Source organism: Triturus cristatus, chromosome 7, assembly GCF_964204655.1.
Source record: "Triturus cristatus chromosome 7, aTriCri1.1, whole genome shotgun sequence".
NCBI lineage: Eukaryota > Metazoa > Chordata > Amphibia > Caudata > Salamandridae > Triturus > Triturus cristatus.
Window position 1 is genome coordinate 607,322,266 of NC_140590.1, and position 72,089 is coordinate 607,394,354.

The following is a 72,089-nucleotide window of genomic DNA, read 5'->3' on the forward strand; positions in this document are numbered from 1 at the left end:
AAAACTGAATATCATCAGTAACCTTCTCTACATCTGATACAGATCCACGCAACAGAGCACTATTCAACTCATTTAACTTTAGTGCTGGACTGTTAGCAAAATACAATCTTCTCACAAACTTTCTCATTTCAGTATGATGTACTGCCAGCATGGTGAAAAACACTTTGACAAACTTTCCTAGAAAGACAAGCCAGAGAATGTCCTTGCAAACCAGTATTCTTTCTCACTCTGCATGGATCTAGTCTTTGAAGCACCTTAATCTTCTGTTTAACACTTTTTTTTACTATATTCTCTTAGAAATTCACGTAATTTATCAATAGATTTTGGTCGTACAGTACAAATACTACTACAATTCCAAGTGTACACTGGGGCTTTAGGACGTTTCCCCATAACCTCATCAGCTAACACTTCTTCCTCATTTCTTGGAACCATTTTCTCCTTTTCCATTACACAACCATCTTTAACTTCATAACTTCGACCACTGGTGTCAACTGCATGCAGCAAACTATTACTTTGAAGATAACTCTCTTCATTAAAAAATGGTTCAGTACTTGAACTATGCTTCCATTCTCCTAAGAACACATTACAAAAGTTATTTTTTCACTACTCTTTTCCTTTTGCTTTTTGACTTCATTACATTGACTATTTTATCTAATGTACGGATCCTGTTCAAAATTAAAATGAATAGTTTTCTTTTTAATTCCAAAGCCTTTGCAACAATTGATTCAATATGTTTCTTTTTCTTATAAAATATTGCTTTCTTCCTATATTTTTGCACATCCTTTAGCAAATTGAACACCACTCTTCTCTGAAACATTTGTTTACGAATGTTTAGAAATTCTGTTTTTCTTTTTAAGTCATTCTTTCTTGCTTCTGAATGTACATTAGCATTTAGTAATTTCTTTCTATTGTCTTGGTGTTTTCTTCTTGAAACACTATTTGCAGTGGATATAGTTTGTACATTTTTTCTATGATTGAGGATATTTTAAAAAAAAATCCTTAGTCTGCTTACCAGAAGACTTTTTCTTTTTTCCAACATGAGGTTCTTCAACTAATTTCTGTTGTCCAGTTGTCTTGAAATATAGATGTTTTTGCTGTTCTTTTCTCTTTCTTGATTTTATAGGCATGTTTAATTAATTTCAGTGTTGTCCAGCAATACCTAAAGGAAACTAAAAAAAGAAAATCCCTTTATGTAATTTAAATGTATTACTATATTTTGTTTGAGCTTTTCAAATCCTATCATATGAGCTGCCCCTTTCCTACGAGTGCAAGTCTTACAGAACAAGAGCAACACAAATTAAATCTCTGACAACAATTCCTGTGTGCAGACAGACGCATGGTGTGATCTAGGCAGAAAACGATATTTGATTGGCAATTTCAAAGCGCATTTACTACTGTGGTAGAGCAAGTGATAATTACTGTAACAGCCTGACACATTTTCCTTATAGTTTAGAGAGGCAGAAAAGAGCACATGTCCTATCAGCTACTTGAGACCATGAGCATGTGGAACCTGGGTGAGTGATTAGACTAGAGCAAAGGAAATGAGCCTTGGTGATGTTGAATGTGTTAGCGTTACACACTGCTATCTGAAATACCACACAGTGCTGAATAGTAAGCATGGGAATACAGGAAAAGCAGCTGCCTGTGTGCTAAGAGTGTGTTTCTGGAGACTGTGTATTGTCAGGTGCAAGAGAGATCTGCATGGACGCTTACACAACTGCATGAAGACTGCAGAGATATATGTAAGATCACCTGTGGTAAGGGTTAATTGGAGTTTTGAACATGTAGGAACTACCTTACCCATTGCAGGAGTGGAAGGAAAATCTACCCTGTTGTTTTAAAATGTGTTACCATTTGCATCTCATCTGTGAGATAGTGATTTGTGCTGAATGCTAACCATCACAGTTTAAGAAAACAAGCTGCCCCTTTCCTACGAGTGCAAGTCTTACAGAACAAGGGCAACACGAATTAAATCTCTGACCACAATTCCTGTGTGCACACAGACTCATGGTGTGATTCTAGGCAGAAAACGATATTTGATTGGCAATTTCAAAGCACATTTACTACTGTGGTAGAGCAAGTGATAATTACTGTAACAGCCTGACACATTTTCCTTATAGTTTAGAGAGGCAGAAAAGAGCACATGTCCTAACAGCTACTTGAGACCATGAGCATGTGGAACCTGGGTGAGTGATTAGACTAGAGCAAAGGAAATGAGCCTTGGTGATGTTTAATGTTTTAGCGTTACACACTGCTATCTGAAATACCACACAGTGTTGAATAGTAAGCATGGGAGTGCAGGAGAAGCAGCTGCCTGTGTGCTAAGAGTGTGTTTCTGGAGACTGTGTATTGGCAGGTGCAAGAGAGATCTGCATGGACGCTTGCACAACTGCATGAAGACTGCAGAGATGTATGTAAGATCACCTGTGGTAAGGGTTAATTGGAGTTTTGAACATGTAGGGACTACCTCACCCATTGCAGAAGTGGAAGGAAAATCTACCCTGTTGTTTTCAAATGTGTTAGCATTTGCCTGTCATCTGTGAGATAGTGATTTGTGCTGAATGCTAACCATCACAGTTCAAGAAAACAAGCTGCCCCTTTCCTACGAGTGCAAGTCTTACAGAACAAGAGCAACAAAAATTAAATCTCTGACAACAATTCCTGTGTGCACACAGACTCATGGTGTGATTCTAGGCAGAAAACGATATTTGATTGGCAATTTCAAAGCACATTTACTACTGTGGTAGAGCAAGTGATAATTACTGTAACAGCCTGACAAATTTTCCTTATAGTTTAGAGAGGCAGAAAAGAGCACATCTCCTAACAGCTACTTGAGACCATGAGCATGTGGAACCTGGGTGAGTGATTAGACTAGAGCACAGGAAATGAGCCTTGGTGATATTGAATGTGTTAGCGTTACACACTGCTATCTGAAATACCACACAGTGCTGAATAGTAAGCATGGGGGTGCAGGAGAAGCAGCTGGCTGTGTGCTAAGAGTGTGTTTCTGGAGACTGTGTATTGTCAGGTGCAAGAGAGATCTGCATGGACGCTTGCACAACAGCATGAAGACTGCAGAGATGTATGTAAGATCACCTGTGGTAAGGGTCAATTGGAGTTTTGAACATGTAGGAACTACCTCACCCATTGCAGGAGTGGAAGGAAAATCTACCCTGTTGTTTTGAAATGTGTTAGCATTTGCCTCTCATCTGTGAGATAGTGATTTGTGCTGAATGCTAACCATCACAGTTGAAGAAAACAAGCTGCCCCTTTCCTACGAGTGCAAGTCTTACAGAACAAGAGCAACACAAATTAAATCTCTGACAACAATTCCTGTGTGCATACAGACTCATGATGTGATTCTAGGCACAAAACAGTATTCCTGGGTGATACCAGTACACCTTAACTTATGTTGAAGACATACTCCATAATATCTTACAAGTTCAAGGCAGTTAAATATCTTCCAAAACATAAAATGTAAATCACAACTTTAAAAGAAGAAACACATTTCTATTATTTATATCAAAATACACCACATACATCCCCTCTCAAATTCATATCTCACCTTTAAAAGTAGTTAGTTGAGAAAAAAATGTGCCACTCACACAGCAGATTATCAGGGCCAGAATCTCTGAGCTGTACTCCTCTCACCAGAACCACTAAATGGCAAAAATTCCCTCTCTTTTTTCACACATATACATGTTAACTTCAAATCACATTGCTTCCCACATTTTTTTAAATGGAAACACACATGTCTATTGGTTGCAAATTTCAACCCTTTCCAAATGATTCCTACCCCCAACATGACTTCTGCCTGCTACCATAGCAACAGATCATGGAACACTGGTGTGAGCAGAGAGGTCAGAAGTTCTGCACACCATGTTTCTAAACCAAAGAGCAAGAGTGCTTGACTTTTCAAACCTAACAGCATATCCAAAGTAATCTTCTGTGGGAACACATTTTTCTGAACCAATACAAAACATGCTTTTACAATTTTTAACATACAGCCTAGTTTTTAGTGTTGAATGGTCTGAAACAGCCAATGAGTTATTTTGATTAAAAAAAAGTATGTAAGCCTCCATTTTACAACTATCTTTCTTTTAATATTGCCATTCTACTGAAAGACACCTTCTGAGTGCATCCAGATCTCCTTGAAAGATGTTCACAGTGTGGATTGTAGGTCATAGCTATGTTTCCTGAAGTGAAAAGTATGCAGAAAAAAGAGGTATTGTAAATGACCTTGCTTTGCCAAATGTAGACATTAAATGGATTGGTCAGAGAGGGTTAAAGTGGCACCAATTAATGCCTTTGGTGAAATCCTTTCTACATCTCCCACAGCCTGACCTTATAATTGTGCACTGTGGTGGAAATGACCTAGGCACTTTAACTGGGGTAGGTCTGGAAATGCTTGTTAAGGACACCTTTGTGCAATTGATGTCACTTTTTCCACAAACTACCTTTGTATATTCTAATATATGCCAAAGGCAAAAGTGGAACTGGTCCAACCAACATTGTCCGCAGTTTGAGAAAGCAAAAAAGCACGTCAATAAGTCTGTTTCTGCTTTCCTCAGAGACTACGGTATGGGTTCTATATACCACAACAACTTGCGTTACAACATGCAAGGCATTTATAGAGGAGACGGTGTTCATTTCACAGATGAAGGGAACAGAGTCTTCCTCTTGAACTTTAGACTCTGCATCGGTACTTACTTGTAGGTACAAAAAAACACTCGATGAACACAACGCCTCTTTTTAGAGCCAACCAACATCTAAACACTTAAACTTGATTTTTGATTCTATTTTTTTTATGAACTGTTTGCCGCCGTGCGCGCACCGTGTGCGCACGGCGCAATATTTATACATTTTTTCTTTTTTTTTGGGACCTTAGGGGTCTTTCATGGTCCCCCTGAGAAGGCCTAGGGGGTCAGGGACTCTCTACCCTGCCCCCTTTTCATGTTCTCCACTTGTGTTTTTAGCTCTCTTCTGCCTCTAAAACTCAAAATGGCGGCTGGGGGGTGTGCGCACCGTGGGCACACCCCGCGATTTAAAAAAAAAAAAAAAAAATTTTTCACCCTCGGTTTCCTTCAGGGACCCCCTGACAAAGGCTAGGGGTTCAGGAACTCTCTACCCTGCCCCCTTTTCACGTTCTCCACCTTTCTTTTTCACTGACACACACAAAATGGCGTCCGACACTTCCTGAGTTCGTCCGATTCGAATGTTGACTGACATCTAACCACCAATCAGAATTACGCTCGCGCACGGCACAGTGCGCGCACGGTGCTCGCACCGTGTGCGCACGGTGCACGCATATAGATATTTATGTACTTTTAACTGCAATTTTCTCAGGAACTACTGAACAGATTGACACCATATATGCAAAAGGCACATCCCTGACCTGAGGACTACCTCTTTGCCAAATTTCAAGTAATTCTGTTCAGCCGTTTGGGCTGTACCTTCGACTACAGGTCCTATGGGAAAATGCATGGGGAAAACGCGTTTTGGGACCACCCTTTTTTCTCAGCCCCCGCTTGACGAATCTCCCCGAGACTTTCAGAGTAGGAGCTGAGCGGAGCGCCCCATTACTTTTGAAAATTTCACGAAGATAAGTCAACCGGCGCCAAAGTTATTCAAAATAGAATTTTCAGATTTCCTATGGGAACTCGGTCCTAACTATAACTATCTACTGGCGACCGCCAGTAGGTTATATATATGTATATGTATATGTATATATATATATATATATATAAAACGAACACTCCTGCAAACCAGCAATCACGAAGAGAGCAGGAATAGACCACTGACCCAAGATGCAAGTTAGTAATAGAGATTTTATTTATCTCACAGCAATGCTTGCATGACGCGTTTCAGCCTTTGGGAGGCCTTGATCACATGACGCCGAGGCTAAGCAGGTTTGAATTTAAAGTGCTAGTGCAAATGAAAAGTGTGAAACGATTGGCTAATGCATAAATAGCACGATAGACATGGAAAAAATATATACATTTTGAGTCTACAGACGGTGAAATTCGTCAATCAATAAAGAATCAACATCAGAAATGCAAGCACATATTTACAATTAGTGAAAAAATCCTTAAGAACAGAGAAAACACACATGTTAAGTGCAATCTAATTCTAAGGTAAAACCAAAAAGGAAACAGGTTAAAAATCATTCATATTGTAAAAATGAACACCTGTATGTGTAACATTGGACAAAGTTGTGCAAAATTAGCAATTTGTGCAAATAATACCCAAGTGGGTAAAGTCCACATGATGTTGATAGTCAGTAGATATACAACAAAAAAGTAGTCCATCCTTAATGGATACTAACATGCCTGTATTAATATGCCAATCATAGTACAATGTGGTGTGCAAAGTGCAAAATAGTGATACAATAAAAATTGTATATCAAAAAGATATGAAGTAAAATTTCTGAATAATAAATAGTTGCGGAGGCTGACCAGTTCTTAAAACAGTAAAAAATCTCTGGAAAACTAATGAATAACATGGTTTAGAGACAGGTGAAGAAATCTTCGCTAGAATTAAGGACTAGCGGTGTCTTAGTATCCAATTCTAGGATCTAGCGGGTTTCTAGTGCCCGAAGTAAGGCCTCACGGTTCCCTCCCCATCTCAAAGGGAGCACTGAATCAATGATATGAAATCTAAGAAGTTCACTTTTATTGTCATGTCGCTCCTTGAAATGGCGTGCAACAGGGTAGGAGGGATCACTACCATTTATAGCACGGATGTGATGGAGTATCCGCTTGTGGACCTGCAACTTGGTACTACCAACATATTGCAGGCCACACGGACACTCCAGCACATACACTGCAAATTCAGTCTTACAAGTAAGAAGTTTAGCGATGGGGCGAGGAATATCACAAAATGGAGTGCGAAATTCCGTTTTACTGGACCCATGCCTGCAAGCTTTGCAGCTAGAACAACGTTTAACCCCTTGAGTGCCCATGACGAGATGGTCTCGTCATGGGCCGCGGTTGCGCTGTGCCCATGACGAGACTATCTCGTCATGAACCCCGCCCGCTAATTCAACGCCCGGCACAGGGCGGGGAAAGGGCGGGGCACACAAGGGGTTAAAACCCTTGCTCGCCTGTAACCATGTTTTAGTGGAGCCAATTTCAGGACTGGACTTAACCAAAGCATCATTCATGGAGCGAGCTTTCCTGAATGTAATTACCGGACTAACTGACATTAGATCCCCAATGACAGGGTCATTACAGACAAGGCTCCAATTCTTCTTTAAAATTTTACGTAAGGCCTGATGCTGGCGATTGTAGGTCACAATCAATCTGACCAGTTGCTTGTTTTGCGTCACTGTAACAATAGCTGCTGTCTTCTTTAAAACCTCACTTCTAGGAATGCGATTGGCTTTCAGGATTGCACTGTCAATCATGGCGGCAGTGTAACCTCTGGCCAAAAAACGTACTTTGCTGGCTTGTTGAGCTTTGATACACTCCAACTCTGTGCTACAAATGCGTCTGATACGCAGCATCTCCCCGTAGGGTATGCTGCGTATGAGGTGCGCCGGATGATGGCTGGTGGCATGCAACACAGTGTTGCCCGCAGTAGGTTTCCTAAAAAGTCGTGTCACTAGATGGCCATTACTGACAACAATCTCTACATCTAGGAAAAACACAGATTCCTGACTTATGTTGGAAGTGAAGTTGAGGTTCAGTGTGTTGATGTTAAGTGAATCGATGAAATCAAGAGCTTGCTGTTTGGTACCTTGCCATATCAAGAAAATATCATCGATATAGCGAAGCCATACAATAACATGTTTGGAAAAGGTGTCATTGTGTTGGCCAAAGAGGACCTGTTCCTCCCAGCAGCCCATATGCAAACAGGCATAGCTGGGAGAAAAACAGGCCCCCATGGCAACACCTCTGACCTGATGAAAGTACCGGTTACCAAACATAAAGAAGTTGTTGTGCAGGCAAAACGAAATCATAGCTAATAACATCTTGTTGTGATTGGCTAACACAATAGGTCTAGTGCCCAAATAACGAGTAATTGCTTTTAAACCATCAGAATGATAAATGCTGGTGTAAAGAGCTGTTATATCAAGTGTTATCAGCCAAGATGTAGTCTCCCAAGTTGTGCCTGCAATTTTTCTTAGGAAGTCGCCTGTATCTTGAACAAAGGAGGGTAAGGCTCTGACATGTTCCTGCAAGAAACCATCAATGCATACAGACGTATTCTCCAATAAACCCCCACGAGCTGAGATGATAGGCCTGCCTGGAGGCTTAACAGAGTTCTTATGCACTTTCGGGATGAAATAGATCACCGGAGTGACTGGGTGATCGTTCTTAAGAAATTTAAGTTCATCCTGACTCAATAGACCTGTGCTTCTTCAGGCGACTAAACGAGAGTAGAAATCGTTTTGTGCTTTTTTCATTGCAGCTGCTTCACACCGTTTGTAGCACAGAGAATCATTAAGCTGGTTGTGGGCGTCCTCTAAATAGAGTTCCCGAGGCCAAAGCACCACATTTCCACCTTTATCTGATTGGCGGAGTATGATGTTATCATTTGCCTGCAGTTTTTTAACCAGCTGGATGTAACAGCTGTTCTGCGCGGTGTGTTGAACTTTTTAACGTAACGTAGATGTATACAATTTCTTGATACCAGCTATAGACAGTTCGTGAAAAATATCTAAATTGTCATGCAGCATCAAGGGAGTGAAGGTTGATTTCAGCTTAAATTTGGTAAAGCTAGGCATGTTTAGAACCAATCCTTCATTCATATGGCCAGAACTAGGGTCCTCATCATCAAGATGTTGTAAATCTTGTAGTAGTTCAAGGTCATTAACACACAGTCCATGTAGTTTTGCAACATTAGGCGAGGAATGAAGTCGCGGAGCTGAAGGGTTAAGCAAGAAGTACTTTTGTAATTTCAATTTACGGATGAATTTGTAAAGGTCAATCCGTGTTCTAGAATAGCTGAAATTGCTGGCTGGACTGTAAGAAAGGCCCAAATGGAGAATTTTGGTCTCAGCTTGACTCAGTTGAATATCTGAAAGATTGAGAATGCTGCAGATCGGAGCTTATAAATTCTCCCTACTTCCACGGACAGAGTAATTCCACAGTCATACGCACATACACTCATCATACGCTAGGGCCCATCACACTAATATTCATTCTATTACTCTATCCTTACTGAATATACAAGAGAACTAGGTTGCATTGACCTAAACTGAGGTCAATGCAACCTAATTGATATGTCTCGAGTCATGATTTAAACAATAAGAACACATCCGAGGTCCCAATAAATTGACAAAGAAATAACCACCCGACACTGTGATTCAAACAAAAGGTTATTTTATCTAAATTAGTTCAAATGAAAGTCAATCAATAGCAAAATCATTTTTTCTCATAGTTACCTATTCTAGCTAAATGTCGTATTTTGGTCAGGACAGGTCTCTCAGTAAAGTCTCCCGGGTCGCCGTCCTCTCAATCAGCGTCTCCTCTCGAGCATAGGTTCGGGAAGAAGTGGCCTTAATCCCTCTCTAGTCTAACAATATTTATAGCAAAACTTACACATTAAAAGTTACAAACAAGCTCTAAACGTCCGTTGAGCCGTTGAGCGGAGCGAGCAGGAAAGGATGTTGACTCGCAACATTTAGAAAAAACCTCCGCTCTCGAAAATCTCAAAAATAAAAACACGGAAGAAGGAAACACAAACTAAAAAATGCAACATCCATGAATGCTCTTCCTCGGAATCATAGTGAAGCCACCGCAAGTTTATCAAAGTTCATTGTGGCTTTTATTCTCTCCCAAGGATAACTGGCGACAACTGGCGTCAAGTCCAGAGCTGCTGTCCTCACAGAAACTTTTAATACAGACAGAGGCCGAGGTCAGGATTTCAACCATATTCAGCGAGGCCTCTCTTCGTATTTCATCTACTCAAATGCAGGCTGTAATTGTCGGCCATCTTTCACTAGGCCAGAATGGACAATCTTAATTAAAAGAAACACAAAACAACGTTACTACATCGTAATGATTATACAGTGTTAATTCCCACTAAAACTTTTATGTGTATGCATTTATCTAGCCATCTGCGACATAAAGAAGCATTAAAGCGTATTATTCTAAAGCGCAAACACTTAACAAATAGCACTTATAGCAACACTTATTTAATTAATCTACTCACCAACTTTGTTCACGTATTAATAAAGCAACACAAATGCATTCCCACGTATAATTCTTTCATTAGTAAGGTTGATTAGTCAGAAACTTGACAAAATTAATATCTAGTAATTAATTATCAGTAATTTTAATTATGACATATGAAAAATAAGCTGATGTTCCTGTCGGAGGTAGCAGTTCGCCTTCTCTAGTTATTATGTCCTTATCCTTGTCGAACCATTTCTTAATTTTACCGAACAAGGATTTCTTTTTCTTTTCCTCCGTTTGGTAATACATTTTAGCGTTTACTACAACCCTCTAGTCCTTTCCGCAACTGTACGATCTTTTGTCCAATTGAGGAAATATGAACTTTTATGGTCAATTGTGTCCCCTATCTAGACCCCAACGGCTCCATGTACATACTACAAGTACATGTATGTTCCCTCCACTTCAAGCTATGAAGACGCAAATACAATTGTGTCCAACGTTAATATGTACTCTTTCATATCTGCCATGAATGGGTCAGATATTCCGTTCCTAAGTATGCCTGGCCACCGTCTTTATATGGTATACTTTTCACGTTTTCCAGCTCTGGCAAGGTAGGCCCTGAATTCTGCCATCGAGCTTTTTCCTGCTTCTGCCTCTGAATGCTCCAGCCTGGACCTGCATCTGTATCCATGAACTTTGTCTTACTTCCTGCGCGGCTAACGGTGCCTAGCCCGGCCTGTTGCCTGCCAAAACTGTATTCAGCCTTCAAGTTATCTGCTCCGCTCTTCAAGAAATGCATTCCTGTCTAGTAGCTTAGGTAAACATCCCTCCAGCTGCAGAGCAAAGGGCCCGGCCTTACTGTCTCCGTGCAAGTAATTCATGACTTTCGTTACCATGGTAGGCCCATGCCCCCTCGCATCTCATGTAGACACTTAGACGCTTGTACACGCACTAGCAGTCAGTATAGAATAGGATCTGTCCGAAAAGACCTTTCCTTCCAGATAATATAGTTCCTTAAACACAAGGTACTAGATATGATTTAGGACTAGGTTGTCCTGACACCCCAGACTTCTGTCTCCTCATGTAGGGCTAAATGTCAAGTTCCCTTCACCCTCTAGTTACACGTCAATCACACGTCATGCGGCTGCGCGCGCATCTTTGCCATGTATTTCTGCTGACTTTGCAGGATTCTCTTATGGATCCACCCACTTGTGTCATCATCATAATGACGTTTTTAGTATACGCCTCTATGCACGCCTATTGTAACGCCTTCTGCATATGTCTTTACTGTAATGCACTTTAATATAAATATGACAACTTGTCAATAATATATTGCTGATCCCTTCCTGAACCTTCGTGGTGACGGAACTCGATTGCCTGGTTCGAACCATCATTCCTTTGTAAGGAATAAATTCCCTTTTATAACCTCAAATACCACGGACTCTGCCTCTTATTTTTACTGAGTTATTCGTATTGTATTTTACCGGATAAATTAAGTCTAGGTAATTTAAATTTACCACATAATTGGCGCCAGAACAGGGACACCTCTCACACCCCACGCGCCGGAGGTGCATTGCAGACCCGGTCTCCTGCCACAGCCGGACGGACAATTACGCGTACCCGCAGGATTTCCTGTATCTCCCTCAGGCCAACGGGGGCGACTGAGGCTGCGATCAACACCCAGACGAGGCGGTGAGGAGTGCGGAGAATCCCGACCAGAGCCTAGCTGAGAGAGCAAGATCCGAGGTATACAGAGGCCCACCAGATTCCGAAGTTCCGAAGTATCTAAGTCACGAGTCGAGTCCAGTCCAGTTTGGTCTAGTCCAGTCCAGACTTCCGAGGCCTTCCGTTCCGTGCTTCCCGGTGAGTACCGTTGCTGGGGACGCATCTAGACGTGCACATTAGTTTGTGCCGGTCAAGACGGGTCTGGGTACACAGACCTGGTCTGCACTGTGTTAGCAGTGTATCTGTGCTGTTTAGCAGTACATACAGTATATTTAGCATTATGCAGTTAACTAGTTTCATTCTAATTATTATTGTTCGTTCTAAAATGTTTTGATATGTTTTAAATGTCGTGGTATGAGTGATTGTTCGATCTTCATTATTGTGTTTATTGTAATTATTGTGTTCAAAAACCGAGTAAGAATTAAGTAACAAGGTTCAAGATGCCGTTATTTTCAAAATTAAGACAGATAAAAACTAGAAAAGGGATACTCGAGGAAGCTGTTCCCATCCCACCTAGGGACACTCCAGGGTACTTTATGTACCATAAACATGGCCTAGATGCCGTATTATATCTTGATCTATGGCTGGACTACACCAAGGATTTAGCAGAGAGTCAGAGATGGCCTGCTGCTGGAACATGGGATGCAGATTGCATCATGAGAATAGAAGAAGTATTATGGAAAAAGAAAGCCAGACAGTCACAGAAAGATGCCATTGAACTATGGCGTAAAGAATCGCATAGACGCACAGAGAAAGCGCTCAGAAAGGAAGAGAAAAGTAGGGAAGATTCAGAAAGAGCCCGAGAAAACATATTAATTGGCGAAGGTATCCGAGTAAAAACAGAACAAGTAGACAGACAACGAAACACTCTTATGAATGGTATGTATCCTCTTCTGGCCGAGGGTTTGCCTAAGGCCACCTTGGAGGTACCAAAAGATCTGCCACCTCCGTTACTCCCGATTAAAGTACATCCCAAGACCGCAAAGGACATTTTCCTTTCTTCCTATTTAGATGATGCAGCCCCCGAATATGCTAATGGTGCGCAGCCACGCACACCACCTGTTAACGACGCTCAACCCCAAGACCAGCTGCACCCACCTCCGCAGCAACAAACTCCTACTCGCGTTCTAAACATTCCATCTGTTTCTACAGTCCTTCCTGCACCCACACTCTCTACCTTACACCCAACAAATCCTTTTGGACTTGGCACCTCAGGAGGTGCGACAGGAGGTTTTTCCACGCCACCGTCGACAACTAGATTGACTTATAGGGATTTAGCATACCAACGTACACCCCAAAGAGCTAATGACAACATATTAAATGAGCCTCTTTCAGATTGTAGATATGATCCAGTGCCAGGAAAACACGACAGAATGTTGCTATCTTCAGTACGTTTGCGACGAGCTGCAAACTATTTAATGACGTTACCAGGAATGGTTGAACATCTAGACAAAATATATCGCTTTGTCCAAACAGGGCAAGGTCCTGAAAGTATTGCCGAAGCCATGGAATACCAGAAAGTAGACATGCAAAAATTATTGTTACGCTTTTTTATAAACTGCTTGATCAGAAACAGAGATAGGCCTGAGGTAGATTCGGAGGAAATGCAAGTACTTACCAAATGGGGTCAGAATATAACAGACGGGAGACATGATAAACAGAAGTGTATAGAAGTCATGTGCCGAAGGATCAGAAAAGAAGTAGAACGAATACATGAAAGAAGAGTAGAAGCAGATAAAAATGAATCAGAGGAAGAGGAGGAGGAACAGTCAGAAATGAACACAGGACAATTTGAATTACCAGCTAAACAAATGATAGCTTATGTAGGAAAAGGAAGATCCTTTAATAAAACAATACGTCCGACACATCCAGAATGTAACAGAATTTTTCAAACAGTTATTACAAATCCAAGGACCCCTGAACACTTATTCCAGGCTACTGATAAATTACTTCGAGAACGAAGGGGGTACCATGTGCTCGATTCTATGGATGAACAAGAATTAGCCAGGTCAGCAGTACAATGGGCTGACAGCTCTGAAAAATACAGTGATGATGCGCTCGCACACACGTTTCTGAATCTCGCCCCAGACGAACAATGTTTAGCTAGTATATACATGATACAACATCTCCTTATATTATATAAAGGCCAACACTCCGATCCTGGTCCCCTACCTGATATATTGATAGAACTACTCATGAATAAATGGAGAGGTCTAGGTACCGATCTAATTAAAGTAATTCTAGAATACCGACATAGATATAGTGCCTTTTTGTGTCCAGAACATGATTCAGCTCCTTCCATGGAGAGAAAAACGTATTACATAGACAGACAGAATCCCTTACGCGAAGTGCACCCAGTCAGAAATGATGACAATACGTTTAGACGCGTGTTTGTGTACACGCCCATAACCAAAATAGAACTATTGGAAATGAAAAAATTAGTGCCCAGCCATGACAAAGATCCAGCAGGTTTTCACCGTGAACTAAAGGACATGTTACTCATGGGTGATTATACCTATCCTGACATTATGAAAATATTGAAAGTATTATTGCCTGCCGGCATTTATGAGAAACTCAAAGAAAAAGAATGGGAAGTGGGAGACCAAAAGATTGATTGGACCGCATTAGAAACCGAAGAAAATAACCGAACTGCAGGCGTAGGGCTTGGGGACAAAACAAAAGCATTGCCAGGATTATTAGTACAAGTATTGCCACGTTTATTAACTACGAAAAAGGAAGATTGGGGAGCAATCTCAGCTTGTAAACAGAAACCTGATGAAGACACTAGTGATTTTTATTCCCGATTTGAGAAATGTTTTGGTATTAATAGCGGCCTGAAAGCAAGTAGTGATTCATATCCACATCTTTTTGTAACAAAACTAGTCGAGAATTCCCTGCCACAGGTTAAAAACAGAGTATTGAAAGTTGAGAGCACTTGGCAAGCTAACACTCCTTCACAAATGTTACAAATGTTACAGTATCACCAGAATAGAATTAGAGAAGAACACGAACGAAGACGTATGAAAGACACGAAAATGAAAATGCTCGTCGCTCAGTCAGTTCCAGCTGACGGTCATAAAAAGGGTGCGACACAGTCCAGTAATTCAGCGGTTCCCGTTAAAGGGACATGCAACTATTGTAAACAGCCAGGCCATTATATAAACGATTGTGCAGTCCTGAAACATAATATCTCCACGGGTAAAACCAAGGAGAGACCACGTCCGCCTAGACAGGATCAGATCCAACAACAAGCACCTCAGAATGTACAGCCTATGCAAGCTGCACAACAGACCATAGCGGTACCACAGCCACAGCCTATTGCCGCAACACAAAACACGACACAACAGATGTACCAGTATGCACAAAATGACTATCCAGAGTATCAGCGATACACATGAAATAGCCTAGAGAGGGAAGTTGGCTTACCCCTTATTGAGGTTCCTGTAGATCAAGAGGGTCCTTATGTACAGAGGCAAGTATTAGGGAAGCACAGAAAGTTTCTACTTGATACAGGGGCAAGCAGAACAACTATAAGTCACGACGAAGTCCCAGGGGCACCCCTCTCAGGCTCACAAAATATTTCCCTTGGTTTTTCAGGAAAGCCTACTATTAACGAAGTATCGCAACCACTTGCATTTACAGTCGGTCCATTGACATGGACTACAGATCTATTGCTTACGAAATCATGCCCAGAAAACTTGTTAGGTATAAAAACATTGAAAGCTCTAGGAGCTATAATATGTTGTTCTCCGGACGGAGTACGACTATTTTTGCGTGACTTTAAAGGTCACTACGTGTCTAGAGACATGGATCACAGGTTACAGAATCTACCTGCACATTTATGGGCACAAGGCCCCACTGATGTAGGTTGTATGCACATTACACCATATCGAGTTACACTCAAAACAGGAGTGGTACTACCACGAATGCGACAATACAAGTTACCGCCAGATGCTGTAGTGGCTTTACTGCAAATCATTGACGAGCTCATTGCACAAGGAGTGGTTGTAGAAACCGACTCCAATGTATGTAATTCTCCGATCATTCCGATTCTTAAACAAACAGATCCAAAAGCACCCCCAGTATATCGATTAGTTATTGATCTGCGCGAATTGAATAAATGCATTGTACCACAATATCCCGTGGTCCCAGATATCTCTTCATTACTGACAGCTATTGATTCAGAGGCAACGTTCTTTACTGTAATTGACCTCAAGAACGCCTTCTTCAGCGTCCCAATCGATCCGGAAAGCCAATATTTGTTCGGATTCAGTTTAAATGGACGAAGTTTTAAATTCACACGCGCACCTCAAGGATTTACAGAAAGTCCTAGCATCTACAGCCAAGCACTGAAAAGACAACTTGACAGTATCCACATGCCAGTTAACACTGCACTGCTTCAGTATGTCGATGATCTGCTGATCACCGCCCGAAGCGAACCCGAATGTGAAAAAGCATCACTGACGGTTTTACATTTCCTAGCTGACAAGGGGCACAAGGTGTCCCCTTCAAAGCTGCAATTTTGTGCCCAGCAAGTTGTATACCTAGGGCACTTGCTGTCCAAATGGGGGAGACAGCTCACACCTGACCGCATCCAGTTAATTGTAAACATGTCACAGCCCAAGACACAAAAGGAGGTACGGGCCTTTATAGGCCTCACTTCGTACCGCAGGCAGTGGATTCCCCAATATGCATTTTTAGCAAAACCACTCATTCAGTTGACAACACAGGAGGCAGCGACATCGACTGTCCTCCCTTGGACTCCAGAACATACACAAGCATTTGAAGACTTAAAGAGAGCTTTATGCCAAGCACCTGTTTTAGCGACACCATGTTACAGTAAGCCTTTTACACTCTTTGTTACAGAACGTGAAGGTACTGCCTTGTCAGTACTCACGCAGGAACAAGCAGGATCACACAAGCCATGTGCTTACTTTTCTAGCACATTAGATCCCGTAGCTCAAGCTCTTCCTGCGTGTCTGAAATCAGTTGCAGCAACAGCTCTAGCAATTAGACAAAGCGATTCCATAGTACTAGGACATCAATTGACAGTACAAGTACCACACGCAGTAAAGGTTCTCTTGAACCGGACACAAACACAACACTTGACTATAGCACGACTGACAGGTTACGAACTCACATTATTTCAGCCACACATAGAAATCAGACGTTGTAGTACATTAAATCCTGCCACACTTTTGCCATTAAGTGGAACAGACCCACTGGCACATGATTGTATTGAAGTCATTACTATTACGACGAAACCCAGACAAGACTTGACAGACGTCCCATTACCAGACCCAGACCTGACACTTTATGTGGATGGTTCATGTATGAGAACAAGTACAGGAGAGTTAGTGGCCGTTTATGCAGTCACGACAGACACCGAAGTCATTGAAACAAATTGTATTGACACATTATCAGCTCAAGCAGCAGAACTTATTGCTCTGACACAAGCCTGTATTCAAGCCAAGAATAGAAAAGTTAACATATACACAGATTCACGTTATGCATTCGGAGTTGTACACGACTTCGGAGTCCTTTGGCGAGAGAGAGGTTATTTGACTTCTCACGGTGCCAACATTCAACACGGTCCCCTCATTCAAGCTCTATTAGATGCAATACATCTGCCTATTTCAATATCTATCATGAAATGTAAAGCTCATACAAAAGTCACCGATATTATTTCCCAGGGTAACGACCTAGCAGACCGAACAGCTAAGCAAACAGCACAGAATCGGACTCATGCAACTGACTTGACAAAGACAATAGTTCCGACGCCGACACACTGCATGACAGTTAAGGATCCCGCCCTTGATGTAATTGACATACAGACACATGCTACACCAGAGGAAATAAAGAAATGGACTGAATTAGGAGGGATCCAAACAGATCAGGGATGGATGACAAAGGGAAAATCTATATGGTTTCTCCCCGACTCAATGGTTCAAGTTATCATTAACACAATACATAGTCCAGCACATCTAGGAGAAAAAGCTATGTTAGACAGTATTCAACACATTTGGTTCAACAAACACTTACGAGCTGCAGCTAAACAGAAAGTCCGAACTTGTATGATTTGTTGTCAGTTCAATCCAGGTAAAGGCGTACCTGTAGAGCAGGGTGGATTTCAACCTCCCGATCATCCTTTTGAAGTCCTCCAGATGGATTATATCCAGATGGAACGATGTCGAGGATTCAAATATGTCCTCGTAGTTGTATGCGCTCTTTCCCGTTGGACAGAGGCGTATCCCGTCTCAGATTACACTGCCCCGACTACTGCCAAACAATTAGTTCGTGAATTCTTCCCACGGTATGGTTTGCCCCGTATCGTGTACTCAGATAATGGCCAGCCGTTCTCATCCGAGCTAATGAAACACATTTCACTCTTGTTAGGCTATCAATGGAAATTTCACTGTGTCCGACATCCCGAGGCAGCAGGTCTCGTGGAACGTCATAATCAGACCCTGAAAATACGACTTTCTAAAATCTGTAGAGAGAAAGGTGTCGACTGGATAGTAGCCTTACCGGTTGCACTATTTTACATGAGAATGGTAGCACATTCTCGCACAGGGCTATCCCCGTACGAGGTGGTCTTCGGTAGGCCACCAAATATGTGGGGGACGCCTATACCTCATAAAATAACTGATGTTGATTGTAATATGCTGACAGATTACCTTGCTTCCTTGATGTCTGCACTACAATCTTGCCGTTCACAGGTAGCTGCAGCCTTTCCCGATAACACCGAGGTAAAGCCCCATGAAGTGGTTCCTGGAGATCTGGTTTTCATCAGAAACTTCGACAGGAGGAGCCCGTTGGAGCCTCGCTGGCAACAACCAAAGCTGGTTCTTCTAACGACGAGGACAGCAGTGAAGGTCGAGGGTCGCAAGGGTTGGTTACACTCGAGTCATATCAAGAAATTTCATGGACTACCATCCGATCTGAACTCTCAGCCCTGCCCCCTTCCAGAGACTGATTCAAAACTCCCCCTGGTTGAAAAGACCGAATCTCAAAACTATAAACTGAAACTAAGGTCTAGCAAGTCAGACAATTCGATTGTTTAAGTCCTCTCCAAGGTGAATCGGTTGAATTAAGTCTTTGACATGTATCCTCTAGACCGAATGAGAGAGAGAAATAGACAGAAACAGCTCAAGAAACATGCATACTGTAAATCACTTCATAGTCACTGTATAGTGACATTGTTGATTATGTTTTTTCTAAGTCTTTTTATTATTGTTGCAAGTATACTGTTACACATGTACTATCCTATTTTCAAGCGTGCTTACAATGTTACTGTCGAACATTCTTTTAGTGAACTACCTCCACATGAGTTGTCCTATAGATTTGCGCTGCGCAACAACACATTCATTAGTATGTTACACCATTCCCATCAGACCAGCAACGCTACAAATTGTTGGATATGTGGCCGACTCCCTCCCTATCAGAAATACAAAGGAGTTCTGCCTCTCTTTCCGTACCCATTTACACACAATGGTTCCTGTGGAGCATGGCTTAGTTTGATTAACTCTTTAGATTCAAACACTGTAGTTTACCAGAGCAACTGGGTATGGGGAAACCTGAACTTAGTTTTGCTTAAAGCTTGTTATCCTAACAAGGAGGGACTTCCCAAAAGAACAGGAACTGATTTAGAAAATGAAGTATATGGATTAGGTAATTTTACACTTAACCTCATGATTCTGAATGTTGAATCTGAAGCTGCACTAGTCTTACCTGCTATGTCCGTATTACCAGTCAAAGGTGAATTATGTGTAAGAAAGAATGGTTCAGTACATCTGGGTCATAGTAAATGTACTACTGTGATCGAATTCAGTGATAAAGGCAAGTCTACATTTAGAGCTTCCCGTCATTCCTACTTCATCTGTGGTCACACCGCATATATACGCCTACCCCTAGATTGGGATGGTACCTGTTACATTGCATTCCTTCTGCCACCTGTTTTCCTAGCCCCTCCTGATTACCATAGAAATACCAATCTAGTACACCATAGACCCCAGAGAGATATCCCGATTGTTGACTACACCGAAACAGCATGGGAACAATATACAGACTTCAATAAAGGTCTCTTTCCTTACATAGGTGTTGTCTCAAACAGTAAACTGATACGTAGATTAACCAGAACCCTTGAAGCAGTAGTGAATGAAACTACCTCTGCCCTAGGCAACTTAACCGAGGAGCAGTCTGCGATGCGGATTGTTGTTCTTCAAAATCGTCTTGTCCTTGACGTCATCCTAGCAGATAGGGGCGGAGCTTGTAGGGTCATCGGATCACGTTGCTGTGTTTTCATCCCAGAAAACGCGTCATCCGTATATAAGGCCATAACTCGTCTTCACAAGATTGCAAGCCAGATACATCAGAATCCAGGCACCTGGACATTGTCCGGTTGGTTCTGGAGCGTGTTGTCAGCCTGGGGATGGAAAGTCCTATCCTTCCTAGGTATTGGCCTTCTCATAGTATTCAGTTGCTGCCTATGTCTACAATGTGGACCAGCGATTTGCGGCCTGTGTGCCACATCGTGTATTCCACGTTCAAGTTTTCATTCAAGATCCCGGAAGAAGAAAGAAGAGCAAATGATGTTACATGAACAGATTGATGGATTCCTGAAGATCGATATTTCATGAGGGTCCGTAGGGGACAAGGAGGGAATGAGGAAATATGAATTTTTATGGTCAATTGTGTCCCCTATCTAGACCCCAACGGCTCCATGTACATACTACAAGTACATGTATGTTCCCTCCACTTCAAGCTATGAAGACGCAAATACAATTGTGTCCAACGTTAATATGTACTCTTTCATATCTGCCATGAATGGGTCAGATATTCCGTTCCTAAGTATGCCTGGCCACCGTCTTCATATGGTATACTTTTCACGTTTTCCAGCTCTGGCAAGGTAGGCCCTGAATTCTGCCATCGAGCTTTTTCCTGCTTCTGCCTCTGAATGCTCCAGCCTGGACCTGCATCTGTTTCCATGAACTTTGTCTTACTTCCTGCGCGGCTAACGGTGCCTAGCCCGGCCTGTTGCCTGCCAAAACTGTATTCAGCCTTCAAGTTATCTGCTCCGCTCTTCAAGAAATGCATTCCTGTCTAGTAGCTTAGGTAAACATCCCTCCAGCTGCAGAGCAAAGGGCCCGGCCTTACTGTCTCCGTGCAAGTAATTCATGACTTTCGTTACCATGGTAGGCCCATGCCCCCTCGCATCTCATGTAGACACTTAGACGCTTGTACACGCACTAGCAGTCAGTATAGAATAGGATCTGTCCGAAAAGACCTTTCCTTCCAGATAATATAGTTCCTTAAACACAAGGTACTAGATATGATTTAGGACTAGGTTGTCCTGACACCCCAGACTTCTGTCTCCTCATGTAGGGCTAAATGTCAAGTTCCCTTCACCCTCTAGTTACACGTCAATCACACGTCATGCGGCTGCGCGCGCATCTTTGCCATGTATTCCTGCTGACTTTGCAGGATTCTCTTATGGATCCACCCACTTGTGTCATCATCATAATGACGTTTTTAGTATACGCCTCTATGCACGCCTATTGTAACGCCTTCTGCATATGTCTTTACTGTAATGCACTTTAATATAAATATGACAACTTGTCAATAATGTATTGCTGATCCCTTCCTGAACCTTCGTGGTGACGGAACTCGATTGCCTGGTTCGAACCATCATTCCTTTGTAAGGAATAAATTCCCTTTTATAACCTCAAATACCACGGACTCTGCCTCTTATTTTTACTGAGTTATTCGTATTGTATTTTACCGCATAAATTAAGTCTAGGTAATTTAAATTTACCACACAATAACAGCGCGACTCACACCAACGCACCAATCCTGGAGCCTCTACGTCACCCTGTACTCCTTCCAATCCCTGCGCGGCTCACACCAACGCACCAATCACCGCACGAGCACTGTTCTAATCCACCGCCCAATCACAGCGCGGTCTGTCTGACGTCAGTAGTCGCTGCAGTCGCTTCTACTCTGTCTCCTGTCACTCGTCTACCCCTCCTTTACAAAGCCTTTTCAGTAGACTTCGTTTCAGATTCTACAAAATCTATTAGTTACAACATAAAACATCTCCATTGTCTGCTTCGCTAACCACAGAATAGTAAAGAAAGGTCTTTCACACAAGTATCCCGCTCCACTCTAGAACAGCGCTTACCTCTGCTCCACTACGGAATTATTACTCTCCTTGACACAGTAGCACATCCCTCTACTCTGCCCTTCTAACATGCATCCAATAACTGTTTCCTCTAGGAATGCTCCAAAGAGTCTCACAATTAACTAAATGCTCATACATTCACGCACTTTCATACTAGAAAATGTAGCACATTTACACAGAATCCTGCCTTTCCCGAGAACAGCGACCAGTCTTTCCTACTACAGAATTATAACACACGTTAAGCAAGCAGCGCTTACCTCTGCTCAGTCCTTCAAACAAGCTCAGAGAATACCAATTACTTCTCCAGCGATAAGCTTTAACGGCAAACCTTACGGATCCCTGGGACTTAAGACCAGAGTTTCACAGATAACCTTTGCTACCATACACACTCCTCTTATACAGAAAATATGTCTCTAGTAGTAACACACGGCGATGTCACTGATTCCGAACCCAGACAATGCGATGCGCAACTTCAATTGTCACACGCTTTTCCCTGCATACGTACAGGGCCAACAATCCCGTCTTTCCCGAGAGCAGCACTCACTTCCCTCTGCCCTACTACGGAACCGTCTCCAGCTCCCCACGTTCCAGAAGCCGTACACACTACATAGAACTCAATACGACGACTTCAACATATAATGTTAGTACATGTATCAACATCAATCAATAAATCAATAAATCCAAAGCCTATGTACAAGCAATCTATCAGATCAAGACAATAATCAAAACCATCATACTGCTACCAGGAAACTGCTGCAGATCGGAGCTTATAAATTCTCCCTACTTCCACGGACAGAGTAATTCCACAGTCATACGCACATACACTCATCATACGCTAGGGCCCATCACACTAATATTCATTCTATTACTCTATCCTTACTGAATATACGAGAGAACTCCTAAATCAATCTGCATCTAAACTGAGGTCAATGCAACCTAATTGATATGTCTCGAGTCATGATTTAAACAATAAGAACACATCCGAGGTCCCAATAAATTGACAAAGAAATAACCACCCGACACTGTGATTCAAACAAAAGGTTATTTTATCTAAATTAGTTCAAATGAAAGTCAATCAATAGCAAAATCATTTTTTCTCATAGTTACCTATTCTAGCTAAATGTCGTATTTTGGTCAGGACAGGTCTCTCAGTAAAGTCTCCCGAGTCGCCGTCCTCTCAATCAGCGTCTCCTCTCGAGCATAGGTTCGGGAAGAAGTGGCCTTAGACCCTCTCTAGTCTAACAATATTTATAGCAGCACTTACACATTAAAAGTTACAAACAAGCTCTAAACGTCCGTTGAGACGTTGAGCGGAGCGAGCAGGAAAGGATGTTGACTCGCAACATTTAGAAAAAACCTCCGCTCTCGAAAATCTCAAAAATAAAAACACGGAAGAAGGAAACACAAACTAAAAAATGCAACATCCATGAATGCTCTTCCTCGGAATCATAGTGAAGCCACCGCAAGTTTATCCAAGTTCATTGTGGCTTTTATTCTCTCCCAAGGATAACTGGCGACAACTGGCGTCAAGCCCAGAGCTGCTGTCCTCACGGAAACTTTTAATACAGACAGAGGCCGAGGTCAGGATTTCAACCATATTCAGCGAGGCCTCTCTTCGTATTTTATCTACTCAAATGCAGGCTGTAATTGTCGGCCATCTTTCACTAGGCCACAATGGACAATCTTAATTAAAAGAAACACAAAACAACGTTACTACATCGTAATGATTATACAGTGTTAATTCCCACTAAAACCTTTATGTGTATGCATTTATCTAGCCATCTGCGACATAAAGAAGCATTAAAGCGTATTATTCTAAAGCGCAAACACTTAACAAATAGCACTTTTAGCAACACTTATTTAATTAATCTACTCACCAACTTAGTTCACGTATTAATAAAGCAACACAAATGCATTCCCAGGTATAATTCTTTCATTAGTAAGATTAATTAGTCAGAAACTTGACAAAATTAATATCTAGTAATTAATTATTAGTAATTTTAATTATGACATATGAAAAATAAGCTGATGTTTGGGTTTTAACAGAAAACCCTGCTCCAGCAAGAACAGATACAGAGCCACTCTGAACATCTTTCACAAGTTGCTCATCTATTGTTTTTTCCATCTTCTGTTGTTCTTTCTTTTTGGCTTGACGCTTGGAGACTGCTTGTCGGCGTGCTCTGCGCTTTTGGTTAATTCTTTTGCGCTGCTGGGATTTAGACGTCTCGGTCTTAACGTTTCGCGCCGGTCTTGTCGCAAGCAGTCCACCTCTTGCACTAGGGAATGTTTGGTAAACCCCAATTGCGGTAGGTTTCTGTTGCGCTCACTGTCAGACTCGCTGTCAGGTTCCGAGCTAAGGTCCGAGATTGAAGATGTCACTTGTAGTGTGCGGGTAGCACTAGAACCTGGCTCAGATGACAGTTGCGATAAGGGCAATTTGGAGGCTTTTGGATTATTTACGGCCGCTCCCGGTCGTGGAAGAGCCCTGCCACAGAGAAGTGGACCGAGCTGCAGTTATCTGACAAGCAGCGTTAAGGGCAGGAAGGTCGTGATGCAGGTTTGAAAGTGCAGCGCAGAAGCTTTGTGACATTTTCCAGACCCACTGTGGTGTTTAATTTTTGAATACTGACATTGCATAGGAGCAGCTCACTGTAGCGTTATTTTGGCACTACTAATACCAGCAGGCTCTGGGTGAGCCAACGCCCACTGGGGCAGGTGTTAATGATTTAAATGAGGCCGGTGCTCCACGCAGTGTTTTAATGAAGCCTCTGAAGAAATGCTCGAGGAGCATGAAACACGTCAGGCATAAAAATTCATTTGGACTTTGTTTTCATTGCACTGCGCTGTTTTCCTGCACATTAAAAACGAAGATTTACCTACCTGCAAGTTGGCTCTTCTAAATGGGGTGCTTTTTGGTTTCGGATTATTTACGGCTGATCCCGGTCGTGGAAGAGCCCTGCCACAGAGAAGTGGACCGAGCTGCAGTTATCTGGCAAGCAGCGTTAAGGGCAGGAAGGTTGTGATGCAGGTTTGAAAGTGCAGCGCAGAAGCTTTGTGACATTTTCCAGACCCACTGTGGTGTTTAATTTTTGAATACTAACATTTCATAGGAGCAGCTCACTGTAGCGTTATTTTGGCACTACTAATACCAGCAGGCTCTGGGTGAGCCAACGCCCACTGGGGCAGGTGTTAATGATTTAAATGAGGGCGGTGCTCCATGCAGTGTTTTAATGAAGCCTCTGAAGAAATGCTCGAGGAGCATGAAACGCGTCAGGCATACAAATTCATTTGGTCTTTGTTTTCATTGCACTGCGCTATTTTCCTGCACATTAAAAACGAAGATTTACCTACCTGCAAGTTGGCTCTTCTAAATGGGGTGCTTTTTGGTTTTGAATATATATATATATATATATATATATATATATATATATATATATATATATATATATATATATATATATATATATATATTATCTACTGGCGGTCGCCAGTAGATAGTTATAGTTAGCACCGTGTTTCCATAGGAAATCCGCAACATTCTATTTGGAATAACTTTGGCGCCGGTTGACGAATCCTCGCGAAATTTTCAAAATAGGTGGGGCGCTCCGCTCCGCTCCTACCCTGAAAGTCTCGGGGGGATTTGTCAAGCGGGGGCTGAGAAAAAAGGGGGGTCCCAAAACACGTTTTCCCCATGCAATTTTCCATAGGGACCTTTAGTCCAAGGTACAGCCCGAACGGCTGAACAGAATTACTTGAAATTTGGCAGAGAGGTAGTCCTCAGCTCAGGGAAGTGCCTTTTGCAGGTCTGGTGTCAATCTGTTCAGTAGTTCCTGAGAAAATCAAAAGTAAAATCATATATATATGTGGGCGGAGCCTAACCACACCTCATCCTGAGATCTGATTGGCTGTCAGCACTTCATCCAAGAAGTGTTGGCAGCCATCTTGGGACCAATATACATGATAGCACCTCATTAAAAAGCATTGCAGTTAATAGAAGGTTTTAAGACTTTAGTTACATTATAAATCATTTGTTGATGGTACCATACTCATTTTAGGAATTGTGGTATGTTCTAAGGTGATTTCACCATGTGAAAAAGCCTTCTGCTGGGATATCATGATTGAGAGAAAAATATTTTCTCATGCTTTTCCCACAGAGGTTTGGAAGGTGATCTATAAGCTAAACTGAGAGCTTATTTTCTGTAAATTCACATTATCTTTCTAAGTCATGTGAGAATGAAGTCTGACATTCTCAGTAAAACATGTACATCCAACAAGGGCAGAGACTGTCAGTTGATTCCTTTGTGTTCTACTGCAGCTTCCCAGAGTGTTCCAAAGAACAACTAGAGCGCTAACAGTCCTACTTATGATAAACGTATGGCACACATGAAGCCATCTTGCTTGGATTAAAGTGGTAACTCTTAAAACATTTAATTTAAAAAGGAACAAAATGAGGGGGTTCATTTTTCCATAACAAGTATGATTCGTGCTGCAGAAAGAAAAACTAGGGCACATTTTGACTTCTGAAATCCTCTTTTATTTCATTAAAAAATTCTGACATGCAAACTAAAACATGCACTTTCAATACCAGCAGCAGTTTTCCCTGGTGAGCAGTAGCTTTACTACAGTGATCTAATGAGCAAAAAGAGTGCTAACATTCTGAATTTATGGCAAATGTGTGACACATCTGAATGCCTTCTTGATGGAATCAAAGTAAAAAGCTGAAAGTATTTCCTACTGAGGAGACTGCAGTACATGAGGAAATTAGGAAACTTCATAACAAATAAATCTCCCAAGATGGTCACCGGAGACAAAAGAGCCCAAATGTAGCCCAAAATCACCCAGATGTAGCCCAAATATAGCCCAATGACAGAATGTCCCAGAGTGTTCTTAAAAACAACTAGAGCGCTTACTGTCTTCATTATGACAAAAGTATTGCACACCTGAAGCCATCTTGATTGGAATATACTGGTAACAGTTAAAACATTTAATTTAAAAAGGAACACAATGAGGGGGTTCATTTTGCCATAGAAATTATGATTAATGCTGAAGAAAGAAAATGAGGGCACATTTTGAGTGACTTCTCAAATCCTCTACTATTTCATTAAAAAATTCTGATATGCAGACTGAAACATGCACTTTTAATACCAGGAGCAGACTTCCATGGTAAACAGTAGTTTTACTACAGTGATCTAATGAGCAACTAGAGTGCTATCTTTCAGAATTGATGGCAAATGTGTGACATATCTGAATACCTTCATGATGGAATCAAAGTAAAAAACTGAAAGCATTTCCTACTGAGGAGACTGCAGTACATGAGGAAATTAGGAAACTTCATAACAAATAAATCTCCCAAGATGGTCACCGGAGACAAAAGAGCCCAAATGTAGCCCAAAATCACCCAGATGTAGCCCAAATATAGCCCAATGACAGAAGTGTGCAAAACACTTATTATTTTGTGTTTTTGCAGTGTTATATAGTGCAGACTTGTCAGGTATTGGAGTGCTTTACAAGAGCATTAGTTACATCACACAAGAACGAATTCATTTTGGTTGTAGACATGGCGAGACTAAGTGATTTGACCAGAATCACAGAATGTCGAGCTGAAGCAGAAACTCCAACCTGGTTCCCCAGTTGCAAAGTCTGCAGTTCTGGTATTAACACCGCATCCTCTCCCCTAAGTGCAACATTTAATCAAGTGGTCAACTGGATAAAAAAACATAAAGATAACAAATAATTTAAAAGTGCTTTGTCGCTATTTGAAAACTCAGAAAATATGTCCTTATTTTAGTCTTTTAGAGCACTAACCATAATTTTAATGCCAATAAGACCCTCTCATATATGTAATTTCTAAAGGAAATGCTCTAGGTATTACAGTTTTGATTACATCAAGATGACGTCAGGCGTTCCACACTTTTGTAATAAATATAGAATGTTAGCAATCTAGTTGTTCATATATATATATACATATATATATATATGTTCCACAAATTGCCCAAGCATACCTGGACGCACTCAATGCTGCTACAAACCAATGTTTTAATTGAATCATGGCGATCAGCAGTCACATTCCGGTATTTAAAATCTCTTTGCCGACGCGTTTCGAGGTATTTAACCTCTTCTTCATGGGCGGCTGCTTCAAAGTCTTTGGGAGAGTCCAGCACACTATTTAAATAAAGTTCCGCCCTTAGTGGGTGTTGCTTAGTGCACGGTGAATGCTGGTGCTTACAGTTCAGACCCTCAGTGGGTTCCAATAGCTTCTTTACTGATGGTGCCCTCCAGCGCGGCAGGGCTGCCGCGTGATAAATGTTCCACAATTTGTCGGCAAAGAGATTTTAAATACCGGAATGTGACTGCTGATCGCCATGATTCAATTAAAACATTGGTTTGTAGCAGCATTGAGTGCGTCCAGGTATGCTTGGGCAATTTGTGGAACATTTATCACGCGGCAGCCCTGGAGCACACCATCAGTAAAGAATGAGGCTCTGGTGGGAACTTTTCCTCACAGATGCGGCAATGCTGTTAAGGCTCAAGAGACCAGCGCTCAAACCGGAGCTCTACCTAGAGTATTTAAACAAGCTGCCAAAGAAGCTATTGGAACCCACTGAGGGTCTCAACTGTAAGTACCAGCATGCAGCGTGCACTAAGCAACACCCACTAAGGGCGGGACTTTATTTAAATAGTGTGCTGGACTCTCCTAAAGACTTTGAAGCAGCCGCCCATGAAGAAGAGGTTAAATATCTCGAAACGCATCGGCAAAGAGATTTTAAATACCGGAATGTGACTGCTGATCGCCATGATTCAATTAAAACATTGGATTGTAGCAGCATTGAGTGCGTCCAGGTATGCTTGGGCAATTTGTGGAACATATATATATCTATATATATATTCACTGAAAAAACCATAGGTTTCACACACGTTATAGTTAGCTGGACATTTCTCTCGTAAAAAACCATTGAAATTCCCCCGTTATAGTTAGTTCAGCTAACTATAACTCGCGCACCCGCAATCCACTGCTGATGACGTCACATATTACATCACTCATGACATGGTCAGTGGCATCACTCATGACATCACTCATGACATCTCAAATGACATCACTGATGACGTCATCCAGTGAATGTGTGATTTTCTTAACATTTACAATATCTTTTATATATATAGGGAAAGGCCTGTTAAAGAATGAGTGGGTGTACAAGTGTGTAAAGGGATGATTTTCTGTGTTGCGTAACTGATAAGTGAGTCGTTTAAGTGCATCTTACTTCAGACTAGTGACTAAACTGTATAAATGTTTGTATGTGTCTGTGTGTTGGTGTATAAGTGGCGGCATGGTTTTGTGAATAGCTATATAAGTGTCTATATGAGTTATTGATTGCTTGTCTCAGTATCTGTATGAGTTCCTGAGTGTTTGTGTGGGTAAGGTATGTGTGACTCTGTGCATAGATGAGTGAGTGGGTGATTCTATGAGTGGATGTTTTTAAAAGTGCATCTGTGATGGACTGTATGGTTGAGTGAGTGTATGTATGGCTGTGTTATGGATTGAATGTATATCTAAGTGGTACATTTGTGACTAACTACATATGTGAAATGCATTATATATGTGTGTAAGAGTATATAAGTGGTTAGATGTGAGAATGTGTGATTGTGACAGTGACTGTATGGATGAGTGTGTGCTTTTGTCAATGATTCTAATAGAGCATAAAAATGTGATACTATTTTTGTGAGCAAGGGAACTTGAGTGTGTATAACTGCATAGGTGAGTAAATGGCAGTGTGATTATTTGTATGAATGACTAGGTGTGAGAGTACCTCTATGGATGATTGGTAGTGTGTGAGTGTCTATATAGGTGTGTGTATAAATTCATATGATACTTTTTTATGGAGTGACTGTAACTATGAGTGACTTTACAGGTGAGTGTGTGGAGGTGTATGAAGACCTAAAAGTTAATATGTGGGTATGCAGTTATTGGTATTGTATTATTTATGGATATGAGAATGGAACTCTGTAATTTTGAGTTGGTATATCAAATGTTTTATAAGGGTGTGAGAAGATGTGGTAATTTATCACATTGATGATGTCATCAGTGATGTAATAAGTGATGTCATTTGAAATGTCATCAGTGATGTCATGAGTGATATCACTGACCATGTCATGAGTGATGTAATATGTGACGTCATCAGCAGTGGATTGCGGGTGCGCAAGTTATAGTTAGCTGAACTAACTATAACGGGGGAATTTCAATGGTTTTTTACGAGAGAAATGTCCAGCTAACTAGAACGTGTGTGAAACCTATGGTTTTTTCAGTGAATTTGCAAGGTTTTTTAAATGCTAATTCATAACTATAACGTGTGTGAAACCTATGGTTTTTTCAGTGAATATATATATATATACACACAATTATATATAGACACATATTTCTGCATATATAAACAATAACACAGATATGTGCAAATAAATATATATATACACATATAGATAAATACATATATGCACTTATACATGCAAACATATAAAGGCATACATATACATGTATACATAAATAGATATATATGCATATGTATATATGCATATAAATTAAAACATATATCTAAAAATATATATATACAAAAGTATAGGAAGACGTATATATGCATCTAAAAGTTAACTAATTAATATATAAAATAAATATATATGCATACATACATATATGCATACATATGTGTGTATATATATATATATATATATATATATATATATATATTTCATCCACATCAATGGGGTCAGGACGCCAGATCACACAGCAGCGGGTGCAGGCTACGGGCCGGACCCAGGGCCAAAATTCAATTTTGCACAAAGTTCAGTCGCACACATCAATCCTTGATTTCTCTGATGTTTATTTATGAAAACAGAGCCAGTCTGTTGACAGACTGGCTCTGTTTTCATAAATAAACATCAGAGAAATCAAGGATTGATGTGTGCGACTGAACTTTGTGCAAAAAAAAAAATTATATATATATATATATCTTTATATAAAAATTAATGTTAATTTATATATGCATACATATTTATAAATAAAAATATGCATATGTGTGCATATATTCAAGCATATATAGTTATTCAAATATATATGCATACATATATATACTTAAATAAATTATTACAGCGATAAATGCATACATATATATGCATAAATGTATCAAGAAATATGTCACTTTATATATGTATATGTACTGACATCTGTGAATATGATAATACATTTTAAAACAAATATATGTATATATATATAAATATTTAAGTATACTCACATGGATATGCATATATATATAAACGTATACATTTTAATACACATATATAGGCATATTTATATATATGCATACATATACAAAAGTATAAATATATATGTATAAGCATATATATGTATCCTTCAAATATACATAAAATATAACTGCATACATATGTATATGCATTTATACATCACCATATACACATAAAAATATATGCATGCATTAAAAAAATAGACATAAAAGATATATATGCATATGTATTTATATATGGATATACTCATATATAACATACATGCATATAAAAGCATTAGAAACATATACAAATATAGTCAATTATATGCATATACATATATATGAAAACATTTATATATAAATGCATTATTTCAGCCATATATATATACATATATGTATGTTTGGAAGTTTTGCACATAGACATAAATGCATATATATATATATATTCACTTAAAAAACCATAGGTTTCACACATGTTATAGTTAGGTGGATATTTCACTCGTAAAAAACCAATGAAATTCCCCGGTTATAGTTAGTTCAGATAACTATAATTCGCGCGCCCGCAATCCTCTACTCATGACGTCACATATTACATCACTCATGACATGGTTAGTGGCATCACTCTTGACATCACTGATGACATCATCCTTGTGATAGAGTGGCGGTCGCGCGAGTTATAGTTATCTGAACTAACTATAACGGGGGAATTTCATTGGTTTTTTATGAGTGAAATATCCACCTAACTATAACATGTGTGAAACCTATGGTTTTTTAAGTGAATTTGCAAGGTTTTTTAAATGCTAATTCCTAACTATAACGTGTATGAAACCTATGGTTTTTTCAGTGAATTTGTACGGTTTTTTAAATGCCAAGTTATGTATGTATTATTATTTTTTTATATATTTATTTTACAATAAATTACGTATTAAAAATCTTTTTTGGGGGGGTTTCACCGTGCGCGCAAGGTACGCGCACCCCCGCGATTTTTAAAAAAATGGTTTTTTTTTTCTACCTTCGGGGTCCTTCAGGGACACCCTGACAAAGGCTAGGGGGTCAGGAACTCTCTACCCTGCCCCCTTTTCACGTTCGCCACCTTCCTTTTTCACTCTCGCACTGAAAACAAACAAAATGGCGGCCGACACTTCCTGATTTCGACCGATTCGAACGTTGACTAACATGTAACCACCAATCAGAATTATGCTTGCGCACGTTAGGGTGCTCGCACGGTGCGAGCACGGTGCACGCACGGTACGCGCTTATAGATATTTATATGCTTTTAAATGCTATTTTCTCAGGAACTACTGAACAGATTGACACCAGACCTGCAAAAGGCACTTCCCTGACCTAAGGACTATCTCTCTGCCAAATTTCAAGTAATTCTGTTCAGCCGTTCGGGCTGTACCTTCGACTAAAGGTCCTATGGGAAAATGCATGGGGAAAACGCGTTTTGGCACCCCCCTTTTTTCTCGGTCCCCACTTGACGAATCGCCCTGAGACTTTCAGGGTAGGAGCTAAGCGGAGCGCCCCATTAGTTTTGAAAATTTCGCGAGGATTCTTCAACCGGTGCCAAAGTTATTCAAAATAGAATTTTCAGATTTCCTATGGAAACACGGTCCTAACTATAACTATCTACTGGCGACCGCCAGTAGATAATACATGCATGTTTGCAAAAAAATAAATAAAAGCAAAGCTTAAAAAACAACACCATTCACAAACCAAATTGTTTTAACTTAAACAAAGGCGAGACATGTTGCATTTTCAATGCTTGTCTACTTCTGTTTGTTTTTGTATGGCATTTGCAGGGTTATTTGGTCCTCCATGCCGCATGATTCGAGAAGCACAGGTAACAGAAAACCCCTGTAAAGTGGTTTGAGGCCTGTAATTATGACATCGAAAGCAGTATTTTACAGGGAACCGTGAAATATTCCCATGTTTCACGGTTCGCTGTGCAATACAGGGTTTCAGACCACTGCATTTTTCAAATGCAACATGCACTGTATTACATTTTGTATGTGGGGTGCAGGGGGCATTATTTTAATATATTAGATCGCTGGCCTCACATACTCTGCTGAGAAATATGCCTGGCAGTATTCTTACTCATTCTGTTTAGATGGTGCATACATTTCTGCGTTTTTGCTTCGGTTTCAGGGCACTGTTGGTTAATTCCATGTCAGGGAGCTTCAGCAGCTCCGGTTCCTGGCTTTTCTTTTACAACTCATTGCATGCATGTGTAAAGCTCGGATGGCTTTGAATAAACTACAAGTCCCAGAATGCATCGATGTGGCAAATAAAAGTAGGTCAGAAAACAAAGGATTTTCTGCATGGAACCACTAAGTATTCCTGATTATTGTAAATCTTTTCAGAGGATTCTTGACCACCGTCTCCATTCCTGCGAGGTTTCTATGCCTCCTCGCCGCACCCACCCAGGGGTTCTTTCTTCCAGGGAGGATTTCCAGGCGACCCCAAGCCAAGACGACTCCTGATAAGAGGCAGAGTCCTATCTACTCAGAGAAGGTCTTGCCAATGCCAGCACAAACAAGATGGCGAGTCCCTGCAGGGCACCCCTTCATGTCTTCGCACAACCTTCCCAAATCCCTGGGTAAATCCCCCAGATGCCGGATTTGTGGTGTAATCCACTGTACGCACCCTTTGTTTGCCTTTATTTTAGTGTTCTTCTACCTTGACACAAACAGTGTGTGTTGTTTCCCTTGGTGTTTGCCTTTTTCCACAGAGGGGCCTGCAGCATCTGTCTCCATCCCTGACTGAGCTGCTCCACCGCCTGCCTCAACGCACCCTCCTCCGATCAAGGCGCTTGATGCCCAGCGTTTAACCTGGCCATCACGGGGCGCTTTCCAGATCCAAAGACATTGTTTATCCAACAAGCCCCCACCCCTGAGCGCCACCAATCTATGATTCCAGTTGAGGGGTCATCTGCATAACAAAGCCCTGGGGGCGCAGCAGCATGAGGGGGCCTCCATTAACATATCCCAACATCCTTAGCAAGCACGACCCAACCTTCACCTTCAGAGAGGCAGGACCAAAGCTTGCGGCGCACTGTGGTTCTAGCCGAGGTCTGGAACGCAGAGCCTGGAACAGGTCTGGAGGAGCTTGGACACCTGAGAGGCAAAGCATAGTAGGGGCCAGGCAAGAAGGGGTGGGAGCACACTGCTGACCTCCCAGCACAGTTCGCCCCTTAGTATTATGGTAAATACAGTTTATAGTGCACGCTTACTTGGTCTTGTACTGGAGTGTTCCACCAAAGTTGGTGCAGATTAGTGCTGTCATCTCTAGACACATGTGTTTCTGGATTTTATCCGTCATCAGTAGAGATCAAAAAACGATTTTCATCTGGGGTTGCTGAGCAGGCTGCCACAATTCTTATAGGTCTCAGTACCGCTCACAGGTGCATCTCCACTAGCTTGTCAGCTCAATGGCTCATGGGAGCCTTTTTAAACAGGAAGGGGTGGGAGCACACTGCTGACCTCCAAGAACACATCACCCCTTAGCATTATGGTAAATGCAGTTTGTAGTGCACGTTTACTTGGTATTGTGCTGGAGTGTTCCACCAAAGTTGGTGCAGATTAGTGCTGTCATCTCTAGAAACATGTGTTTCTGGATTTTATCCGTCATCAGTAGAGATTGAACAACGATTTTCATCTGGGGTTGCTGAGCAGGCTTCTACAATTCTTACAGGTCTCAGTACCTCTCACAGGCGCACAGGTGCATCTCCACTAGCTCGTCAGCTCAAGGGAGCCTTTTTAAACAGACAAGGGTGGGAGCAGGGGCCAGGCAACCCGGAGTAGCAGCAGCTGAAGCCTAGCTTAAGAAGCCAGCAGCAAGGGCTTAGCACTGGTTTCAGCAGCAGTGCTATTAAGCGCCCCTGCAACATGGACTAGCAGCAGAGGCCTGGCTTCAGCAGCAAGGGCTCAGTCCTGTACTAAGCAGCAGCATTTACAAGCATCCCTTCGACCCAGCAGGGGATTAGCACCCCGCACCACGTTGTGACTATACACCTTGGACCAAACAGTAGCAGAGGGCTAGCGCCATGAAGCCAGATGGCTCCCACCTCTCACACATAAACGCTCTCACTGTCAACATATATAACTCTAACCACTAGTATATGTAGTAGACCTTTGTACTTTCTACCATTACTATGTGATTGTAGAGTTTATCTGTTTGTATCTCTTCCTTGACTTTCCAACTTGTACATTTGCAATTTTTCCCTCCTTTCACATCACTTGTACATTTGCAATTTTATTCCGCCTGTTTATATCTCTTATGTAACTCATGTAATCCAAAGTCCTTATGTAACGCAACTGTTTCTTTTGTAAAGCAGTCTGACACCTTCGGGTAATGTTAAGCTATATAAAATCGCAATAAATAAATAAATAAATAAATAAGCCTTTAGTAGGAACAAGAGAGCCCCTGGCACTTAGATAGAGCTGGGGCGGGATCAGGAGCAGGCCGGTAGAGTTGAAGAGGGTCAGTCACACATTTGGCAATTTATTGTACGACTGACCCTTCGCCAGGAGCAGTACAGTCACGGATCTGCCAAAATATCGAGTGACGTTATATAGTTACGTCACCTTCCAGTGTCACAACCGTTACTTGCAAACATTCATCTTTTCTGGGCGGAGTGTATGGCTATTCCGTTTCCCACCTGAAAAAAAAAGCCCATTTCCTTGAACAACAGATCCCCTCGATGTGTGCCAACGGTAGAGTAACTTATATTCTTATATTCATAGTGTCTCTAGCAAAATTTCTTGTTGCCGGGTTTCTTCTTTCAGCAAGGAGGGTGCCTACCCGATAAAAGACCCCTCTTGTGACTGCGGGGCGATACGGAGGTGGGAGGGTTAGCAGCACTGTTACGCTGAACCTCATATCAATTTGCAGGGCACGGCTTAAAATCCTATCGGCCCACTCCGTCTTTTACCCTCCCAGAGGATGATAAATTGAAGCATTCGGGGGGGGGGGGAGGGGAGAGGGGGTTGGGGTATCAATGGCACCTGCTGTTAAATATTGGTAAATGATTCTGCATAGGCACAGCCATGTAACTTTGCGATCCCCTCACAGCGCTATGTATGTTATTCTCATAGGTTGAAAGGCGCTTGCACATGCATTGTGTGCTCGAGCTGCACTAGTAAGGTTATTGAAATGTATCCGCTGCCTCTTGCTTGATGCAGACCGTATAAACACCAGGGGGGGTGGTGGAGAGAGTTTAACCCCCGAGGGGATTTGTAAATCCCAATTTATAATCTTGTCAAGGCCCAATAAGCCTTTCATCCTTCAATGGTCGGTAAACCGTGAGCCATTACATAGAAACTAGTAAACTTCTATTGGGAGAGGGCAGCGCCCCCTGGTGGATCTGTGCAGTTATTTGCCCTTCTCAAAACCACGAACCAAGTGGAACAGGTGAGCTTTCAGTTTCTGTGGCAAATATGTTTCTTGGAGCCCAAGGTCGTCCCAGTCTGATGCACACGGCTCTCGGATTACGCCTCATTTACTGGAGTGCGGGTACATTGAGGAATTTGTCAAGAATTACAGGATGTTAAGTAGACATCAAGACTGGAACCAGGTTCCGCAGTCGGCAATAATGCCCCATCTTTCTTCTGAAGTTGCTAATGGGAACATTTGAGTTTGTGAATGATGCCACCAGGGATCAATCTGAATGACCAATTAGAATAGGTCCCTGGACATAGACTGACTGAATGCAAAAGGACTGGGACAGCTTGCCTTGTCCAATTCGTCCTTGTATGTCTTGCAAACTAGGGCAGTTAGATCACCGGACGGATCTACGGGTTAGATTCAAGTGCAGAAAATGATCGACTCCAGGGCACGAGTCCTAAAAAAAACAAGTTGTTGCCTTTGCATGAGGGACGAATAAATTGCTCACAGAGTATTTGAAGGAGACAGCATCACGTCGCAAGCAAAAGATCCAGTCCGTATGGGCGGGCCTAAAGGAGACAGGGCGGTCACCAAAAAGCCTCACTTTGAATCGGAGGCCAGCGTTTACCATAAAGGATGATGCAGGCCAATAGAAAGGATGGGTGGAGCTTCCACCCCACTTCCAAAAGCAACCCGATGACAATAGATCTCGCAGAGCGAGCAGCGCATGCGCTGCAATGCTAGGCGAGACCTAAAAAAAAATGGACCAGTACAGGGGAAGAGGCAAGGTGACAGCAACAGAGGGCCAGGCGGGAGATGGGAGAGAGGGCTGCTCCTGTCCATGACCAAATACTGAGAGGACACACACAAGTGTGGGTGCTGAGGATGTAAACTCAACGGGGAGGGAGAAGGTCAAGGAAGGGGAGGGGGAGTCTACACAACGAAAGGCTGAGCTTGAGACAAAAGCAATTCACATGAAAATACGTATACGATCAGACGGAGTCTGCCTTCGGCAGTGACAACCAGCAGAGACCGGGATTGCTAACGGGTTGTGCAGTACACACCGCGGGCAGCGGGTGCAGCTTGTAACTCAGACGGCACTGAAGACTGCAAGCCAGAGCTGCCGGATGGAAATACTGGAAATGGAAATAGAGACTGCCTGCTCGAGACACACTGCGAAATAGAGGTGGGACCGCCTCCAACCTCATGTAATACTGCAAACTAAAGCTGAGACTGCCTCTAGTCTCCATTCTGACTTAAGACCAGGGCCAAGACTGCCTTCAAGCTCGAGATTGCAAACCAGAGCTGAGACTGCCTCCAGTCTCGATTCTGACTGCAGACCAGGGCCGAGACTGCCTCCAAGCTCGTGACTGCAAACCAGAGCAGAGACTGCCTCCAGTCTCGAGTCTGACTAAAGACCAGGGCCGAGACTGCCTCCAAGCTCGAGACTGCAAACCAGATCCGAGACTGCCTCCAAGCTCTAGTCTGACTACAGACCAGGGCCGAGACTGCCTCCAATCTCGAGACTGCAAACCAGAGGCGAGAGTGCCTCCAACCCCATGTCATACTACAAACCAGAGCTGATACTGTCTTCAGTCTCAAGTCTGAATGCAGACCAGGGCCAAGAGTGCCTCCAAGCTCGAAACTGCAAACCAGAGCCCAGACTGCTTCCAAGCTCGAGTCTGACTGCAGACCAGGGCCGAGACTGCCTTCAAGCTCGAGACTGCAAACCGGAGCCAAAACTGCCTCCAAGCTCGAGTCAGACTGCACACCCGAGCTGAGACTGCCTACAGTCTAAATTCTGACTGAAGACCAGGGCCGAGACTGCCTCCAAGCTCGAGACTGCCAACCAGAGCCGAGACTGCCACCAAGCTCGAGTCTGACTGCAGACCAGGCCCGAGACTGCCTCCAAGCTTGAGACTGCAAACCAGAGACGAGACTGCCTCCAAGCTCGAGTCAGACTGCAGACCAGGGCTGAGACTGCCTCCAAGCTTGAGTCTGACTGCAGACCAGGGCCAAGACTGCCTCCAAGCTCGAAACTGCAAACCAGAGCTAAGACTGCCTCTTAGCTCGGGTCAGACTGCAGACCAGGGCTGAGACTGCCTCCAAGCTCGAGACTGCCTTCAAGGTTGAGTCAGACTGCAGACCATGGCCAAGACTGTCTCCAAGCTCGAGACTGCAAACCAGACCCGAGACTGCCTCCAAGCTCGAGTCAGACTGCAAACCAGAGCAGAGATTGCCTCCAGGTTCGAGTCAGACTGCACACCAGAGCTGAGACTGCCTTAAAGCTTGAGTCAGACTGCAGACCAAGGCTGAGACTGCCTCAAAGCTCGAGACTGCAAACCAGAGCCGAGACTACCTCCAAGCTCGAGTCAGACTGCACACCAGAGCTGAGACTGCCTCCAAGCTTGAGACTACAAACCAGAGCCGAGATTGCCTCCAAGTTCGAGTCAGACTGCCCACCAGAGCTGAGACTGCCTTCAAGCTCGAGTCAGACTGCAGACCAGGGACGAGACTGACTCCAAGCTCGAGACTGCAAACCAGAGCTGAGACTGCCTCTAAGCTCGAGTCAGACTGCAGACCAGGGCCAAGACTGCCTCTAAGCTCGAGACAGCAAACCAGAGCCAAGACTGCCTCCAAGCTTGAGTCAGACTGCAAATGAGAGGCGAGATGGCCCTCAATCTCGAAACCGCAAACCAGAGCGGAGATTGCCTCCAAGTTTGAGTCAGACTGCACATTAGATCTAAGACTGCCTTCAAGCTCGAGTCAGACTGCAGACCAGGGCTGAGACTGCCTCCAAGCTCGAGACTGCAAACCAAAGCCCAGACTGCCTCCAAATAGTCCACCAGTTATCTCCGGTAAGTGCCACAGAGCTGGATTGCAGAGAGGTGGTCCAAGGCCATGTCCCTTTTTACACCACTCTGCAAATGCGCCTTGTGGTGCTCTAATGGTGGGGCGATGAAGTCCACTTGTGTCCTGAGGACCTCAGGACACAAGTGGACTTCATCCTCTGAGCAGCAGTGCCCCAAGAGGCGTGTTTGCAGAGTGGTGTAAAAAGGGGGTGTGGCCTCAGACCACCTCTCTGCAATCCAGCTGTGTGGCTCTTACTTAATCCCCCAACTTAGAACACGTCAGTAGGTGCATTTGCACAGTGGTGGAGGAAGGGGGCATCGCCTGTGTCTACCTCTCAGCAAACCCACTGTGTGGTGCTTACTGGAGGTAAGAGGTAGGCTAGTTGGCCCCTAAGGACCTCCAGCAGTGAAGGGACTTCAATCCCCATCCAGGAGCACGCCAGGGAGCGTGTTTGCAGATTGGTGGGCAAAGGGTGCGTGGTCTGTTATGAGAACTTAACAATCCTTTTGTGTGGTATTTACTGGAGGTAATAGGAGGGGTAGTTGGCCCCCAAGGAGGTCCTTGGGGCCATCTCCCCTTTTGTTACCTCCAGTAAGTCCCACACAGTGGGACTGCTAAGATGTGTTCAGAGGCCATGCCCCCCTTTCTCCACCACTCTGCAAACACGCTTCCAGGCAGACTACGGGATGGGGGATGAAATCCAATTTACTCCTGAGAGACTTTGGGGGACAAGAAGCCCTCCTGGTACCTCCTGTAAGTCCTACGCACCGAAATTCCTGAGCGCTGGTCGGAGGTCCAGCACCCTTTCTCCACCACTCTGTGCAAACGTCACTACTAGTTAAAGAAGTGTTTGCAATGTAATAGGTTTTGCATTTGCAAGAGATAGAGCTATTGGTGTTGTAAATGTAAAAGTTTTTTACTAAGGTTTTTGGGAGTAGAGTGGATGTACGTTGTGTGTAATAGAATTATGTGGTATGTTGTACAGTGAAATTATGTGGATAGAAATTATATGGTATTTAGTGTATAGGAATTATGTAGAGTGGGATTATGTGTTATGAAGAGTAATTATGTGGTATGGTAGTCTGTGTTGTGGAGTGGTAACCTCAGGTTTACTCTTCATCATTTCCATAGAAGCTCAGCTATGAACTTAGTGAGTCAAAAAAAGAAGGAATCACTGAGGATCACTTGTGGACCTGGTCAGGGGTATGAGCAAGGCCACTGGAATTATGCCACTGTTTGGCTTTACCAACTTTCGCGCAAATATACATTTTCTGCATTAGCCACATAATTCATCATATGCTCCCTAATCTGCAGATTTGTAGAAAAAAGCCTTGTTTCTAGTTTCAAACGGCTCAAACGTTAAGAAAAATGCAGTGAAAAGTGGCACAGCATGGTGGAAGGTCATTTCCAAACCTAGAATGGTCACCTGTGAATTATTGCTAAATGTGGGTGTTAAATTGGTACTAATGGTGTACCAGCCACTCTTGCCTCTTTCTGCATTTCTGTTGCTTCTTTCTGCACATTTCTTTTTCCGCACTTCTCTTGCCTCTTTCTTCAACTCTCTTCTAATTTCTGCACCTCTCTTCCCTCTTTCTGCACGTCTGTTGCCTCTTTCTGCACCTCATTTTCGTCTTTCTGTACCCCTCTTGCCTCTTTCTGCACCCTTCGTTCCTCTTTCTGCACCTCTCTTGCCTTTTTCTGTACCCCTCTTATGTCTTCCTGCACCCTTTCTGCCGCTTTATGCACCCCTGTTACTTATTTCTGTACTTCTGTTACTTCTTTCTGCACCTCTTGCATCTTTCTGCACCTCACTTACCTCTTTCAGCACCTCTGTTGCTTTTTTCTGCACTTCTCTTCCTTCTTTCTGCACCCCTTTTTCCTCTTTCTGCACCTCTGTTGCTTCTTTCTGCAGTTCTATTGCCTCTTTCTGCACCTCTCTTGCTTCTTTCTGCACCTCTCTTGCTTCTTTCTGTGCCTCACTTGCCTCTTTCAGCACCTCCGTTGCTTTTTTTGCAGATCTAGTGCCTCTTTCTGCACCTTGCTTGCCTGTTTCAGCGCCTCTGTTGCTTTTTTCTACAGATCTCTTGCCTCTTTCTGCACCCCTCTTTTCTCTTTCTGCACCTCTCTTGCTTCTCTCTGCACCCCTGTTTCTGCACCTTTCCTACCTGTTTCTGTACCTCTCTTGCCTCTTTATGTACCTCTCTTGCCTCTTTCTGCCCTTCTCTTGCCCCTTCTGCACCATTTGCACCACTTTCAGCACCTCTGTTCATTCTATCTTCACTGCTATTGCTTTTTTCTGCACCTCACTTGCCACATTCTGCACTTCTCTTGCTTCTTTCTACACCTCTGTTGCTTCTTTAAGCAATTCGCTTGCCTCTTTCTGCACTTCTCCTCCTTTCTTGTTGCACCCCTATTGCCTCTTTCTGTACCTCTCTTGCCTCTTTGTGCACCCCTCATACCTTTTTATGCACCCTTCTTGCCTCTTTTTGCACCTCTGTTGGTTATTTCTAAACCTCTGTTGCTTCTTTCTGCACCTCACTTGCCTATTTCTGCACTTCTCTTGCTTCTTTCTAAACCTCTATTGCTTCTTTCAGCAATTCTCTTGCCTCTTTCTGCACTTCTCTTGCTTATTTCTGCACCTCTTTTGCTTCTTTCTGCACTTCTGTTGCATTTTTCTGCACTTCACTTGCTTCTTTCTGCACCTCTCTTGCCGCGTTCGGCACCTCTGTAACTCCGTTCTGCATCGCTCCTGCCTCTTTCTGCACCCCTCTTCCCTATTTGTGCACCTCTCTTGCCTCTTTCTATACCTCTCTTCCCTCTTTCTCACCACTCTTGCCTCTTTCTGTACCTCTGTTGCTTGTTTCTGCACTTTTCTTGATTCTTTCTGCACTTCTCTTGCCTCTTTCTGCACCCTTCGTGCGTAATTCAGCACCTCTGTTGCTTCTTTCTGCACTTCTCTTCCTTCTTTCTGTACCCCTTTTGCCTCTTTCCGCAGATGTATTTTTTTTTTTTTTTTTTTAACATGTTTTTTATTGCAACATTTTCAGCAACATAACCATCGGGGCAACCGGCACCCCCTACAATCTCCGATCATATTCTTCGGTTTAGCAATGCACACAGCCATTCAGCCCACATCCCGGGGGCCGGGCGGCATATATAGACAGTTAAGCAATGTAACACAACTATCGCCTCCCAGCGGAGCCTCTGCTTTTCTGTCCCAACAGCTACATTCCTCATCCAACTCAATATAGCATTACCCTCCCACCTCAGGGAACTCCCCCCCCTCCCATCCCACCCCCCAACTGCTGCTGTTGTGGGCCCCTCCAGTGGTCCCTAACTCTAAGTCGTGCCATCCATCAGGGGTACATCTATTGTCCTCAGTCTCAAGGAACTCCGTTCTCCTCGCGCTCCCGTTCCGCCCGCTCGAGCCGGCAATCCTGCAGGGCCTGCTCGATCTGCTCCCATGCCCTTACCCACTCTAGCCCCTTTTCATTGTCCGCCTTAATCGCTTGGCGCCGTCTGACTTCACTCTCACATCTAGACCATTTTAATAACTCGGAGATCCACCGCCCGATTGATGGGCCCTCCCGGGACTTTCAGTGCCACGTAATCTCTCTCTGAGCCAACATAAGCCCCAAGTCAATAAATTTACTCGTCACTTTTGTCTTTGCTGTGTGAGGGAACCAGAGCAGCAGGCACGCCCCCATATCAAACTCGACCTCCCTGTCCGTCGCAGTATTCAAGATCTCTCCCACCTCAGTCCAGTACGACCCGAGCTTCGGGCACCCCCACAGCATATGCTCTAGTTCAGCTCCCAGTGTGAGGCAGCGCGGGCAAGCGGCCTCCTGCACCTTAAAGTGCCGGCTAATCTTTCCCGGGGTCAAATACGCCCTGTGAATGATGAAGAAGTGCACCTGCTGAAAGCGGGCATTCCCGCTACCCTTCCATGTCCTCCGCATGATGTGGCTCCAGATCGTGTCCGGAATGGGTTTGCCTATGCTTTCCTCCCACCGCTCCTTCAATGCCGCAAGCGGCTCCAACCCCTCCTGCAGCAGTCTAGCCTGTAGGCATGTCACCGCCTTAATCGTGCCCGCCGCCATTGCCACGTACTGGCAGGTTAGTGCCACAGAGGGCTCCTCCAGCCCCTTTCTCCAGTGTTTTTGTATCGCCGCGCTCACCGCCGCGTGCAGGAGATAACTCCCATCCGGGAGGCCAAACTGCTCCTGCAAAGCCCCGAAGGGGGCCAGCACCCCATCTATATAGAGGTCCCCCACCATCTGCAACCCCAGCTCCTCCCACTCCGCTAGCGGGGACCAGTCGCCTCCATGCGGCAGCGCCGTCAGCATCCCCAGCGGGATCTCCGGTGCATAAGGTCTTACCGTCTTTGCTCTCCGCATGCCCCTCTGCCAGCATAGCCGGAGAGTCCGCTCCTCGATGGACAAATCTCTCAGGTCTAATTTCTGTTGCATGACTATGTAAGACAGGACATGTCTCTGGATGCCCGTCCCTCGTCCCAGCTCCGGGCCCCGGAATACCCTGGCCACATTCTGTGTCAGCACTTGTAGCTGCGCCGCCAGGTAGTATAATTCAAAATCGGGGACCGCCAGTCCCCCCTCTAGTTTAGGCCGCATCAGAACCGTCAGGGCTACCCGTCGCCGTCCCGTCCCCCATAGGAAGCTGATGATCTGCGACTTCAATTCTTTAAAGATCCGCTGCGGGATCCATATCGGCAGTGTGCGGAAGTAATAGAGCAGTCGGGGCAGAGCCACCATCTTCAGCAACGCGACCCGGCCCGGCACTGAGAGCGGGAGGGCAGCCCAGAAGGCCATGCACCCCCTCAAAGCCCTTATGCAGCGCCCTACATTACCGTCCAAGAGATTTTCGACATCGTGGTATATCCGGACTCCCAGGTAAGTAAAGCATTTAGCTTCCCATACCACATCCCGAGTGGGAGGGCAATACGGGACATCTGCCCGCAACGGGAAAACGCAGGTTTTGGTCCAGTTGACCCTGAGGCCCGAGAGCTCGCCAAAGCGCGAGAGCATCTCCACAGCCCCCTCCAAGGCATCACCGGAGTCCTCCAGGTACAGCAGGAGGTCATCCGCGTACAGGGATATATGATGTTCCTCCTCCCCACAACGAACCCCGCCGTACGCCGCTCCTGTCCGCGCTTGCGCCGCCAAAGGCTCCATCGCCAAGGCGAACAACAGGGGAGATAACGAGCAACCCTGCCGTGTGCCCCTGCGTACTGGATATGCTGCGGACACGACCGCTCCCAGCCGCACCCTGGCCGTAGCAGAGGAGTAAAGGACCCGTGTCCAGCATCCGAACCCCTCCCCCAGGCCGGACTTCTCGAGCACCGCGTCGAGGTATCCCCATTCGAGGCTATCGAAAGCCTTTTCGATGTCCACGGCGAGCACCGCCGGCCGCTGTGCTGGGTCCCAGACGCTGTCCATGATACGGACCAGGCGGCGAATATTCCAGGCTGTGCTCCTGGTGGGGATAAAACCGGCTTGGTCCCCGTGAACCAGTTTGGTCATGTGCGGTAATAATCTAGTGGCTAATATGCGACTCAATATTTTGTAGTCGACCGTCAGCATAGACAAAGGTCTATATGACGTCACATCCGAGGCATCCCTGCCGGGCTTCAACAACGGCACCACCAAGGCCTCCCTCATCGACTGGGGGAGTCTCCCCAGCTCCATGGCCTCAGTGTAGACCAGCAAGAGCCTGGGCGCTAAGGCATCCACAAACTGCGCGTAGAATTCGATCGGCAGGCCATCCACCCCCGGCGTTTTGTTTCTGGCCATCTGCTTAATAGCCACCCGAATCTCCTGCAGCGTAATGGGGCCTCCCAGCACCATCGCAGTTTCCGCATCTACCCGGGGGAGGCAAAGAGTCGCCAGATAATCAGTTATCTCGGAGTTCTCCACCCCCAACTGGCTCTCATAGAGGACCGAATAGTATGACCTGAACCGCTGGAGCACCGCCCCCTGCGAGTAAACCATCTCCCCCGTCTCCGTTCTAATACTTAGAACCGGGCAGCCCCGGGGTTCCGGGTTCGCTAGTCTAGCCAGTAGCGTTCCTACCTTGTCCCGTTCCGCATGCACTCTGACGAGATACCGCTTGTAGTCAAAGCCCCGCAGCCGCTCAGTTTCCGTCGCTACCACCTCCTTCGCCTCAAGCAGCCTGTCCTGCAACTCTGGTCGCTCAGGCCTACGCTGCTCCAGCTCCCTCAATACCCCTTCCGCCTTCTCCAGAGCCGTCAGGATAGTAGTCCTCACATTCGCAAATGTTCCCATACAAACGCCTCTGGTCACCACCTTCATGGCATCCCATTCCATCGCCCTCGTGGCCGTTGAACCCTCATTCTCCGTAAAGTACTGCTCTACACCCCGCTTGACCGCATCACTAAACACTGGATCTTCCAATGCCTCTGGCCTCAAGCGCCATGTCGGGACCGCCGATCTCGGCCGCCGCCACTGCAACGTCAACAGCAGCGGGTTGTGGTCCGATATAGTTCTAGTGAGGTACTCCGTGTGGGCCATCACGGGCGCCAAGTCCCTGCTGCACAACATAGCATCTATCCTAACGTGTAGCGCGTGTAACGCGGAGAAGAAGGAATAGTCCCTGTGTCCCGGATGCTGCTCTCTCCACACATCTATCAGCCCCCACCTCTCCTGCCAGTCCGCCCTGTGCGCCGCTAATCGGCGCACCGGCGAGTCAGCCAATGGCGGATGCGACCGGTCCAGTGCCACATCAGTGATCGAGTTGAAGTCCCCTCCTATCAATATGGGGCCCGCCAAAAAGTGCGCCAAGGAACCCGTCAAGCTAACAAAAAAGCGGGCCTGATCCGTGTTGGGGGCATATATACTGCATAAGGCTACATCCTGACCATAGAGCTTCCCTTCCACCACCACAAATCTACCCCCCGGGTCCACCAACTGAGTCGTGGTCTGAAATGGGATTCCTGCCCGCACCCATATCAACACTCCCCTGGCAAACACTGAGCATGTAGTCCCAAACACCTGGCCACGCCATCTCCTCTGCAGCGCAGTGAGTTCCTGTTGAGTTAAGTGAGTTTCCTGCAGGAGTGCGATTTGTATGCCTCGCCTCACCAGATGGGCATGGACCTTGTGTCGTCTTGACATAGTGCGGAGGCCACGAACATTCCACGTGAGGCATTTCAAATTAGGTAATGTCCCCATTGCAACCAGTACCCCCCCAGCACACCAACATCCCCGGCCCACCTACAGCAGCGCAACAGAACCCCGCAACCAGAACAACCCCACAAACTCCCCCCCACCCACTCCCCAGAACAGGACCTAATAACGCACTATCAGCCCCCATCCAAACCTGCAACCCACCAAACCGTCCCTACTCTGTGGTCGTCTCCACAGAAAGCCTTAAGGGCCGCTCGAGGGTGGTCAGAACCGACCTAGGGCAGGCCAAGCCCCCCGCCCCGCACCCAGCATCCCCCGAATGTCTCAACACCCTACCTGCATGTCCGTCGAGCACCGGGACCCCCAGTCAGAACCCGGAGTCACAAATGTGGCCCCATCCTCCGCATCACCCGTTAAATAGTCCATCCGCCGTCTGTGGGGTGACCACCGGCCCCCCGGAGCTGTCAACCTCTGACATCTCTCCGCCGGACTGCCCGGCCTCCTCGCCAGAATCCGAGCCCACTGAAGTCTGCTCCCCTTGAGAGCCCGTTATGATCGCCGTCGCTGCCAGCGCCCTCCGCCTGTCGTCCGCCATCTGTCCATCCCGCTCCGCTCTCTGAAGTTTGTTGCGCTTGCGGATACGTTGAGATTTCCGCACTTGGACCGGTTTCTGCCTCCTTTTTTCCTCCGTCCTTCCCCGGGCCGTGCCCGCCCGATACGACTCCAGCCATGTCCACGCTTCCTCAGGGGTCTGAAAGAAGTGGGTCGTCCCGCTCAGGATTACCCGCAGTTTCGCTGGGAACAGCAGGGAGTACTGTAGGCCCTCGATCCGTAGTTCCTTTTTTACGGCCAGAAAGGAAGCCCTGTTCTTCTGTACCTCCTGCGTATAGTCTGGGAACACCGTGACCGAGCTGTTGGCCACCTGGAAGGGACCATTTGCACGCGCCTTCTGGATCAGCAGGTCCCTGTCCCTATAATGCAAAAGCCTGACCAACATGGGTCTGGGAGGGCGGCCCTGCGCCGGCGGGCGAGCCGGGACCCTATGCGCCCGCTCCAGGGAGAAGAAGGGGGAGAGGCCCTCCGGGGCCACGGTCTTCCTGAACCAGTCCTCCATATATGCCATGGCGTCATCCCCTTCAACTTTTTCCGGCAGGCCCACCACCCTCACGTTATTTCTCCGATTGCGACCTTCGGCGTCTTCCGCTCGCCTCTCCAGCGTCGCCAAACGGCCCAGGATCTCAGCGATTTTGCGTTCTGCGGTCGCCACCGCCGGCTTGAGCTCCCGGATCGCCACCTCGTTGTCTTTGACTCTGTCCGCCAGTTTGGCATGATCGGCCCGTAAGAGTCCCAGCCCAGTAGCAACCTGCGCTATGTCCTGATGCAAGGCCTCCTTGGTCGCCGTGATGGCCTCCAGGATCCCATCCAGCCGTTTGTTTAAGCGCCGTTCCTGCGCTGTGTCCCCCGGGTCATCTTGGGGTCCTCCATCTGCGGCCGATTCCGCCGCCCGGTCGTGCCTAGGGGGCACATGCGGCGCGACACCCTTCGTGGCCATCCCGCCCTGCACCAGCTCCAGTTCAGGGCCCCACCAGCAGGCAGATCTATTTCGCCGTCCGTCCACTCCGGGAGCGAAGAGCCAGGGCCCGGCACCCGCTCCCCGTTCTCAGTGTGCTCCCCGGGGCGGTCCGCTCCCCCAGGGCCCGGCAGCCCAGCAGCTCAGGGCCCCCCCGCTCGTAGCCAGCAGGTCGTCCTCGCGCCAAGGCCACCCGCCACCAGCGCACGGGTCCTCCGCGGCTTCACCCAACGACAGCGCACAGCGCGGGCTCACCACCTTCCTGCTCCAGCGCCGGGGTCGCTCCCGCTCAGTTCACCCCAATGGGTCAACCTCACCTCCGGGGGGAGGGCACCTCCACGCGGTCCTCAGGCCCTCCGCTCCGCAGCGCTCCTGCAGCCCAGCGCTGCTATCTCTTCAGGCCGCGATCACCATCCGCCACCACCAACGGGCGCGAGTCGTCCGGCTCCGCCGCCAGCTCCTCCGCAGCTCTCGCTCTCGCCCCCTCCGCAGCCCAGCTGCCGCATTCGCCAGCGGGCAGGCGCCTTGCTCCGGTGTCCAGCGCCGGCTCCGCTGTCCCCTCCGTAGTCTGTGTCGGGTGCCCCGAGGGGGGCGGGGCCGGCGGGATCCGTCGTCACCGCTACGGCGGAGAGCGCCGCGCCCCAACACCGTGGTCCCGGAGCCCCGGGCAATAGGCGATCAGCCCCGCTCCGCTACACCATCGGCCGGCTGCTCCGCGGTCACCAGCCTCCGTCTGGGGCTGTTTACTCTTCTCCGTCTGGGGCCGCCGCCATCTTGTGCAGCATACGCCGTTCGTCCCGCTCCGTGTCCCGGCTCTAGCACCTCGCCTGGGCCCCCGCCGTCTCGTGCGCGGCGTCCACCGTCGTCCCGGCCCTCAACGCAGCAGGTTCGCGCCAGCTGCGGCGCGTTTTGGCCGGAGTTCAGGATAAATATCGGGGATTAGGCACGGAGCTGCAGGCTCACGCCGCCATCCCGATCGGCGTCCAAACCACGCCCTCCCTCTTTCCGCAGATGTATCGCCTCTTTCTGCACCTCACTTGCCTCTTTCAGCACCTCTGTTGCTTTTTTCTGCAGATCTCTTGCTTCTTTCTGCAACCTTCTTTTCTCTTTCTGCACCCCTGCTCCCTGTTTCTGTATCTTTCCTGCCTGTTTATATACATCTCTTGCCTCTTTCTGTACCTCTGTTGCCTCTTTCTGAACTTCTCTTGCTCTTTCTGAACCATTTGCGCCTCTTTCAGCACCTCTGTTGGATCTTTCTGCACTGCTCTTGCTTTTTTTGTACCTCACTTGCCACGTTCTGCACTTCTTCTCCTTCTTTCTGCACCTCTCTTGCCTCTTTGTGCACCCCTCCTACCTTTTTTTGCACCCCTCTTGCTTCTTTTTGCACCTCTGTTGGTTTTTTCTGCACTGCTATTGTTCCTTTTTGTACCTCACTTGCCTCTTTCTGCATTTCTCTTGCTTCTTCCTACACCTCTGTTGCTTCTTTCAGCAATTCTCTTGCCTCTTTCTGCACTTCTCTTCTTTCTATTTGTACCCCTCTTGCCTCTTTCTGTACCTTTCTTGCCTCTTTGTGCACCCCTCGTACTTTTTTCTGCACCCCTCTTGCCTCTTTTGCACCTCTGTTGGTTATTTCTAAACCTCTGTTGCTTCTTTCTGCACCTCACTTGCCTATTTCTACACTCCTCTTGCTTCTTTCTAAACCTTTATTGCTTCTTTCAGCAATTCTCTTGCCTCTTTCTGTACCTCTCTTGCTTATTTCTGTACCTCTCTTGCTTCTTTCTGTACTTCTGTTGCCTTTTTCTGCACTTCACTTGCTTCTTTCTACACCTCTCTTGCCTCGTTCGGCACCTCTGTTACTTCGTTCTGCATCCCTCCTGCCTCTTTCTACACCCCTCTTCCCTATTTGTGCAACTCTCTTGCCTCTTTCTACACCTCTCTTCCCTCTTTCTCACCACTCTTGCCTCTTTCTGTACCTCTGATGCTTCTTTCTGCACCTTCCTTGCCTCTTTCTGCACACTTCATGCCACTTTCAGCACCTCTGTTGCTTCTTTCTGCACTTTTCTTTCTTCTTTCTGCACCCTTCGTGCCTCCTTCTGCACCTCTATTGCCTATTTCTGCACTTCTCTTGATTCTTTCTGCACTTCTCTTGCCTCTTTCTGCACCCTTCGTGCGTAATTCAGAACCTCTGTTGCTTCTTTCTGCACTTCTCTTCCTTCTTTCTGTACCCCTTTTGCCTCTTTCCGCAGATGTATCGCCTCTTTCTGCACCTCACTTGCCTCTTTCAGCACCTCTGTTGCTTTTTTCTGCAGATCTCTTGCTTCTTTCTGCAACCTTTTTTTCTCTTTCTGCACCTCTCTTGCCTCTTTCTGCACGTCTGTTGCCTCTTTCTGCACCTCATTTTCGTCTTTCTGTACCCCTCTTGCCTCTTTCTGCACCCTTCGTTCCTCTTTCTGCACCTCTCTTGCCTTTTTCTGTACCCCTCTTATGTCTTCCTGCACCCTTTCTGCCGCTTTATGCACCCCTGTTACTTATTTCTGTACTTCTGTTACTTCTTTCTGCACCTCTTGCATCTTTCTGCACCTCACTTACCTCTTTCAGCACCTCTGTTGCTTTTTTCTGCACTTCTCTTCCTTCTTTCTGCACCCCTTTTTCCTCTTTCTGCACCTCTGTTGCTTCTTTCTGCAGTTCTATTGCCTCTTTCTGTACCTCTCTTGCTTCTTTCTGCACCTCTCTTGCTTCTTTCTGTGCCTCACTTGCCTCTTTCAGCACCTCCGTTGCTTTTTTTGCAGATCTAGTGCCTCTTTCTGCACCTTGCTTGCCTGTTTCAGCGCCTCTGTTGCTTTTTTCTACAGATCTCTTGCCTCTTTCTGCACCCCTCTTTTCTCTTTCTGCACCTCTCTTGCTTCTCTCTGCACCCCTGTTTCTGCACCTTTCCTACCTGTTTCTGTACCTCTCTTGCCTCTTTATGTACCTCTCTTGCCTCTTTCTGCCCTTCTCTTGCCCCTTCTGCACCATTTGCACCACTTTCAGCACCTCTGTTCATTCTATCTTCACTGCTATTGCTTTTTTCTGCACCTCACTTGCCTTTTCTGCACTTCTCTTGCTTCTTTCTACACCTCTGTTGCTTCTTTAAGCAATTCGCTTGCCTCTTTCTGCACTTCTCCTCCTTTCTTGTTGCACCCCTATTGCCTCTTTCTGTACCTCTCTTGCCTCTTTGTGCACCCCTCATACCTTTTTATGCACCCTTCTTGCCTCTTTTTGCACCTCTGTTGGTTATTTCTAAACCTCTGTTGCTTCTTTCTGCACCTCACTTGCCTATTTCTGCACTTCTCTTGCTTCTTTCTAAACCTCTATTGCTTCTTTCAGCAATTCTCTTGCCTCTTTCTGCACTTCTCTTGCTTATTTCTGCACCTCTTTTGCTTCTTTCTGCACTTCTGTTGCATTTTTCTGCACTTCACTTGCTTCTTTCTGCACCTCTCTTGCCGCGTTCGGCACCTCTGTAACTCCGTTCTGCATCGCTCCTGCCTCTTTCTGCACCCCTCTTCCCTATTTGTGCACCTCTCTTGCCTCTTTCTACACCTCTCTTCCCTCTTTCTCACCACTCTTGCCTCTTTCTGTACCTCTGCTGCTTGTTTCTGCACTTTTCTTCCTTCTTTCTGCACCCTTCGTGCCTCCTTCTGCACCTCTATAGCCTCTTTCTGCACTTCTCTTGATTCTTTCTGCACTTCTCTTGCCTCTTTCTGCACCCCTTTTGCCTCTTTCTGCACCTCTGTTGCTTCTCTCTGCAGTTCTAGTGCCTCTTTCTACACCTCTCTTGCCTCTTTACGCAGATGTATCGCCTCTTTCTGCACCTCACTTGCTTCTTTCAGCACCTCTGTTGCTTTTTTCTGCAGATCTCTTGCCTCTTTCTGCAACCTTCTTTTCTCTTTCTGCACCTCTCTTCCCTCTTTATGCACCCCTGTTCCCTGTTTCTGCATATTTCCTGCCTGTTTATGTACCTCTCTTGCCTCTTTCTGTACTTCTGTTGCCTTTTTCTGCACTTCACTTGCTCTTTCTGAACCATTTGCACCTCTTTCAGCACCACTGTTGGTTCTTTCTGCACTGTGCTTGCTTTTTTCTGCACCTCACTTGCCACATTCCGCACTTCTCTTGCTTCTTTCTACACCTCTGTTGCTTCTTTCAGCAATTCTCTTGCCTCTTTGTCTACTTATCTTCCTTCATTCTGCACCTCTCTTGCCTCTTTGTGCACCCCTCCTACCTTTTTCTGCACTCCTCTTGCCTCTTTTTGAACCTCTGTTGGTTCTCTCAGCGCTGCTCTTGCATCTTTCTGTACCTCACGTGTCTCTTTCTGCACTTCTCCTGCTTCTTTCTACACCTCTGTTGCTTCTTTCAGCAATTATCTTGCCTCTTTCTGTACTTTTCTTCCTTCTTTTTGCACCCCTCCTGTCTCTTTCCTTACCTCTCTTGCTTCTTTCTGCACCCTTCCTGCCTCTTTGTGTACCCCTCTTCCCTATTTGTGCAACTCTCTTGCCTCTTTCTACACCTCTCTTCCCTGAATCTGCACCACTCTTGCCTCTTTCGGCACCTCTGTTGCTTCTTTCTGCACTTCTCTTGCCTCTTTCTGCACCTCTGACTTAGAGGTAGTTTTAATCCCGTGCCCTATTATGTACTAGGGCCTTACAGGGGATGTCATGCCAATCACAGGGGTATCCCAACCCATAGTGTACCCTAGTGTATGTAGGGTTTTTCACTGTATTTTAAGTGTCTTTCAGGATAGCACTGCCTCCGGGCCTGGTTAATCAGAGTCAGTTATCACCAGTACCAGTTAGCAAAATGTTGGGGGCACAGGATGACTTTGCAACAAGGCCTCTTTCTGCACCTCTGTTGGTTCTTTCTGCATATCTCTTGCTTCTTTCTGCACCTTTCATCGTCTTTCTGGACTATTATTGCCTCTTTCTGCATTTCTATTGCTTCTTTCTGCTCGTTTCTTCCTCTTTCTGCACATGTTCTACATTTGGAGGAATAGTTAGAAATTATTTTAAAAACCTTCGAAATTCACTGAAAAAAGCATAGGTTTCAGGGACGTTATAGTTAGAAATTAGCATTTTAAAAACCTTAGAAATTCACTGAAAAAAACACAGGTTTCAGGGACGTTATAGCTAGTTGGACATTTCACTCTTACAAAACCCGAGAAATTTGGCCGTTATAGTTAGTTGAGCTAACTATAACTCACGCCCCCGCAATGTACTGCTAATGACGTCACATATTACATCACTCATGACATGGTCAGTGACATCACTGATGACATCTCAAATGACATCACTGATGACATCATCCAGTGCATCCAGTGACTGTGTGTTTCTGTAAAGTTTAAATATGTTTTTTATATATATATATATATATATATATATATATATATATATATTCACTGAAAAAACCATAGGTTTCACACATGTTATAGTTAGCGGAAATTTTACTGATAAAAAACCAATGAAATTCCCCCGTTATAGTTAGTGCAGGCAACTATAACTCACGCGACCGCAATCCTCTGCTGATGCTAATACTGTATTTAGACACTTATTTGCCCATGTCTTCTTCCATACATTTTTAGCTATACATATATTACAAATATTTTTTTTTCATAAAGACACATATGTCATCAGCAGAAGATTGCGGTCGCGTGAGTTATAGTTGCCTGCACTAACTATAACGGGGGAATTTCATTGGTTTTTTATCAGTAAAATTTCCGCTAACTATAACATGTGTGAAACCTATGGTTTTTTCAGTGAATTTGCAAGGTTTTTTAAATGCTAATTCCTAACTATAACGTGTGTGAAACCTATGGTTTTTTCAGTGAATTTGTACGGTTTTTTAAATGCTAAGTTACTTTACGCCATTCGTGGCGTGCGCGCCCACTTAACGCAGTTCGTTCCGTGCGCTTCGCGCACCGCGCGCCCACTTTACGCAGTTAGTGCCGTGCACGCACGGTGGGCACGCGGTGCGCTACGTGCACCGTGTGCCCACGTTACGCTAGATGGGCCATGTACGCACGATGCGCTTCGCGCACCGTGCGCACATGGAGGACATATGATGCACTTCGTTTTGAAAGGTAATATTTTAATTTTTCGTATATTTTATAAGCCATGCACAAATGGTGCCCTTTGGGCACCATTTGCACACGGGGTGGAGAGAGTGTGGATAATTTTTTTTTTTATTATTTTTTTTAAAAATATTTTAGTTTATCTCATCTGTAATAAGCCATGCACAATTGGTGCCCTTCGGGCACCAATTGCACACGGGGTAGAGAGAGTGTGGATAATTTTTTTTTTACATTTTTTACAGTACGCGTACGGTAAGCGTAATCGGCGAAATTACCGAAAAAATAAAAATTCCATTTTTGGCCTTGGGGGATCTTTGGGGACTCCCTCAACATGGCTATGTGTGTGGGAGCTGTCTAAACAGCCCCTTTACATGTTTTTGGGCTTTATATTTTAAAAATCACTCTCAGTGCGAGAGAGAAAATGGCGGCCGCCCCTTCCTGGTTTCGGCCGATTCGAATGTTTACTAAGATCTAAGAGCCAATCAGAATCGCGCTCGCGCACGCCACCGTACGCGTACGGTAAGCGTACCGTAAGCGCACCGTAAGCTGGCTCAGATATATATATTGATTTAAAGGCTATTTTCTCAGAATCTACTGAACAGATTTACACCAAACCTACAAAAGGCACTTCCTTGACCTGAGGACTACCTCTCTGCCAAATTTCTAGTAATTCTGTTCAGCCGTTCGGGCTGTAGCCCTGTCTAAAGGTCCTATGGAAAAATGCATGGGAAAAACACGTTTTGGGACCCCCCTTTTATCTCAGCCCCCGCTTGACGAATCCCCCCGAGACTTTCAGGGTAGGAGCGGAGCGTAGCGCCCCACCTATTTTGAAAAATTCGCGAGGATTCGTCGACCGGCGCCAAAGTTATTCAAAATAGAATGTTGCGGATTTCCTATGGAAACGTGGTCCTAACTATAACTACCTACTGGCGACCGCCAGTAGGTAATATATATATATATATATATATATATGCCAGGGTGTATTGAAGTATGAGTGGGTGTATGAGTGTCTGAATAGATGATTTAGTAGGTGCGTGACTGACTATATATATATATATCGGTGGTTCGTGGTTCCTTGGTGCAAAGGTTGGTGTTATGGACGCTGCTCACTAACTCACTAACTGAGGACCAGGTGGTTCGAGATATATATATATATATATATATATATATATATATATATATATTGCTGCGACTCTCCTTCTCACATCCACCATCCAAAGAGAAAGACAGCACTCGCGGGGGCCGTTTCCAAAGTTTATTAACTGGAAACTGTCACGTAAACAAACAGACTTGTTTCGGTAACAACCTTCATCTATGTTTACCGAAGCGCCCGCCCGCCATGTTTTTAAATCGTCATGTAATTCATAAACATCGATGAGGGACCAACGTCAATCACGTAGTCTCCACCATTTCCTCCCCAATGTCGGCGCCATCTTAAAATATCAGATTACCAACAAGCCTGGGTATATATACTCGCAAATGCGTACAAAATACAGGAAAAATTGATCCATGCACGTTGATAAAGCCCTGGATGGGCATACACCTGGAGAAGTTCTCCAACAAAAACATGGCTAGGGCTGCCTACTACTAAACTCTCTGTACATTCATTAACATAAATACTGGCAAAAATGGAATAAAACAACATGGGGGACTTACCACTTTTAAACCGGTGTCACAATTTCTACCACAAATGGCACCTGATGCAATTGAAGTCTTTTCGGTACATTATCGATCTTCAAACCAAAACACCATGGGGTCTCAATAGTAGTGAAGAGTTGGCTGTTCATCTAGGGGAATGAAGTTTAACATTTTTCTTCCCCTCCCTTCACTCTACTATAGTCTGACGACACTGGATTTTGCAGTTGCATATTATGTATGTGTGTGTGTATCTATATTGTGTATATATATGTATAGACTTAGTAGTTGTTCACCCTCTCAGCATTTTTGCCAGTATTTATGTTAATGAATGTACAGAGAGTTTAGTAGTAGGCAGCCCTAGCCATGTTTTTGTTGGAGAACTTCTCCAGGTGTATGCCCATCCAGGGCTTTATCAACGTGCATGGATCAATTTTTCCTGTATTTTGTACGCATTTGCGAGTATATATACCCAGGCTTGTTGGTAATCTGATATTTTAAGATGGCGCCGACATTGGGGAGGAAATGGTGGAGACTACGTGATTGACGTTGGTCCCTCATCGATGTTTATGAATTACATGACGATTTAAAAACATGGCGGGCGGGCGCTTCGGTAAACATAGATGAAGGTTGTTACCGAAACGCGTCTGTTTGTTTACGTGACAGTTTCCAGTTAATAAACTTTGGAAACGGCCCCCGCGAGTGCTGTCTTTCTCTTTGGATGGTGGATGTGAGAAGGAGAGTCGCAGCAATATTTGAATGCGGGTACACCCCCGCACGAAGAAGCACCCGCCTGCGAGTGCACCTGATTGGTGTTTCGAAGCAGCAATATATATATATATATATATATATATATATATATATATATGTATATATATATTTACTGAAAAATACATAGGTTTCAGGGACGTTATAGTTAGTTGGACATTTGACTCATATAAAACCAGAGAAACTTGCCTGTTATAGTTAGTTGAGCTACCTATAACTCACGCGCCCACAATGCACTGCTGATGATGTCACATATTACATCACTCATGACATGGTCAGTGACATCACTGATGACATCTCAAATGAAATCACTGATGACATCACTCATGACATCATCCTGTGAATGTGTGTTTCTATAAAATGTAAATATGTTTTGTATATATATATGCCAAGGTGTACTGAAGACTGAATGCATTTACAAGTGCCTAAAGGAATTCTTTTGTATGTGTGTGACTGACTGTACAAGTTAGTGATTGAACGTGTCTTACTGAATGCATGGGTTAGTGACTAAACTGTGTAAAAGTCTGTATAAGTCTCTCCATTGGTTTGTAAGCAACTGCATGGGTTGCTGAATACCTACATGAGTGTCTATATAGGTTATTGATTTGTTGTCTGAGTATCTGTATGGGTCCCTGAGTGTCTGTGTGGGTGGGTGTATGAGTCTGTGCATAGATGTCTGAGTGGGTGATTCAGTGGTTGTATGGATTAAAAAGTGCATCTGGAAAGGGCTGTGTGGGTGAGTTAGTGTGTCTATGTGTGTGTTGGTGAGTGAATAAATGTCTCAGTGGTATATCTATGACTAACTACATATGTTTTAAGCCACTATATGTGAGTGTTGGAGTATATAAACGAGTATACGTGAGACTAAGTTATTTCAACAGTGGGAGTGTAAGTAAGTGTCTGCTTCTATCAGTGATTGTATAAGACAGGAAATATGTGTTAGTATCTGTATAAATAAGTGATGTGGTATGTCAAAAAATAACAAAGTTAGTGTGTATAACTGTACACATGATGAAATGGGTATGTGATTCATTCTTTGCATCACTGACTAGGAATGTGAGTAACTCTATGGATGAGTGGAAATGTGTGACTGCATGTATAGATGTATGAGTGAATATTATAGCCCTCTATTGATGAGTAACTACATGTATAAGTGACTGGATGTGTGTGTAGACCTAGGAAATAGTGAGTGCTATGTAGTATATGGCATTCTTCTGTGTATGGTTTCAAAAATAGTACTCAGCATTTCACAATGGGTGTATCAAAGTTTATATTAGAGCATCAGTATGTGCATCAGCTTGTCACGTGGATGATGTCATGAGTAATGTCATCTATGATGTCATTTGAGATGTCATCAGTGATGTCATCAGTGATGTCACTGACCATGTCATGAGTGATGTAATATGTGACATCATCAGCAAAGCATTGCGGACACGCAAGTTAGAGTTAGCTCAACTAACTATAACAGGCGAATTTCTCTGGTTTTATATGAGTCAAATGTCCATCTAACTATAACGTCCCTGAAACGTATGTTTTTTTCAGTGAATTTCTAAGGTTTTTTAAATGCTAATTCCTAACTATAACGTCTGCAAAACCTACTTTTTTTCAGTGAATTTGTAAGGTTTTTTAAATGCTAATTCCTAACTATAACGTCTGTAAAACCTATGGTTTTTTCAGTGAATTTCGAAGGTTTTTTAAATGCTAATTTCTAAGCATAACGTCTCTGAAACCTATGGTTTTTTCAATGAATTTCAAAGGTTTTTTAAATATCAAACTACTATTGTGTATTTGTCATTAATACTATTTTTTCTAACTTTTCAACTACATAAAATAAACTGCAAAAGTACTATGTAACGTAATACATTTCACAAATTACGAGTTTTTAAATAATACAAAACAATTTAACATTCGGATAACAATTTTTCTCCCTTTTTTTGCTGTCATCAGCTACTACTTAACTTCACTACTCACAGTGATGCCAGTGTAGTTTCATCATAAACAACTAGGAAAAAAAAAATCAACTAGATTGTTAAAAAAAAAAACTAATACAAAAGCAACACAAATAACACATCCAATAGTACTTCAAATGTTCAAAGCTTACCTTTACTTCGTAGATTGTCTGCAAATTTACCCAATACGCCAGATAATGTATCAAAAATTTCGCTTTGAAAGCATCCAGTATGAATTCCTTCAAGATCTTATGTAGTTTCTCTGCACATTTTCCCAATACGCCAGATAATATATCAACATTTTTGCTTTGAAAGCATCCAGTATGAATTCCTTAAAGATCTTACGTAGTTTCTCTGCACAACTTTTCCAATACACCACATAATGTATCAAAAATTTCGCTTTGAAAGCATCCAGTATGAATTCCTTAAAGATCTTACGTAGTTTCTCTGCACAATTTTCCCAATAAGCCAGATAATGTATCAAAAATTTCGCTTTGAAAGCATCGAGTATGAATTCCTTAAAGATCTATACACCTTCCCATTAAATCCGAATAGCGTATCTAAAATCTTTGTTTCAGAAAAATTAAGTATGAGTTGGATAATTCATAAAGCAATCTCGGTTTCATTTCAAGTGTGTATCATTACAGTGACTCCAACCATTATTACAATTTAAATAAACTGCATAATGTCCACTTGTAATAGTACTTCCAGCATGGAAAACAATAGCAACTGTTGCAAAAGTTCTTCCAGAAAACAGATACTTAACAACATTTTTAATTTTGGTTTCCACTTTTCTTCCATTTGGTCGACAGCGTTGCAGCATTATAATCAAATATTTTCCATATCTTTGTAGGCATAATGCAGATTGCATTCTTGATTTACAACGAGAACACATCATCTCATGATCAGCTTCTTTTACTAATTTGGAAAATGGTACAGATTTGCAGTCAGGTATTGTTAAATATAAAAATAGTTCTCTGTCAACTATAGTGCTTGAAGTTAATGAACACTGTTTACTTTTATTTTCCCATTTGTACCTGAGTCTAAATAAACTCTCAATCTGAATTCCTTCATCTTCTAGTACTCCAAGCATAACCATCAGAAATTCTTGTGCATCTTGCTGTATATTAGCACTGAACGTTAAAGATCCAGTACATGTATTCAATAGTTGGCGAATACCAGAAGCAGAATGAATCTTACTTCTATCAGTTCTCAATTCATGAAATAAAGTGTAGCATGCAGAACATAAAGTTTTTTCCTGACTTTCCATAATTTCACCACAAACATCTTCAAGATAAAATATAACATTTAGAATGACATTACACGGGGGCAAGATGGCGGCCGTGACACTGGCCGAGTGAGGCAGCGTTTTTCACTCCGCTGGGCCGTGTTAACACTCCAACGGTTCCTATCACTTCTAAGCAGTCGGCTATGCCGGGGAGATCCCGGGGGAGATGCTGAGGAGATCGGGGGAATCAAAACCACAACCAGAAGCACAGTGAAAATGCAATGAAACTTAACTTAAAATAGGACGGAGCAGCAGAAAGCCACTCGCATTACATATGGCACTTGTATCCCGCCTGGACATCCTAAGACCCGCCCTCTCACTAAGACTGTGCTGGCTCTGGCGGGCTATTCGGTGCTTGAATCCTAACGTATTCTACACAGCGTCTCACACACAGCCTACCTTTTCCGCGGCTTCCCGGCTCCCTTCCAGGTTTATTTCGGATTTCTCTGCTGCACCGGTGATGCCACCAAAAGCGTCGAAGACAGCTCCCAAACCGGTGAAGTCTCGTAATCTCACCCGTAATCACCCGCCAGACGCTGATATCAATATTTCACGGACCACTCGGAAGGGCAGAGCTCCAATGTCGGATAAAATCATCGCTCATGATTCACCGGCAGTTACAGCTGCAGTTCCGTCTTCAGTACCGGGTAAGGTACAGACTCTATCTGACATTTTTGCTAAATTGGGAGCTAGGGAAAAAACTGCCTTATCTGCTTCCTCTGCCTCATCCGCTTCATCCGCTACATTAGTATCTGCAACAGTAGCCTCTACAGTAGCCCCTACATCTGCTACTCTGTCTGTCTCAGCCCAAAATTCTTCCTCGATGAGTATCCACGCTCCCCCTCCTCATGCTGTGACTAACTCTCCCCATGTGGTTCCCTCAGTGGCTATTCCTGACATATCTCAGCTCACGGCGTACTCCTCTCCTCTAACAGATCCACTCCTTTCGGTTCCCCCGGTGTCTGCCTCTGGCTCTGTTTCGGCCCAGTGCATTGTGGATAATGTAGTTCCAATTAACCATCAATCTTCAGCTGTTATTGTTTCAGGAGCCTCGGCAGAATTCCACATCACGGGGGGGTCGGCGATCAGTGATTCAACTGAAAAGTTTTATTCCGTATCAGATCACTCGTTGTCTGGAGAGGAGGGTGATCCTGATTTAGAGTGGTCAGATTATGATAGCGAAGCTGCTGATTGGCGACCTAGTGAGACCTCAGAAGTTCTAGCCACTGATACGGTCCGTAAAGCCCCTGGCACTAAACTTCTAAGTCAGGAGGGCCTATATGACAACTCTCGACAAGATCAATCTCAAATCGATCTTCAGATATCTCTAAATTCCAACGGTGGGGCCTTACCTGACGTGCCGGAGGAGGTCTCTTTGTCAACAATATATCATACGATTATTCAACACAGAGAAGCAACTAAACAAGAGAACTTACGCACCCAATCTGTGTGTCGTAAATTGCAGAATTCCCTCCGACGTGTTATAAAATCATCAGCCGAGATTAACACAAGAGTCACGGAAGCCGAAGAGCGGATCTCAGCCCTTGAAGATGCCGCAGCCGTCCAAAGGGATTTGGTCATAGAGGTTAAGGAACAGCGAAAAGATATAATATGGAAACTGTCGGACCTTGAGAACCGCTCAAGAAGGAATAATCTACGTGTTTTGGGGGTTGAGGAGGATATTGAGGGAGGCGATGTCCGACAGTTCATAGTTGAGCTTTTTACTGAAGCATTCCCAGAGGTTACTCAATGGAATTGGAACTCAAAAATCCAGAGAGCACATCGCTTCCCGTTCTCAAAAAAAAAGAAATCACCCTCTACCAACACTAACAGTTCCTATCCACGTGCTATCTTGGTTTGCTTTAACACCTTTCTTGCTCGTGAATGTATATTTGATCTAGCTCGACCTAACAAAAAGAGGGCTGCCAATTTTTGGTTCGACCCGATCTTGCTGCAGTGACAGTGGATCGCCGTTGGCATCTTCACCAGCAGATCCCTCTTTTTCAGGCAAAAGGTGCCCAGGCTTTCTTGCTCTTCCCAGCAAAATTGAAAATAATATATAAGACAGAAACAAAATTTTTCTCTCTGAAATAACTGCAAGGGACTATTTGGACACAATGTAGCATTTTTTTTTCTTCCTTTCTCTTTAGTTGTCACTAAGGTTCTTTTTTCAAAAAGAAAAAAAAAAGGGGAAAAAAAAAAAATGATGACTGCTGTCATTGTTTAGAATGGGGATCTTCATACGCTTTTGGGGACCGATTTATATAATATAATATTAAAAGTGTTGCTGCATTTGTTCCTTTATCATGCTAATGTGTTAACAGAGTGCTAATAGGGTGCTAATAGCACCAATCAACTGACTTTTTTCTTTATTATATCAATGCGATTCCAATAGGATCGATTCTCATCTATAATGTTACGTGTATTGTTATAGGCCCAGCGGAGTGTGGTGTGACGCTCACTCAACCATCACAAGGACCTAGGTCCTGAGCTCCCGATTATGGTTAAGGGGTAGGGGTAGGGGAAGGGGGGGCAACGGGTGGGGAGGGTGGGTTGGAAGGTGGGTTGGGTGGGTTGGGGGGGTCACTGGGTGGTACTGTGGTGGGTGCTTGAGGTGATTGGCGATATTAGTAATATACATGGCAGTGTGATTTCAAATACACTTAGGATGTTAACTATTTGTTTTTTCTTTACGACATGTTGGTGGTATATTCCTTATAATCCTTATAATTTTCTTTTAGGTATATATATGATGTTTTCCCTTTCTATTATCTTTAAATGGCAAATCGTAGATTGACCTGTGCAACTTGGAACATATGTGGGCTAAATGATCCCAAGAAGCGTAGGATCTTTCATAAGTTGATACAAGCGATGCAAGTGGATTTGATCTGCTTGCAAGAAACTCATACTTCTTGGGCTAATCGACACTATCTTAAGTTTTTGGGCTCTGACTTAGTGGCTACTACCAGACAAACCTCTACCATTAGGGGTGTCGCTATCATTTCAAAAGTAGGGGTTGCCCAAGTTAAAAGAACTAAGCAAGATAACACAGGTAGATGGTTAATAGTTGAATTGCTTATTAATAAATCTGTACTTTCGATTTGCTCAATATATGCATCTAACTTGGATGATCCACAGATCTTGATGGATCTAAACGTAGAATTAGCTAATTGGCCGCACCCGTTAATCTTCTGTGGAGATTTCAATATTAATATTCCTAGCTGGTTAGATATCACCAAATCTACCCATTATGTTGGCCGGAAACCCCAGGTCTATAAAGCACTTCGTACATTACTACTTGAACATGCTTTGGTAGATATATGGCATGTTAGCAATCCAGCCCATAACGGATTTACTTTTTACTCAATACCTCATCAAAAATTGGTTCGTATAGATTACGTTTTCACCTCTTTTGAAATTTTGAAATCTATCAAGGTTCGGCTTGACCCTTGGACTATATCCGATCATAATTCTATAATTTTTAGTTTTCCTTGGGACCGACCTCCGCATCATATAAGACCCTGGACTTTTGATAGGAAATTATTATTGGATAAACTATACCAGGAACGGATGCTAGCTTGGATTCCAGACTTCTTTGCAATCAATAGCCATACAGCATCTGTTGGTCTAGTCTGGGATACCTTTAAAGCTGCCTTACGCGGCGAAACTAAGAGAATTGCGTCTTATCGATGGCAAACTGAACAGCAGAATCTCAAAAATAGAGTTGTAGCACTTCAACAAGCTAAGCTAGACTTAAGCACCAGTATCCATATCGGTGAAGATTTAACATCTTGTCAGAAAGCGGTTGCTCTTGCCAAGGCTAATCTCTTGGATCCCTTGTATGCTGATATAGCTACCAAGTACTTTCAATTTCGTACATCAATGTATGAGTTTGGTGAAGCGTCTGGTAAGGTTCTAGCAAAAAGATTACAACAAAGGGCAATAGCTAGCTATATAACAAAGGTCAAAGATCGATCTGGTATATTACAAGACTCACCTAATGGAGTGTTAAACACCTTTGTGGATTTCTACTCAACTTTATATAATGAGGAGCTAAACATATTCCAGCAGCAACAAAAACGATTAGATTACTTTTTTAAATCCCTCGAAACTCGGAAGTCCTCTCCCGATCAGAACTCAATTCTAGCTTAATCTATCAGTTGGGAAGAAATCGAAGCTGCCATAAAATCTTTGTCCACTGGTAAAGCGGCAGGACCCGATCTCATACATCTCGAATTTTATAAAACTTTCTCACATCTATTTAAACAGCAGATGCTTAAAGTTTTTCAACTTGCTCAGAGGGGGGTCATTCCTGAAACCTGGCGACAATCGACCATTGTATTATTTAAAAAGAAAGGTAAAGACGAACTAAATCCAGCATCATACCGGCCCATAGCACTAATCAATACTGACAGTAAAATCTATTCCAGAGTTCTAGCATTTCGTCTCGTTCAAATTATTTCCCTGTTAGTTTCCATTCGCCAGCATGGTTTTATTCAGGGTAGAGATACTACCGATCATATCAAGCGTGTTATCGCTCTTTTAGATTGGGCTCAGGTGACAAACTCTCCCCTTGGTGTGATCCTGTTGGACGCCGAGAAGGCGTTCGACAGGGTCTCCTGGGGTTATCTTTGGGCCGTTCTTCATTGGAAAGGGATATCGCCTGAATTTATTCTGGCTTTGCAAACATTGTATATCTCCCCAATTGCCAAAATCCGTATTTCAGGAAAGGAATCAAGCTACTTTTCTATCACACGCGGCACCAGACAAGGGTGCCCCTGCTCTCCCCTCCTTTTTGCTTTATATATCGATCCTTTCTTATCTCTGATAGAAAGAGCCCAAAACATCTCTCCACTTATTGTTCATGGCGTCGAGTATAAAATATTGGCATATGCTGACGATATGGTAGTATTAACAAATAACATCACTGTTTCTCTTCCTGCATTGGAGACCCTAGCAGTACAATTCGGTCTAATCTCAGGTTATAAGCTAAATGACACCAAAACTCAAATTATGCAATCGTCAGCTATGCCAATATCAACTGCTCTTATTGCCCCACAAGCGACATACCTAGGTATTCAGATCTCGGCTGATGTTGATCAAATTTCAGATCTGAACTATCTACCTATTATTGATCAGCTTCATAACAAACTAGAACGGCTGAACCACCTTCATCTCTCTTTATTTGGGCGCTGCAATGTTCTTAAAATGTTGGTACTTCCAAAATTCTTATATTTATTTAGATCCATCCCGTTATTAATTTCTAACCCTACTTTAATAAAAGCACAAAGAATTTGTCAGAGGTTCTTATGGGCATACCGCAAGCCAAGACGAGCTGCCAAATGGACCTATCTCCCGCAAGAACGCGGGGGCTGGTCAGTTCCAAATCTTGTTTATTATTATTGGGTTGCGATGATCCAACATTTTGCTTTTCCACTATTTGGAAAGAAGGTGGAATTACCGCCTTTTTTGGCTCCTTCAATATACTCAATTTCATTAGGTGACGCTACACAAGGGATATTAACACGCATTTTAGAACCAAGTTACTTCAAAAAAACGCGGTTCAAGGTAGCATGGGCCCTGTTCACGATCTGGCAAAAAATTTGTCGTCTCTTTTCCAATCACAAACCTAATTACTATACACCATTGAATGCTTCTGGGCTACCCCCAGTGATATTTCAAGATCCAATAACTGCTACTTGGGCCTTACAAGGCCTGACTGACATAGGCGACCTAGCTGACTCTGGCCTGCTGGCATCTTTTTCTTTTTTGAAACACAAATTTGAATTGCAATCCAATCATTTTTTCAAATACCTTCAAATTAGAAGTTTCCTCGATAAAAAATTTTCAGAAAACCCTGCACTTTTTGACAAGATTTTGATATTTGAATTAGTTAAAAAGAAAGCCAAAATTGGTACATTATATCAAACTTTATTGTCTCAACTTCCAGATGATCTCTCTGATTTCAATAATAAATGGGCGGTCAGATTTGGTGTACCCTCTATAGATTTAAAATTGCCACTGATGTTAGCCAAGACGGTTTTTGTCTCTGGTACTCTTCGTACCCAAAGTTATATGGCTATGTTTAATCTTTATTACACCCCAGCAAAACTAGTCGGATGGGGGATGGCCGCTGGAGGCATAAGCCTATCATGTGCAAGATGCAAATTTCCATCTGCGGATTCTCTCCACATGTTTTTTGACTGCCCTGAGTTATCACTCTTTATTAACCAAATTGAAACGTTTCTCACACAGATTACTCAATCTTCAATCAAAATTTCCGCTGAAATGGTAATTACCGGTTATCAATATGCTATGGATTCCACAAGATCAAGACATTTACATTCTTTTTTGTTTATCGCAATGGCAATGTTTAGACTTTGTATTACTTCTATTTGGATAAACCCTCAACCTCCCACCTTTTTCCACTGGCAGGCCAGGATGTTGGCATGGTTCAAATTAGAAACTGCTGTACGTAAGTTGCAGGGAAGAAGAAGACGTTTAATTGCCGCAAAAAACTTGGCTCCATTTCAGGATTGGTTAGCAAATTAATATTGTGTTTTTGTCATAAACTGTCATGTATTCTCTTTTTGTTTATCTTTGATGTATTGTATTTGTATTTGTTTTTTATGAAGCATAAATTGCCAATCCCTCCCCCACCACCGCAAAAATGAAAATAAAAAATAAAAAATAAAAAAATAGAATGACATTACCATAGCAGTTGACACCAGAAGCATTTTCTAATTGGTATCCAACAAAATCATCACTTGTTTGTATTTTCTGCTTCTTTACATCTTTTCTTTTCTGTTGATTTTCTTTCTGCTTTTCAACCATAGTTAACTCTTCAACATATTTGCGTTTTGAACACACAACATGACAGAACACGTTTCTCATAAATAGGATATTCACCTAAATGGGGAGCATAAAGTCTACTCAAACGATTATATTCTCTTACACAATTAACATCAGCACTAACCTTGTTCTCATCAAAATCAATTAAATACAAACCAGGCAACGTTCTAACTCGAGATAATGCAACATATAAAATCCCCTCTTTAAGCTCAGTTTTTCCAACATTTACCAAAGCATTATCTACACTTAAACCTTGTGATTTGTGAATAGTTATTGCATATACTAAACATCCAATTTAGTCTGTAGTTTGTCTGAAAGAACAATTGCTATTCCTTGATGCTCTATTTTATCAATAGCTTCAATGTGAACTATTTCTGGATTTTCCAATTTCATAAGCTCTCTATTAAACGTATAACACTCTTCCACTGTAGGCATTAAGCAAACTATAGACTTGCTTTCATTTCCTTGTACATTACTTCTGCTGGTGTGTTTTCATTTGTAAACAAGTTCTTTAGTAGAAGACTTTGAAAAGCTTGTTTACCATGTTTGCTTAGAACACCAATTCTTACATCTTTTAGAATATTTCCATAATCTTCATCTCTTGCTTGTCGCATATTCTGAGTGAGTTCTTTATATTAAAAATGTAACTACAGATTCACATTTCTACTACTTCCCAAAGATTTCTTAGTGTCTTCATGTAGAAGAGTTTTAAACACTGGTTCTCCTTTTACAGGGGTTAGTTGTAGCAGATCTCCAAATACAATTAAATGTTTTCCCCCAAAGAGAGCGTCGTAATCTGTTTTTAATACCTGTTGCATTCTTAAGTGTACAAAAGCAAGCATTAAGTTTGAGACCATGCTCACCTCATCAATAATTAAAAGTTTCATTTCCTTCAGCACTCTTGACACTTCATATGAAGCTTCTCCAGACAACTTCTGATATTCTAATTTCTTATCATGCTCCATTAATCTACGCAAAGTAACTCCTTTAACATTGTGTGCAGCTAATCCAGTTGGAGCTATTACCACACAACATAAATTTGAACCAGTAGTTTTTTTAAGATAACTGGTCAAAACTTTAATTACAAATTTTTTCCCAGCTTGACCACTGATGTACATCAGAAAAGCTTTAAAAGATGAACACAGACATTCTTTTTTTCATGCAACAAACCATGTTCTATCCGTTCTCTTACTTGCACATATATTTCTTTCTGTTCAACATTTACTTGTTCTTCTAACTTTTCCAATGTTATATTCTCCTTGTGTGCCTGTTGCATTGCAGTTTCGACTTCATGCATAGCAATCGCTGCTTTATTTTCCAGCATTGGTTGTCCAAGAGGATCTTGACTACATGGACCACTACTTTGACTATCTTGAGAACTTTCGTGAGTTATTTCAGCTATAATAGTGTTTCCTGTTCAACTTCATCATTCAACATTTTTAAATATGAAGGGAAAATTGGACATCGAATGCTATCTTTACACTCATTAAAAGAATCTTCGTAGCAGTCAAACTCTCCAAGTAATTTACTTTCGCTACGCCATGGTTAAAACACTAGCAGAAGTTCTAAATAGTACATTTCTCGCTTATCTGGAATTTCACAACTTAGTTTCTTGTGGTTTATAAGATTACCCTTTGCATGTTTTACTAAACAAGCATGACATCCAACTACTGCAAACTTTCCTTCTTTTAAATGCTCTTTAACATTTCTTTTGAAGCTGTAATGTTGAAGTACTTCATACAGACATAGCTGTTCCAGATGTTGACTCCTTTTCAGATAGTATGTGTCCAACATATTAGTTTTAAGAATGTCTGTACTATCTGGTGCATTTGCTGCTAATTTTTCAATTTCTTCCAAGGATTTCATCACTCTATTTCATTTGCAGGCAAGAACTAAACTTACCCAAATGATTCCTCGTGACTTTGAATATAAACTTGAAGAACACAAGCGGTCTGAACATTCATACGATCCAATTTCTCGGTGGGAAAGCATTTTCAAACTAAAGCAGTACAATTTTTTGCTAAGACTATTCTCTTGTGCAATGTCATCCCACATTTGTTTCATCTCTGTTTTTCAGATTTTGTTATGTACGATGTAACATAATGTGCAACAGCAATTGGGTTATCTGCAACATACTGGATGTCCATGTTCGCATTACACATTTTTAAAATGACTGGATTGTTGTCATAGATATACTTTGACACTTCTGTTCTTTTTAAGTTGTAGGTATTCTTTGGAGATTTCCGAGTTATTGTGTGCCTCACAGAAGAAAAAAAAGAATTTACTCTTCCTTTACAAATGACTGGACGGGGAAAACCAAACCGACATTTGGTGTAAAATTTACCTTTAGACTTGTATTTTCTTCTGCAATACTTTCCACAACGGTGACTTTGGAAACATAAAACTTGCTCTCTCAAGCTTCTTTCTCCTCCTTCTCTTTGAATCTCACATGTCACATACTGTTCGATGAAAGACAATACTGTTTCATCAGAATAATTTCCAAATTTAGGTGCATCCTTGATCCATACTAGCATATATATATGAGGTGCACCTCTTGCTTGATACTCCTTTCTCCTAAAGAAATTGGTAACTTCTCCAAGAGGTGGATTCTTTTTATTACAGATAAAAAACATCATACCTTGAAACTTATGATTAAAATATCGGCACACATTTACAGGATCCAATGAACACAGTTCACCAGGAGTCTTTATTTCAACATGTTTTATATTAGAATTTGCTTCTCTTAAATACTCAAGCAAATCTTCCCATGCTTACTCTGCACAGCTAAGTGTGACAAACCATGTTGGTATACCTAAGTTCTGTAACATACACTTGAGTTCTCCATGACCAAAGCTCATTTGTTCCACGTTGACATGCCATCAAATTGATTAACTGTGCTTCTAAATTTTCACCTGTTTCTTGAACTTTCTCCACAAATTCTTTCGCAGAAAGAAGTGATTCATGAACCCCAGTTTTAAGTATATGATTCACTGCATACGAGAGAGAAGACAGATCACTTTCAAACAAAAGGTGAAATATGTATGGAATGCACTGTCAAAATCTAGGATCTTCAGAATATAATCTTGTTGACCGATATTCTGAAGCTGGAATCCGTACAGGTCGGTCATCATATCGTCCACCTTCTCCAGTAGGAAACAACTGTGTATAACAACGAGCTTCCAAGCTTTTCTCCCATACACTCATTGGAGTTCCCTGTGCTTTTTTCATTTGAAATAACTCAATGCTACTTCCTATCACTTCTTTTGAATGCAAAGGACATATTGTATAATGTTCATAAATCTCTTCAGTCCGTGACTTGTCCACTTTCTCTATTTGACCACTTGAAATTTCAAAATCATCTTCTAAACGTATTACCTGTTCATCTACATTTACATTTTTGTAATAAACATTGTTCTCTATAAGATATAAGGTAGACTTTTCAACTTTATTAACATCCACAAATTCTTGCCATATTTTCTGACTCTTTGGGGGTACAGCATTTACTAAAATAACTACTGCCTCATCTTCCTCTTTCTCTCCAGCAATAGTTTCAATGTTTTTCTTAAAATCTAACGGTAAGTACACCACTCTTCCTTTCAGCCCTCTTTGCAAGTCTGTTGGTGGCAGTTTACCTGTTTTAGGCTCCATCCGAATCATAGTTTGAAAAGGATGAACAGATTGAATTAGAACCGACTCATATGTATTCAATTTGGCCAGCTCCTGCGGAATAGCTACTAACTCCAACTTATTATGCACTGCTCTAGCAGGCATTTTGTTCTCTTCTAATTTGTTGTAACAATATTTACATATACGTTGATCACTACCTAACTCAAATCGACCTTCAACAAACAAGTAAGTTGCAAATTCTTCCCACTTATAATTGTTTTCCTTTTTACTTTTCAAATACAAATCAACATTCCTACTTTGACTTTTATAATGAGTACGTCGTTTGGTATTTCAGAGCACACTACATTAAACTTTACAATTTCTTCTTCAAACTGATCAGTGCTAATCACTTTCTCATCTCCTCCAACATCTGTAATTGTCAGACTTTCACTTTCTATGAACTGCTCTTCTGAATCAAAATATAGCATTTCAATATCATCACACTTTTTTTGAACTTCTGATAAAGAACCATATAAAAGACTTCCATTCAGTTCACTTAAACTTACTGCAGGACTTTTTACATAGTATAGTTTCTTTACAAAGTTCCGCATTTCTGAATGGTGTACTGCTAACATCCTCAAATGATGAAAACACTTTTACAAACTTTTGTTGAAAGACAAGCCAGAGAAGGCCCATACTGCTCAGTATATTTTCTTACACTACATGGATCTAGTCCTTGTGACAACTTAATCTTCTGTTTTATACTTTTCTGAGTATATTCTCGTAACAAATTTCGTATTATATCAATGGATTCCTGTCGAATACTACAAATGCTACTACAACTCCACTTATACACAGGAGCTCGGGGATGTTTCCCTTGCACTTCTTCAGCTATTAACTCTTCTGCACTTTTACCAACTATTTCCTTCTTTGGAAGAGGAACACCATCCTGAAATTCATTGCAACGACCTCCAGTATCAACTGCAAATGATAAACTACTTTCCTGGAAGTACCTTTCCTCATTAAAAAAAAGGCTCAGTACTAGAAGTATGTCTCCAATGTCTACTAAAGATTTTACAAAAGTTGGTTCTGTTCACAAGTCTTTTTTTTTCTACTTTTGTCTTTCAATACTTTGACTATTCTATCCAATACTTTCATTCTCTTTAAAATCAAAATGAACAACTTCTGTTTCAAATTGAAAGCAGTATCCACTATACTTTCAATACACTGCTTCTCTTTGAATTGGAACACTCTTCTATTATATTTGCAGTATTATTTCAATAAATTCTGGATCACTCTAGATCGAAAAAGTCTCTGACTAATTTATTGAAATTGTTTTTGTCTCCGAGTACCAGATACTATTTCTTTATCATCTTTCATTTTCCTCATATTTGAAATTGAACTCTGCTTCACCTTACTTGACAACATCTTCTTTTTGCTTTTTGCTTTGTGTGATGTTTTTCTCATTAAATGTTCGTAATATTTTTTTCAATAATTGTCTTTTGCTTTTACTCAAACAGTTTCTCTACTAATCACATTTTTTTCTACTTCAAGATCTTTCCTTTTCATCTAATATATATTTTTCTTCTCTTTTTTTTCACTTCTTCTAGGCATTTCCAAAT